The sequence below is a fragment of the Henckelia pumila genome, chromosome 3 (genome assembly GCF_033568475.1).
Source record: "Henckelia pumila isolate YLH828 chromosome 3, ASM3356847v2, whole genome shotgun sequence".
Lineage (NCBI taxonomy): Eukaryota > Viridiplantae > Streptophyta > Magnoliopsida > Lamiales > Gesneriaceae > Henckelia > Henckelia pumila.
The window spans coordinates 113,767,612-113,839,700 of record NC_133122.1 but is presented as its reverse complement, the minus strand read 5'-3'; the positions used below and the strand labels follow the sequence as shown (position 1 = coordinate 113,839,700).

General features: G+C 38.5%; 4 protein-coding genes across 5 annotated transcripts; 2 read left to right on the top strand and 2 right to left on the bottom strand.

The window, feature by feature from the left end:
- Positions 1-16,517: 16,517 nt before the first annotated feature.
- LOC140889327 (uncharacterized) lies at positions 16,518-17,183 on the bottom strand. Its single transcript, XM_073297044.1, has one exon. The coding sequence runs from the start codon at positions 17,181-17,183 to the stop codon at positions 16,518-16,520; it is 666 nt and encodes a 221-aa protein (XP_073153145.1).
- A 27,579-nt stretch (positions 17,184-44,762) lies between these two features.
- Positions 44,763-45,400, top strand: LOC140889326 (uncharacterized). The gene is made up of 2 exons (XM_073297043.1): positions 44,763-44,771; positions 44,897-45,400. The coding sequence occupies exons 1-2, from the start codon at positions 44,763-44,765 to the stop codon at positions 45,398-45,400; spliced, it is 513 nt and encodes a 170-aa protein (XP_073153144.1).
- Positions 45,401-47,224: 1,824 nt separating this feature from the next.
- On the top strand, positions 47,225-51,396 carry LOC140889325 (uncharacterized). Its single transcript, XM_073297042.1, has 7 exons — positions 47,225-47,314; positions 47,497-48,253; positions 50,751-50,815; positions 50,969-51,022; positions 51,101-51,189; positions 51,239-51,296; positions 51,373-51,396. Exons 1-7 carry the CDS (start codon positions 47,225-47,227, stop codon positions 51,394-51,396), a joined length of 1,137 nt encoding a protein of 378 aa, XP_073153143.1.
- Positions 51,397-54,864: 3,468 nt separating this feature from the next.
- On the bottom strand, positions 54,865-60,088 carry LOC140890602 (PP2A regulatory subunit TAP46-like). Of its 2 annotated transcripts, none has more exons than XM_073298509.1 (11): positions 59,932-60,088; positions 58,311-58,522; positions 57,623-57,703; positions 57,399-57,521; positions 57,094-57,180; positions 56,893-56,997; positions 56,595-56,756; positions 56,114-56,149; positions 55,933-56,004; positions 55,336-55,616; positions 54,865-55,232 (listed from the first exon to the last, which is right to left on the bottom strand). In XM_073298509.1, the coding sequence occupies exons 2-11, from the start codon at positions 58,311-58,313 to the stop codon at positions 54,983-54,985; spliced, it is 1,200 nt and encodes a 399-aa protein (XP_073154610.1). In that variant the 5' UTR covers positions 58,314-58,522; positions 59,932-60,088; the 3' UTR covers positions 54,865-54,982. The 2 variants fall into 2 exon arrangements, with proteins under 2 accessions (XP_073154610.1, XP_073154611.1); XM_073298510.1 differs by having other exon boundaries at positions 58,323-58,522.
- Positions 60,089-72,089: the final 12,001 nt, after the last annotated feature.

Below are 72,089 nucleotides of genomic sequence, written 5' to 3'. Positions count from 1 at the left end.
GTATGTTTTACATTAAAATGTTTTTCTTAATACTACTTCTTGGGTATTGGATACCAGATGTAGATCTCATATTTGCAATGAGTTGCAAAATGATGACAAGAAGTAATAGGCTAAGGATGGGTGAGACCCAGTCAAGGCTCGGGAATGGTTCCAGAGATAAATCCAAAGCTATAGGAGATATTTTTGCAGAACAATTTTAAGTTTTTTTGAGAGATGTTTTATTTGTTCCAGATTTGATTAAAAACATTATTTCTGTTTCTATGCTTGATAGAGATAGTTATTCTTGCAATTTTGTGAATGGGATTTGCAATATTTACAAGAATGAATGTTTGATTAGAAATGGACAACTTGAAAACGATCTATATAACTTAAAACTAAAAGACGTTCCAATAAATTATATTGATAAACCGGCAACAACAAACAAAAGGAAAATCGATAGTCAAAACCCGGCGAACCTTTGGCATGCTAGGCTAGGTCATATTTCCTCAAGGAGGATGAACAAGCTAGTGGGAGAGGGCATGTTTGATATGTCTGATATTAACTCTCTACCTACTTGTGAATCCTGTCTAAAAGGGAAAATGACTAAATCTCCTTTTAAGGGGAAGCCTGAGCGTAGTCAAAATCTGTTGGATTTGATCCATACAGATGTTTGTGGACCATTTAGAGTTGGGACTCAATATGGCCACACCTACTTCATTACCTTTACTGACGATTATTCAAGGTATGGGTATTTATATTTAATGAAATATAAGTCTGAAGCATTTGAAAAGTTCAAAGAATTCAAGGCTGAAGTAGAAAACAAGCTAGGTAAAAGTATTAAAGCACTTCGATCGGATCGAGGTGGAGAATACTTAAGTACCGAGTTTTTGGACTATCTAAAAGAGAATGGGATTCTCTCTCAGTGGACTCCTCCTATGACACCACAGCTGAATGGTGTATCGGAGCGTCGTAATCGAACTTTGTTGGACATGGTTCGATCCATGATGAGCTTCACTGAGCTTCCACCTTCGTTTTGGGGCTATGCGCTTGAAACGGCGGTATTGTTGTTGAACAACGTCCACACTAAAGCAGTGGACAAAACACCATACGAGTTATGGAATGGCAAAGCTCCTAAGTATTCGTACTTGAGGATTTGGGGATGTCCTGCTTACGTGAAGCGGACAGTGGGAGATAAGTTGGATAGTCGATCCAGCTTATGTTATTTTGTAGGGTATCCGAAGAATTCAATCGGATATTATTTCTATTATCCTGCTGAAACAAAGGTGATTGTTTCTAGGAATGCCACCTTCTTGGAGAAGGAGTTCTTATTGGATAAGAAAGGCGAGATGATGGAACTCGAAGAAGTTCGAGAAGAACCCGAAATACAAAATAACGATCCTACGCCTCAGGAACCATTACTGGACACGCCTGAACCTAGAAGATCCGAGAGGACTTCTAGACCTCCTGTTCGATATGGTCTTCTTCTTGAAGGGGATCAAGATGAACCCGACATTGGATGTGATCCAAGAAACTTCAAGGAAGCAATTTCTGATGCGGATTCAAATTTATGGCTTGAAGCTATGCAGTCTGAATTGGATTCAATGCATACAAACCAAGTTTGGTCTTTAGTAGATCCTCCTGATGGAATTGTTCCAATAGGGTGTAAATGGATCTACAAGAGAAAGCTTGGGCCTGATGGTAAGGTATTGACCTACAAGGCGCGATTGGTGGCGAAAGGTTACACTCAAAGACAAGGAGTTGACTATGATGAAACCTTTTCACCAGTTGCAATGTTCAAGTCCATAAGAATCCTTATTGCCATAGCTGCATGGTATGACTATGAGATATGGCAAATGGATGTGAAGACTGCTTTTCTTAATGGAGACATTAAGGAAGAAATCTATATGAAGCAGCCAGAGGGGTTCACATCCATGGGAAGCGAGCATAAGGTATGCAAGCTTCAGAGATCAATTTATGGTCTAAAACAAGCATCAAGAAGTTGGAACCAGAAATTTGATGAAACAATAAAAGATTTTGGTTTCATCAAGAACCCGGAGGAACCGTGCGTGTACAAGAAAGTAGTTAAGGATGCTGTGACATTCTTAGTACTTTATGTTGATGACATCCTACTCATTGGGAATGATGTAGGGATGTTGCAGTCAACAAAGATATGGTTATCAGGTAGATTCTCGATGAAGGATTTGGGTGAGGCATCCTACATTCTTGGGATACAGATGTATAGAGATACTGTTGGAAAACAGTGCTCTCAGATCAATCACGATTGATACCCGGTGCAGCGGAAGTTTAAAAATTTTATTATGGAACAATTCCATAGTGTGGGTATCAACCGTTTAACGATTAAATTATTTGTGTGTGTAAAATTAAATAACTATTATTAAATTTTACCTTCAATTTTGGATCGAGATTAATGGACACCACACAGATTTCTCTGCGCTTCTTGTATCTCCCAGGAACTGATGAACTCCTTCAATCAGGTCCACGAATGGGGTTTAAATCCCTCTGATAGATTGCACTAGAAAATCTATCAGAAGTTTTCTGCGAAGAGATTAAACGAATCTGATTCGTTATTCCTGGCTGCAATTCAAAAATCACAGACCGGAATTTCTCTGACAGAGCAAGGAGGGTTCGGCCGATTTAATTATGAGAGGCTAGGGTTCGAAATTTTGCTCTCAAAATAATGACCTGTTGTGTGTAATTTCTGTACTGCAATAACTTATTTATAATGCAGGCCACTAACACCTTAGGGCCCATTAGTCATAAGCTAGGGCCCGACAAGCAAAGCCCGCACGTTCAGAAATTAATATAAAATTCATCGTGACTCCGATTGATGAACCGATTTCACCAATGTGCACAGAAACCATTTCTGCACATTTTAAAGTCAAGATAAATTTTCCTGAATCCGAATTCAGTGGTTTCCAAAAATGTCCATCCCTATGTCATTTTAGGAAATCCTACTCCCTTACTCTTATTTAAGAAGTCCAACTCCTTAGTTCATTAAATTTAACTCTTTAAATTTAACTATCTCAACGGGGATTAAAACTCCATTACACTGTGTGACCCTCAATGGTTCAGGGATACAGCTAGCCGTGGGCTCACAACTCCTTGTGACTCGGAACAACACTTTCCGACTTGCCCAACGAATCATGGTAAAGCGCCTAGCAACATCGCCCCATGATTCCCTAGGTATCACTGATAGTGCCTACAAGAACCAGTAGATTTTGGTTAGCGTACAGTACGGTCCCTTCATCCATATATCCCGATCGAATCAACAACCATTGGTATATCGAGAGTCGCTCAAGATTCGATAACTATGCAATGCATCTTGAAGATCAAATTAGTGACATCGCATGTGCTACTAAGAAACCATTTCTTAAATCACATCAAGTACTCTGGCCAGAGATTTGTCACACTAATATCTCCTCAGATCGCATAGGATATCCACACTCGCAAGTATGTGGTGAATCCTTGACAACAATGCATTGACTCCTATATGTGTCGTAACTGTACCCAATCTCGACACCTGATGACCCCCATAGAGTCGGTAAACGAGTCAAAGCACAGCACTAGCATATAGAGTCTCCATGATGTTTCAAGTCGTAAGGACTAATGGTGTACAACCAAAACCGCGGACTTTATCCACTCGATAAGTGATAACCACTTGGAAAGTCCGGATAGGGTAGTTCGATTATTCATCCTATGAATATCCATTTGCATGCTTCGAACATCTCCATGTTCCCTACCAATGAAACGTGGTACTCCGCATCGCAAATGCTAGTCTCAAACTCGAGCGATCCTTATCCTTATTATCGGACGGCTCAATCGACTAGGAACGGTTTTTAGAATATACAGTGACTATAAGATGTATTTCATGATAGATATCTCCATGTTCTACCACATCTTACATACACTATAGTATATTCAAGGTCTTTATCAAAACAACAATAGTATATCACAATATAACAATATGAAGTAATATAAAGTCATTGCCATAAAAGTGTAAATAATATTAAACAAAAGATTGTTTATACAAAGAGTCATCAAAGCCCATAGCCACACAGTTGGCTCAATGGGCACCTACTCTTACAATCTCCCACTTGCCCTATAGCCAACTAGTCATACTACGTAGACCCATTGCTTCGCGATGTTTGTCAAACAATGGTCCTGGCAAGGGCTTAGTAAGCGGATCAGCGATATTGTCTGCAGAGGCCACTCGTTCGACAATGATGTCTCCTCTTTCCACAATCTCCCGGATTATGTGGTATTTCCTCAGTACGTGTTTGGATCTTTGATGAGACCTTGGTTCCTTTGCTTGAGCAACGGCACCCGTGTTGTCACAGTACACCGGGACTGGACCAACAAATTCAGGAATAACGCCCAACTCTTGGACGAACTTCCTCATCCAAACGGCCTCTTTAGCAGCAGCTGATGCTGCAATGTATTCAGCCTCAGTGGTGGAATCCGCTGTGGTGTCCTGCTTGGAACTCTTCCAAGAGACAGCACCGCCATTGAGCATGAACACAAATCCAGAGGTTGACTTCGAGTCATCCACATCACTTTGGAAGCTAGAGTCGGTATAGCCTTCCAATTTGAGATCTCGTCCTCCATACACCATGAACATATTCTTAGTCCTTCGCAAGTACTTAAGAATGTCCTTCACGGCTTTCCAATGCATTTGACCAGGATTAGACTGATATCTGCTCGTGACACTCAGAGAAAATGCTACATCCGGTCTGGTAGATATCATCCCATACATGATACTACCTATAGCTGACGCATATGGTACATGTGTCATATTCTCTATCTCTTCATCAGTCTTGGGACACATAGACTTGGATAGAGAAACTCCATGACACATGGGTAGATGTCCTCTTTTGGACCCATCCATTGAAAACCGTTTCAATATGGTATCGATGTAGGTTGATTGAGTGAGTCCTATCATTCGCTTAGACCTATCTCTATAGATCTGTATCCCAAGAATGTAGGATGCCTCTCCCAAATCCTTCATCGAAAATCTACCTGATAACCATATCTTTGTTGACTGCAACATCCCTACATCATTCCCAATGAGTAGGATGTCATCAACATAAAGTACTAAGAATGTCACCGCATCCTTAACTACTTTCTTGTACACGCAAGGTTCCTCCGGGTTCTTGATGAAACCAAAATCTTTAATTGTTTCATCAAATTTCTGGTTCCAACTTCTTGATGCTTGTTTTAGACCATAAATTGATCTCTGAAGCTTGCATACCTTATGCTCGCTTCCCATGGATGTGTACCCCTCAGGCTGCTTCATATAGATTTCTTCCTTAATGTCTCCATTAAGAAAAGCAGTCTTCACATCCATTTGCCATATCTCATAGTCATACCATGCAGCTATGGCAATCAGGATTCTTATGGACTTGAACATTGCAACTGGTGAAAAGGTTTCATCATAGTCAACTCCTTGCCTTTGAGTATAACCTTTCGCCACCAATCGCGCCTTGTAGGTCAATACCTTACCATCAGGCCCAAGCTTTCTCTTGTAGATCCATTTACACCCTATTGGAACAATTCCATCGGGAGGATCTACTAAAGACCAAACTTGGTTTGTATGCATCGAATCCAATTCTGACTGCATAGCTTCAAGCCATAAATTCGAATCCGCATCAGAAATTGCTTCCTTGAAGTTTCTTGGATCACATCCAATGTCGGGTTCATCTTGATCCCCTTCAAGAAGAAGACCATATCGAACTGGAGGTCTAGAAGTCCTTTGGATCTTCTAGGTGCAGGCGTGTCCAGCAATGGTTCCTGAGGTGTAGGATCGTTATTTTGTATTTCGGGTTCTTCTCGAACTTCTTCGAGTTCCATCATCTCGCCTTTCTTATCCAATAAGAACTCCTTCTCCAAGAAGGTGGCATTCCTAGAAACAAACACCTTTGTTTCAGCAGGATAATAGAAATAATATCCGATTGAATTCTTAGGATACCCTACAAAATAACATAAGCTGGATGACTATCCAACTTATCTCCCACTGTCCGCTTCACGTAAGCAGGACATCCCCAAATCCTCAAGTACGAATACTTAGGAGCTTTGCCATTCCATAACTCGTATGGTGTTTTGTCCACTGCTTTAGTGTGGACGTTGTTCAACAACAATACCGCCGTTTCAAGCGCATAGCCCCAAAACGAAGGTGGAAGCTCAGTGAAGCTCATCATAGATCGAACCATGTCCAACAAAGTTCGATTACGACGCTCCGATACACCATTAAGCTGTGGTGTCATAGGAGGAGTCCACTTAGAGAGAATCCCATTCTCTTTCAGATAGTCCAAAAACTCGGTACTCAAGTATTCTCCACCTCGATCCGATCGAAGTGCTTTAATACTTTTACCTAGCTTGTTTTCTACTTCAGCCCTGAATTCTTTGAACTTTTCAAATGCTTCAGACTTATATTTCATTAAATATAAATACCCATACCTTGAATAATCATCAGTAAAGGTAATGAAGTAGGTGTGGCCATGTTGAGTCCCTACTCTAAATGTACCACAAACATCTGTATGGATCAAATCCAACAGATTCTGACTACGCTCAGGTTTCCCCTTAAAAGGAGATTTAGTCATTTTTCCTTTTAGGCAGGATTCACAAGTAGGTAGAGAATTAATATCAGACATATCAAACATGCCCTCTCCCACTAGCTTGTTCATCCTCCTTGAGGAAATATGACCTAGCCTAGCATGCCAAAGGTTTGCCGGTTTTTGACTATCGATTTTCCTTTTGTTTGTTGTCGCCGGTTTATCAACATAATTCACTGGAACGTCTTTTAGTTTTAAGTTGTATAGATCGTTTTCAAGTTGTCCATTTCCAATTAAACATTCATTCTTGTAAATATTGCAAATCTCATTCACAAAATTGCAAGAATAACCATCTCTATCAAGCATAGAAATAGAAATAATGTTTTTTAATTAAATCTGGCACAAATAAAACATCTCTTAACAATAATTTAAAACCGTTCTGCAAAGTCAAACAAACATCTCCAATGGCCGTAGCTTCAACTCTGGAACCATTCCCGAGCCTCAGCTGGGTCTCACCCATTCTAAGCCTGCGACTTCTTGTCATCACCTGCAAATCATTGCAAATGTGAGATCCACATCCGGTATCCAATACCCAAGAAGTTGTATTAAGTGACATGTTTATTTCAATATAGAACATACCCTTTGCAGTTCCCAACTGCTCAAGATATTCCTTGCAGTTGCGCTTCCAATGACCCGGCTTCTTGCAGTAATGGCAAACATCCTTGGATTTTCCATTGTTTGAAGCCTTTGTCTTTTGCTTCTTCTCGGGCTCGATTTTCTTGGGTGGGGTAGAACGTTTCTTGCCCTTCATACTTGGCCCCTTCTTCGCAGAAGATGAGGAGCCCACCAAGAAAGCTGGCTTATCCTTCTTAAGTGTGGATTCATATGTAACGAGCATATTGACCATCTCTTCAAGGGTGGCCTCTATCTTGTTCATATTAAAATTTATCACAAATCCATCAAATGAAGAAGGAAGAGACAGAAGCAATAAATCCACATTGAGTTCATGCTCCCAACACCAAATCTAGGGTCGCCAACTTCTGTATGAGCCAAATCACTCGTACCCCATGATCACGGACCGAAGTCCCTTCACGCATGCGGCACGTCATCAACTCCTTAACAGTAGCGAACCTTTCAGCCCTCGACTGAGCCCCAAAAAGTTCCTTGAGTTGCGTGTGAATGTCAGCAGCATTCACCGTGTCCTCAAATCGCCTCTGGAGTTCATCAGACATCGAGGCTTGCATATAGCATTTGGTCTTGATGTCATGGTCACACCATGCATCAAGTTTGGCCAATTCCTCCGGACTTATGTCAGATGGTGCTTCCTTCGGAGGTGCTTTCTCTAACACGTAGAGCATTTTCTCCGAAGTTAAGACAATCTTCAACTTCCGGAACCATTCCGTATAGTTGGCGCCAGTCAACTTGTTTTGTTCGAGGATCGAGAATAATGGATTACGCGAATTCATCGTATGAAATACTGAAAAGAAAAACAGACATATATCAATGATTGTTTAACAATTTACTAAGACATAAAATAGGCGAATTTAATTTTATGAATCTCACTCCCACTATTTTAACGATTTTACTACCCTCTAGTGAAAACGGGAAACTTTTTCCTTAGTGAGAACATGGAGTCCAATTGACAAACTTATGGTCCCGAATAATATCAGCCAACCATAATTCTCAAAAGGTAGAGCCCAATTGCTTCCAAAGCAACCCCATGTGTTTACCTCATGTCCAATAAGGGCCCAATAATATGACGCCGTTTAAAGTGACATGTCAAGATGACCCATCAATATTAAGTTGTGATGGACGGTCGCCATGTGGATCCCCCAATAATATGAGCCGATCCCATGGGAGTTCCACCCAACTTACAACATTTGTCGATCCAATGTACAGCTTTCCGACGGACGGGCCCCCCCAATAATATGAGCCGGACCGTATCCGCGGGTAGCATCACATACATTGACCGTTGATGGAAGGTGGGAACATTTAAACAAATTTAAATTTCCTTTATTTATCTTGATATAAATTTTTAAATCATATTTAAAATGAGGGATTTTTAATTATAAAAATATTTGTCTCATCATATTCATTTTATTGCATGCTTGCCGGATTCACGCAATTTATGTCTAAACATGCATACAATCATAATATCAAATATTATATATAGGATGATCGATTCCATTTCTAATTGACCCCGTGGTTGCCAATCACGGGTCTTAGTCCAATCCTAGGTAATATGCAGTATGCAATGCAATCCTATTACATGTGCTTCCAATTTACATTTCTTCAGTCTTTATTGTTTGCTGGGCCCACCGTCTTCAAATCTTGATCTCCCACTAAATCTAATGTATTTACAATAAATAACAATGACAAGTAGGGGATACATTTTTAGGGGTGGAACGGGCTATAAACCAAGCCCACTTTTATTACATATGACATTCATATCGGGCCATAAACCAGGCCCATTAATAAAACCAACAACAATAAAAACAAAATGTAAATTCCTAACATACACCTACAAAATTGGTCATGGCAATCGATCATCCTTATCCAATAACATTTAATTCAAAATTAATTTATTGGATAACATGCAGTGGCAATTCAAATTTAAACAAGATAAAATCATATTTTATATATAAAATCTCATTTCACATATAAAATCATATTTTATCTCTATATCAAATAAAATCATATTTTATCTATAAAATCCAATTTTACAAATAAAATCATATTTTACTTAATATATCATAAGATCATATCTTATCATCAATTGTACCAAAAATAATTGATTTCAAAATTCAATTTAAGGATAAAATATTAAAATTTTCCAAAAATTCAAATTTATCCAAAAATCAATTTTTAAAATTTACGGACTCGAACAATTCGATCCGAAATCTCGTGAACCAATCAAAAACAATTTTTGACCGGACCAAAAATAAAATTTCAACACATTAAAATTAATTTTTTAAATAAAAATAAAATTTTTCCCGCGGGCCGCCCGGGACACTCCCGGGCCGGCCGCACCCGGGGCGCGGGCCGGGGGCAGCCCGGCTGCCCCCTTAGGGCAGCACTCTCGCTGCCCTGGCGGCGCGTGCGCCGTCCTGGGCGGCGCCGAACGCCGCCCCTGGGCGGCGCTGTGCGCCGCCCTGGGCAGCGCCGAGCGCTGCCCTGCGCAGCTCCCAGCGCTGCGCTGGGCAGCGCACAGCGCTGCCCTGGGCGGCGCCGTGCGCCGCCCTGGGCGGCGACGGGCGCCGTCCAGGGCGGCGCCGTGCGCCCCCTTTGGGCGGCGCCGTGCGCCACCCGGGGCAGCAACAATTGCTGCCCCACCGGGCAGCGATCCAATCGCTGCCCGGGTTTTGCCCCGGAAAAAAAATTTTTTATTTAAAAATATTTATTTTGTTTTCCAAAAACCGAGATTCAAAAATTTTGTACAATCGATTAATTTAATCGTTTGATCTGAGCAACATGGCTCTGATACCACTGTTGGAAAACAGTGCTCTCAGATCAATCACGATTGATACCCGGTGCAGCGGAAGTTTAAAAATTTTATTATGGAACAATTCCATAGTGTGGGTATCAACCGTTTAACGATTAAATTATTTGTGTGTGTAAAATTAAATAACTATTATTAAATTTTACCTTCAATCTCGAATCGAGATTAATGGACACCACACAGATTTCTCTGCGCTTCTTGTATCTCCCAGGAACTGATGAACTCCTTCAATCAGGTCCACGAATGGGGTTTAAATCCCTCTGATAGATTGCACTAGAAAATCTATCAGAAGTTTTCTGCGAAGAGATTAAACGAATCTGATTCGTTATTCCTGGCTGCAATTCAAAAATCACAGACCGGAATTTCTCTGACAGAGCAAGGAGGGTTCGGCCGATTTAATTATGAGAGAGGCTAGGGTTCGAAATTTTGCTCTCAAAATAATGACCTGTTGTGTGTAATTTCTGTACTGCAATAACTTATTTATAATGCAGGCCACTAACACCTTAGGGCCCATTAGTCATAAGCTAGGGCCCGACAAGCAAAGCCCGCACGTTCAGAAATTAATATAAAATTCATCGTGACTCCGATTGATGAACCGATTTCACCAATGTGCACAGAAACCATTTCTGCACATTTTAAAGTCAAGATAAATTTTCCTGAATCCGAATTCAGTGGTTTCCAAAAATGTCCATCCCTATGTCATTTTAGGAAATCCTACTCCCTTACTCTTATTTAAGAAGTCCAACTCCTTAGTTCATTAAATTTAACTCTTTAAATTTAACTATCTCAACGGGGATTAAAACTCCATTACACTGTGTGACCCTCAATGGTTCAGGGATACAGCTAGCCGTGGGCTCACAACTCCTTGTGACTCGGAACAACACTTTCCGACTTGCCCAACGAATCATGGTAAAGCGCCAAGCAAACATCGCCCCATGATTCCCTAGGTATCACTGATAGTGCCTACAAGAACCAGTAGATTTTGGTTAGCGTACAGTACGGTCCCTTCATCCATATATCCCGATCGAATCAACAACCATTGGTATATCGAGAGTCGCTCAAGATTCGATAACTATGCAATGCATCTTGAAGATCAAATTAGTGACATCGCATGTGCTACTAAGAAACCATTTCTTAAATCACATCAAGTACTCTGGCCAGAGATTTGTCACACTAATATCTCCTCAGATCGCATAGGATATCCACACTCGCAAGTATGTGGTGAATCCTTGACAACAATGCATTGACTCCTATATGTGTCGTAACTGTACCCAATCTCGACACCTGATGACCCCCATAGAGTCGGTAAACGAGTCAAAGCACAGCACTAGCATATAGAGTCTCCATGATGTTTCAAGTCGTAAGGACTAATGGTGTACAACCAAAACCGCGGACTTTATCCACTCGATAAGTGATAACCACTTGGAAAGTCCGGATAGGGTAGTTCGATTATTCATCCTATGAATATCCATTTGCATGCTTCGAACATCTCCATGTTCCCTACCAATGAAACGTGGTACTCCGCATCGCAAATGCTAGTCTCAAACTCGAGCGATCCTTATCCTTATTATCGGACGGCTCAATCGACTAGGAACGGTTTTTAGAATATACAGTGACTATAAGATGTATTTCATGATAGATATCTCTATGTTCTACCACATCTTACATACACTATAGTATATTCAAGGTCTTTATCAAAACAACAATAGTATATCACAATATAACAATATGAAGTAATATAAAGTCATTGCCATAAAAGTGTAAATAATATTAAACAAAAGATTGTTTATACAAAGAGTCATCAAAGCCCATAGCCACACAGTTGGCTCAATGGGCACCTACTCTTACAGATAGATCTAAAAGAATGATAGGACTCACTCAATCAACCTACATCGACACCATATTGAAACGGTTTTCAATGGATGGGTCCAAGAGAGGACATCTACCCATGTGTCATGGAGTTTCTTTATCCAAGTCTATGTGTCCCAAGACTGATGCAGAGATAGAGAATATGACACATGTACCATATGCGTCAGCTATAGGTAGTATCATGTATAAGATGATATCTACCAGACCGGATGTAGCATTTGCTCTGAGTGTCACGAGCAGATATCAGGCTAATCCTGGTCAATTGCATTGGAAAGCCGTGAAGGACATTCTTAAGTACTTACGAAGGACTAAGAATATGTTCATGGTATATGGAGGACGAGATCTGAAATTGGAAGGCTATACCGACTCTAGCTTCCAAAGTGACGTGGATGACTCGAAGTCAACCTCTGGATTTGTGTTCATGCTCAATGGCGGTGCTGTCTCTTGGAAGAGTTCCAAGCAGGACACCACAGCGGATTCCACCACATAGGGATGTACATTTTTGGAAATCACTGAATTCGGATTCAGGAAAATTTATCTTGACTTTAAAATGTGCAGAAATGGTTTCTGTGCACATTGGTGAAATCGGTTCATCAATCGGAGTCACGATGAATTTTATAATAATTTCTGAACATGCGGGCTTTGCTTGTCGGGCCTCAACTTATGACTAATGGGCCCTAAGGTGTTAGTGGCCTGCATTATAAATAAGTTATTGCAGTACAGAAATTACACACAACAGGTCATAATTTGAGACAGTTTTTTCGAAAACCCTAGCCTCCTCTCTCTCAAATTCGGCCGCCCCTCCCTTCTCTGCGTGAGAAATTCCGGTCTGTGATTTTGAATTGCAGTCTGGAATAGCGAATCAAATTCGTTTATTCTCTTCGTAGAAAACTTCTGATAGATTTTCTAGTGCAATCTATCAGAGGGATTAAACCTCTATTCGTGGACCTGATTGAAGGAAAGCTTGTTCATCAGTTCCAGGGAGATACAAGAAGCGCAGAGAAATCTGTGTGGTGTCCAATAATCTCGCTTCGAGATTGAAGGTAAAATTTAATAATAGTTATTTAATTTTACACACACTTACAATTTAATCGTTAAACGGTTGATACCTACACTATGGAATTGTTCCATAATAAAATTTTTAAACTTCCGCTGCACCGGGTATCAATCGTGATTGATCTGAACGCCAGTTTTCCAACAACTTCTCTGACGTATATTTCTGTCATTTGATCATGTCTATACGTCATTCGATATGGAATAAAGCATGCTGATTTTGTCAATCTATCAATAATCACCCAAAATCTTCACAACCTCGGGATGAACGTGGCAATTTTGTCACAAAATCCATGAAAATGTGATCCCACTTCCATTCAGGAATAGATAAACTCTGTAATAGACCACCAGGATTCTTTCTCTCAGCCTTACCTATTGGCAATTCATACATTTAGATATGTATTCAGTGACATCTGATTTCATATGTTTCCACCAATAATGGTTCTTCAAATCATTATACATTTTCCTGCCACCTGGATGAATACTGAATCTACTGCAATGCGCTTCTTTCAAGATATTCTGTTTTAAATCTGCAATCGCTGGAACAACAAGTTGGTTATTCACATATAGCATATCCTCATAACTAACCTTATACTCGAATTGATGTCCAAACTTAACAATTTCAACGGATTTCTGAATACTCTGATCTTCTTTCTGTGCATCTTTAATTCGAATCAACAACTCGGGCTCAGCTCGAATAGCACAAACTCGAATACGCTTCATATCTGTCTCAAATGTCAATCCAGAAATACAACAATCTTCAATCAAACTAGATACACCTACAGTAGATAAGGATAAAGCACATACCTTCCTACTTATGGCATATGCAGCATCATTTGACTTTCTTGGATAATATTTGATCTCGCAATCAAAGTCCTTCAGTAAATCTAGCAATCTTCGTTGCCTCATATTCAATTCAAATTGCGAAAACAGATATTTCAGACTCTTATGATCAGAATAAATCTCAAACTTCTCAGCGTACAGATAATATTGTCGTATCATCAATGCAAAGACAATAGCGGCCAATTCAAGATCATGAATTGTATATCTAGTCTCATGTGGCTTCAGTTGTCTCAAATAGGGGTGCAAATGAACCGAACCTGTTCATGAGATTTACGAGCCCGCTCGATAAATATTTGATTCGTATTCGAGCTTATCGAACTCGAGCCGAATTTGAACATGTTAGAACTTTTTTTCGAGCCGAGCTCGAGCCGAAATTACTCTGTTCGATAGTTCGCGAATAGTTCGCGAGCCTTAATATTTAATTAATATAATATAATAATATAATAATATATATACATTTCGAGCTTTCGAACCATAATATCCGAATAGTTCACGAATAGGTTCGAATATATCGAACCGAACTCGAACTCGAACTTAATTTCGAGCCGAACTTGAGCCAAAATATTTGAAATTATCGAACTTCAAATCGAGCTCAAACTCGAATATACTCTTATCGAGCCGAATTCGAACCTTAAAATTTTATCATTATTCGGCTCGATTCGGTTCGTTTGCACCCCTAGTCTTGAAGCATAAGCAACAACATGTTCTTTCTGCATAAGCACACATCCTAGTCCCCTATGAGAAGCATCACAATAAACAGTGAAATAACCAGTACCTGAAGGAATAATCAAGACTGGTGCACTCGTTAGCCTCTTCTTCAACTCAATAAAACTGTCTTCACAAGCTTCAGTCCAGATATACGGTGCATTCTTATGAGTAAGTTGAGTAATAGGTTTGGCAATACTTGAAAAATCTTTAATAAAGCGACGATAATAACCTGCTAAACCCATAAAACTCCGTATCTCTGGTACAAACGTCGGTCTAGGACAACTGATCACTGCTTCTACCTTGCTCGGATCAACAGAAATACCATCTCCAGATATAATATGCCCGAGAAATACTACCTTCCGCAACCAAAATTCACACTTTTATAACTTAGCATACAATCTCTCTGCTCTTAACGTCTTCAGAACTGTTCTCAAATGGTCAGCATGATCACACAAATTTTTAGAATAAATCAGAATATCATCAATAAATATGATAACAAAATCATCAAGATAATTCTAAAACACTCGATTCATAAGACCCATAAATACCGCTGGAGCATTCGTTAAACCAAACGGCATAACAATGAATTCAAAGTGACCATACCTCGTTTGAAAAGTAGTTTTAGAGACATCTTCATCTCGTACTCTCAATTTATGGTATCGGGACCTCAAATCTATCTTATAATATATCGACGAACCCCGCAAATGGTCAAATAAATCATCAATTCAAGGTAAATGGTAACGATTCTTTACCGTTGCTTTATTCAGTTGTCGGTAGTCGATGCAAAGTCTCATTGTTCCGTCCTTCTTTCGTACAAAAAGTACCGGTGCGCCCCAAGGAGAAACACTCGATCTAATGTACCCTTTAGCCAAGAGATCTTCCAACTGTTCTTTCAACTCTTTTAGTTCAATTGGTGTCATTCGGTAAGGTGCTTTCGAAATAGGTTGCGTACCTGGAATCAATTCAATGCTGAAGTCTATATCTCGAAAAGGAGGCAATCCTGGAATCTCATCGGGAAAGACATCATCAAATTCACTAACCATTGGCAAATTAGCCAATTTTGGGCTATTTTTCAGCACATCTACTGCATATACAAGGAATCTCTCTGCTCCTTTCTGCAATAAACATGTCATATATTGAACATGTATCAAAGGAATTCGAGATTTTGAACCTTTTCCATAGAATCTCCATTCATCTGCCATCTCAGGTCTGAACTGTACAACTTTCTGAACACAATCAATTGTAGCCATGTACTTGGTTAACATGTCTATACCGATTATACAATCAAAGTCTGACAAGCCAAGCACAATACAGCCTATCTCTATCTCATTACCTTCACACTGCAGTATACAATTTTTGACTGATTTCATGGACACAATACCTTTCCCCAAATGTGAAGAAATAGATACTATAGCAGCTAATGGTTCGACGGGTAATGAATGCAATATCGCAAATTGTTCAGAAATAAAGGTGTGTGAAGCACCAGTATCTACTAGCACATAAGCAGGATAACCACAAAGAGAGCAAGTACCTTCTATCACATCATCAGGTGATGCCTGTGCCTGCTCCTCAGTCAAAGCAAAGACTCGAGCTTGCTATCTCGGAGGTTGACTCACTGTCTGGCTTCCTCCTTGTCTACCTTGTTGCTGAGATTGTGGTTGGAATGAATGAACCGAAGATTCTTGTCTTTCAGGTTGAGCCACTGATCTCTATGACCCTGCACCTTGTGAACTTCCAGAACCAAATTGTGGGCAAACTCTCGCAAAATGTCCCGTCTGATTACAAATATGACAGCTGCCAAACACTCCTCGACACTAGTCGCTGGCATGACGACCTCCACATTTGTTATAGTACACCTCAGAAGTACTAGACTTCTGTCCAGCCTTGAACTATTTGGATCCACTCAAGCTTGATGAACTACCTCCAGAACGTTTAAATTTCTTCCCTTTACCTTTAAAGAAACTCTTCTTACCGCTGCTATTACCTCCTCCTTCATATCAAGGCGGTGGTTGTGGGATTTGTGGCTGCTCTTGGGCTTGTATGACTGGCTGTGGAACAAACAGTGCTCCTCCTTGTCTTAGTAATCCAGCTTCAGCCCCTTTCGCTCTATTCAGTGCATCTGCAAAGTTATTGGGTCTTCCCGCATTTACTAAAGTAAAAACATCCAGATTGAACCCATTAATGAATTGATCAGCTTGAGCCTCATCATTTTCAGCAATATGCGGAGCAAACTTCAGTAGACTTGTAAATTTAGCCACATACTCTTCGATATTCAATTGTCCCCGCTGCAAACTAGCAAATTCTGCTCCCTTGTCCTTTCTATATGAAACTGGAAAGAACCGTTGATAAAATGCAGTTTTAAACACAGACGAGGTAACAGTGGTAACTCGATTCTCCAATGCCTTCTTTGTAGAAATCCACCAACTCTTGGCCATTTCATGCATTTGATGGATCACAAGTCGAATTCTTCTATCATAAGAATAATCAAGAGAATCGAATAGCTGATCAATATCCTCTAGCCAACTCTCACACTCTACAGAAGTTTCAGTCCCCTTCAAGGTTGGCGGTTTAAAGGATTGAAATCGTTTCAACAGTGTTTCCATAAGAGTGGCAGTCACATCCATCGGATCTCTGGAAGTACTACCCTGCTCTGTTCTCGGCATTTCTGTTGCTGGTGGCACTGTCGGTGCTATAACTGCCTATTCTGGCTGAGGAACTGCAACTGTGAGTCTCGTAATTGTTTGTCGAAGCATATCTGATAATCAAACAGATTAGTACACAATTCAAGTTCAGATATAACCATTCTGTTTCAGTCCTCCTCTGATTAGCATAATCATGCCTTCTCAAAAGATCGAGTTCTGATTCATTCTCAGTCAAGACATGCTTCCAATCACATCAGATTATTAAGTAAGCATCTAATTCTTAAAGCTGTAAATTAGTTCAGTTCATAAACATGCTTTAAGAATAAATAAACAATCAAAAAGACTCGATCTACCCGGCTCAATCATTTATAATCAGTCCAGAACCTACGCTCTGATACCACCTGTTGTAGGGCCCTCGAGTGCTAATCTCGATTTTAATCAATAACTAATATCAATTGGATATTAAGATCAAAGATCAAACAAGAACCAAACCACAAAAAAAAATTATAAATTTTGATCCCCGCTCGATCGGTTATAATGTACCGATTGATCGGTGGCTGCTCGGGTTGAGCAACCCCCATGGCACCGCTCGATCGGTACAAAAGTGCCGATCGAGCGGGCTATGCCCTGCTCAAAATCTGAAGCTGGTTCTTGTGCTGTCAAAACTCATTTTTGATGTCTCTTGCACTTCAACAACTCAAGGTAGGTAAAAGTGATGATAACAACATCAAAATCTCAAGCTAAACATGCTATTGTTATCTCAATCTTTCACAAGTGGTACAACACAACATGAACATGATAAATTCCAAGGTAACCAAGTTTCTAACTAAAAGAAATACAAGGTTTAACAGCAACTAAACATCTCAACCCGATTCTCCACATGCTAAATCTCTCTCCCAAGCTATCCATGATGTCCCTGTCTAGATCCTGTCTCATCTGTTGTCATGCACACATACAAAACAAAACAACAGCCGAAACATCTGGTGAGAACATAATTCTCAGTATAATCAACATATACATGCTTTAAAATAACATCAAACCAACTCTAAACATATCGACTCAAGAATAGAATAATATAACGCATATAACAAGAATTGATTTATAACAAATTTTTGCCATCAAGATTCGTATCCGATCCTGACGTGGATATCCATCTATCGTCATCATATCTGACTCAAAAATAAGGTTGTATCATACCTTGGCATAAGAATCAATTCCTTATCATATCATATACAAATCAAATAAAGATCCACTACCTAAAATGGATCAACACAATAATTCTAAATCAAGAATAATAATCTACAAGTATGTGATTTAGCGGGATAACTCAAGAAGTATCATCCTCGAGTTTCAAAATCCTTGACCCTCAATGTCATCTTATAAATTTGTATTTCTTGTTCTTGAAATGCTTCAAATCTGAAATATATTATCAAGAACACATATCAAAAGCTATTCAAGTTCCCAACTCAATCTTCAATACAAAGCAACTTCAAACCTCACTCAAAGCTTCACCGATCGAAGTCGAAATTCTCGAGTCGATATCCTTCAATACTAATCTGAAAATGAAGGATACATATGCTACCATTAACAATAACGGCTCGATTAATACTCAGCTCAATCACTAACCATCAAAAAGGCTTCAAATCATAAACCGGTGGCGTAACGATACAAAATCGGTAACCGAAACAATATCCAAATCAATTCTAACATCCAACCAACTTCATATACACTTCATATCAACTAAAATATATCACTAAACCAGCAAATCAGAATTATAAAGGGTTCGAACATAGCTGGAAACTCATAACAAATTACATACGGCATCAGTTCTTCGATTCGACGTCAACATACATTCAATATCATCTCAAGATCACATATAAGCAACATATTCTGATCCTCAACATTATAATTTAGAAATATTCTAATTCATGGAGATACTTACATCAAATTGTAGCTCGTGAAGAGAGGATCGCAACGCTATGTCCGAATCAAAAATCGGATAGCCGGATCTTGAGATATCGGAGTTTGAAGATGATGTTTGGCTTTGCAAATCTGAATTCTCGATTTCCTTGCTGAAAATTGGATATGAAGATGATGATACACGTTGTTGTGAAAAATACTCGCAAGCGTACGAGCGTCAAGTTTTAATATAGTGAATAAATCAGATATCGATCCCACAGGGTGTAAAATGAAAATATTCAGTGCTTGTAATTAAAATAGTCTAAACTTTATCTAGAAAATCAATATTTTAGAAATTCGCAATAAATAAAAATAATCAGGATGTTTTTGATAGCACGCACACAACTCGCAGAAATAATCAATCAGAGAATAATGGTCTAGAGGCTTAGATTTCACCTAGTTTCAACAACAATCAATCCTAATTAATTAATCTTCGTGAATTTCAATCAATTAATGGCCAAGAACACTTAAGTGTATTATTCCCTCTCCCGAGTTCCGAATAAAATATATCAACTACAATTCAATTCCAATATCCCTATTAAGAATCTACTTGCAGTGATCAATTCAAAACAATGTTCTTTTTAAAAGCTCTGTTAAAATTATACACTCTCCCGAGCGATATAAATAATTAACAGTGTAGTTTCTAATGGTCCTATTCAAAATCTCCTCTCCCGAGTGCCAGATTTCAAATAAATATTACAAATCAATTATTGATCAGATAATTGAAAAGACAATCAATTCTAGAAAAAACAATTAATCTAGAAGAAACTCAATTCAATAAAATCAAAAATTCATGAAAGCGTCTACACCAGGTTCTATCCGACCTCTAGACTGTAAAAAATTAGTTCATAATAAAATTCTTAATAAAACAATAATTCATAAATCCATACATAAATTCAGAATTAAATAAAAGATAGAAAACAAATTTGTCATCGACGCCGTGTCCGGACTATCGATCTCCGTCTTCGTTCTTCGAGTAAAAGCTCAAAAAATCCTTCAAGAAATCCCACACGATCACAATCTCTGTTCTCTGATATGTGTGTATTTTGTGTGGCGGCTATTTTCTTAAGTCTGACAAAAATCTCTTATATATATCACATACAAAAGCCCACAAAATCAAGCCCCTAAAAATTGCCCGAAATAATAAAAATCTGAGATGGCAGCGATCGGGGCGGGCGCTCGAATGGAGTGGCGCGGGCGCGCATGAGCTTCTGGAATTCAATTATTTTGAAGCGCGATAGCTCTTCTTCCTCTCCTCTTTAGCGCTAAATCAAGCGCTGATGTTTGGCCCATTAAAGAAAGCACATCACTGTTCCTTCTCAGTACGTTCTTTTCTTCTTTTCTCTTCTTTCTTCTTTTCTTTTCCTTTTCCTTTTCTTTTCTTTTATTCTTTTAATTCCTCATTTTTCTTCTATTTTTCAAATAACTTCAATAATTCTCTGCAAGCACAAAAACAACAAAACACAGCATAAATCTGCTCGAAACAAATAATTAACAATTAAAATCATATATAAATTAAGTGTATAAAATACACTTATCAAATACCCCCAAACTTAGACTTTTGCTAGTCCCGAGAAAAACTATTCAAAACAAATTATAAAAAACTCAAATCACCAAAACTAAAAAGACTAGTCAAGAATGAGCTCACTCACTGGTTGGGTGATGCCCCTTTGTCGAGCAGGTGTAATGTCAGAAGGGATCGGTGTGTGTGTGTTTTCAGCTTCCTTTTGGAGGGAGACTGGGATTTTGATCTCCTTTGCGCTGTCGTCGCTCCCTCGGTGGCGGAGGAGATCGTTCAGATTCCTGTTTTGGTGGATGAACCGGATGCGACTATCTGGATCCACAGCACCGATGGTGCCTTTTCTGTGAGATCTGCTTGGGAGCAGGTCAGACCGAGAGGCTCGGTCTCGGATATCTTTACTCCCTGTTGGGGTCGCTGGATGAGGCCCACCATGTCCTTCTTTCTGTGGAGGTTTTGGCATCGGTGGTTGCCTGTGGATGAGGTGCTCCAACAGCGGGGTTTCTCCCTTGTGTCCAAGTGCCAGTGCTGTGAGATGTCGGAGACATTTACTCACATTTTCATCGACGGTCCCATCGCCCGCTCTGTGTGGCATTTCTTTGGGGCTATCTTTAGAGTTCGCATCTCTGCCACTAAGAACTTCAGTCTGTTTCTCAGTGCTTGGAAAAGGGGTCGCGAGTGGTCTCCGGGGGGTAATGTGAGGGAATTCATTCCTTTTGTCGTGCTTTGGTTCCTATGGACTGCACGCAATGATACTAAGCACCGTCACTTACCCTACTCTGCGGAGAAGGTTAAGTTCCAAATTTTGTCTTATTTGAGACTTGCTCATTCCGCAACTGTTATCAAGCCCCGTCTTTGGCTGGGGGCTTTGCAGGCTGCGAGGAAGATGGGCATCTCGGTCGGCCTCCAACGGATTCACAAGACTGCGATCGTCCGTTGGTTGAGGCCTCCACCTGGGTCCTTCAAGCTCAATGTGGATGGGAGCTCGAGAGGTAACCCGGGTGAGTCGTCTGTGGGGGGGGGGGGTTGTCCGGGATTCTTCTGGTAGGGTCTTGGCGTTTTTTAGTGAGTTCATTTGTTTGGGGTCCAATGTCCGTGCAGAACTCTGGGCGATTTGGAGGGGTATTCTTCTCTGTTCTGACCTTAGCCTTTTTCCCCTTTGGATTGAAACTGATTCCCAGATTGCTATTCAGATTCTTATATCTCGGAGGTGCCGTTGGGATTTGGACCATATTGTTTCGAGGACGCGTGTTTTGGTGCGGAATAGGCCGGTTCATTTCTCGCATATCTATCGGGAAGGGAATTTGGTTGCGGATGCGTTGGCGCGGTAGGCTCATGATCATAGGCAGTGTTTGTTGGAGATTGGTGTTTCTTTAACCACTCCCATCGCTGCGTTGGCCCGTTCTGACTCTTCCGGGCTTCCTTACCTTAGATCTAGGTTTTCTTAGAGCCTCACGCTCGCTTATAGCCGTTTCTCTTGGGCTTTCTTTTTTTTTGTTTGCTCTCCTTTTTGGTCTAGGTCATCCTAGATTTAGATATATGTAGCTATTTATTTTTCTTTGCAGGTACAGCTCTCCGGCCCTTTTCCGGAGTTTTTGGAGTTAGTTTGTTCCCCTGTCGCTTGCTTTGCTTTCTTCAGGGTGATGGATCATCAGGCGTTCTCTGTGCTTTCCCTTGCCTGGTTCTTGCTGTTGTTTGGATGTTTTGTGGGCGGTCTCTCGTGCCCCTCGCTTTTTGGATTTCCAGTCTTCTTGGGAGTTATGTTATGGCTTGAGTTTCCTTCGCCATTCTCCTGCTTTTTTGCTCTGGGTCTGCTGGTTTGCGATCGCTCCTCTTTTTCCTCGCGGCCTATGTATAGTGACTTCCCAGCTGATCATGACTTTTGGCATATTTCTTGCATAGCTTTGATCTGTTGTTCAGCTCTGGATGGTGCCAGCCTCTTTTCGCGCTTTAGTATCGGATTTGATTTTGCTGGCCTGGAGTTGTGGATCTCCTCTAGGTTTTACTGCACAGGCTGATACCAGCCACTCTTCGCGCCTCAGTGTCCGTTTTTGATTTTGCTGGGCCGAGCTGTGGCTCTCTTCTAGCTTTTGCTGCTCAGGATGCCTGCTGACGTTGATTTAGTTAGCTATCTTTGATGTTATTTGTTTATACTTATTTCCTAGGGATGCTTTGGTTGTATATTTCGATACCCTAGCTGTTCTGATGTTCTTATTACCTTTGTATAGCCTTTTGGGGAGGTCTTGGCCTAGTCCCCCTCCTCCGTTAGGTTTTATTTGTATCGCTTTTTTATGTTTATATACAGGTAGGGGTCTGCCTAACCCCCCGCTCCCGGCGGTGTTTTTTTTAAAAAAAAAAAAATATTATGGATCAATGACCTTAGCAATGATTTCAAAAAATTCAAATTCAATCATGTCACACCCAACTAACACTTGAAAGTTTTAATCATAATCAAAATAACCGCATAAACTCCCAATCTCCGCAACTCACGTTCAAAATACCATTATCCAAGTTTAATTCACACATTCATAGATCATGAGGACTTTTCAGGGTAGAATAGGATCAAATATAGGATATTAATCAAAAACACTCACAAATAGGTAAATTCAAAGAATAAGAGTGTGTGCGTGTTTCAATCAAATTTTATAATCATTAAAAGCATCAATCAATAGTCCATAGGCTAAATTCTCGCAACTCTTCTCCACTAGTATATTGGGCAACTGAGACTCGGTCAATAGGACTTAATTAGCTTATAATGTAAGGTCTGGCTTATGGCTACAAATGAAGGATAATTTTCAAAATAAGGAGTAAATGATACTTATGATCTAATTTCAACTCCTTTCATTCACAAATTTACACTTTTTTTCTTCACTTCAATGATTTTTCAATTTTTTTCTCATCTTTTTTCTTTTTATACCAACAACTTTTTTCACAACTTTTTCAACCACAAATTTTTTCATAACTTCTTTTTCACAACTCTTTCAACCACCAATTTTTTCATAACTTTTCAACCACGTTTTTTTTTCTCTACTACCTTTTTCTTTTCAATTCATCCACCACACAATTCCATTTTTCACAAATAAAACTAGGAGAATATAACATTTTAGCATTCAAATTACTCCCTTAAAGGTAGGAATTAGTGTTTAGGCTATTCAGGTAGTCAATGTAGGACCTTGAAAATAATGACGAATGGGGGTTTAATCACACGTTTACACGCATGTCATTCGATTTTCAATAAAGTTCAAACAAGGTACTAGGGATAAAATATATAAATAGGTAGCTTGAAAGGCTCAAACGAATTCAGAAAAATTGCCTAAATCATTTCTAATCACAGTTTTGCCCGTATTTCGCCTCGAAGAGTGTTCGAACTAGTTCTATACAAGTATCAATCCACAATTAAATCATAAAAATTCCAATCAGTGAAGAAAAGATTAATCATCAGCAGTAAACGATGATTTTTTTCAACAAATTCAAATTTTTCTATACCTCAAAGTACTCATATACGTGTAGGCTCAAATGGGCTACTAAGGATAAATTAATTCAATAAAAATTAGGCCCAAAAATTCAAACAATGTCTCAATCATATCTATGTCTGTATTTCTCAAAAATCAGATTCAAGTATTAATCACAGAATATATAGGAAATTGTTCATCCACTAAAAGAGTGGGTGCTCTGTTAGCCAACTTGTGGCTAAGGACTTTTATGACTCTACGTATAAACAATCTTTATTTAATATAATTTACATTCATTAATGGAATTTTCTTTATCTTTCTTCATATTGTTATATTGTGATATACTATTGTTGTTTTGATAAAGACCTTGAATATACTATAGTGTAAGTAAGATGAGATAGTGAATAAAGAGAGAACACTATTATGAAACACATCTTATAGTCACTGTATATTCTAAACAGTTCCTAGTCAATTGAGTCGTTCGCTAATAAGGATAAGGATCGCTTGAGATTGAGACTAGCATTTGTGATGCCAAGTACCACGTTTCATTGGTAATGGACATGGAGATGTTCAAAGCATGCAAATGGATATTCATATGATGAATGATCGAACTACCCTATTCGGACTTTCCAAGTGGTTATTATTATTTGAGTGGATAAGTCCGCGGTTTTGGTTGTACACCATTAGTCCTTACTACTTGAAACATCATTGAGACTCTATATGCTAGTACTGTACTTTGACTCGTTTACCGACTCTAAGGGGTCATCAGGTGTCGGGATTGGGTACAGTTATGACACATATAGGATTCGATGCTTTGTTGTCAAGGATTCACCACATGCTTGGGAGTGTGGATATCCTATGCGATTTGAGGAGATATTAGTGTGACAAATCTTTGGCCAGAGTACATGATGTGCTTTAGGTTACTTGGTTTCCTAGTAGCACATGCGATGTCACTGTTTGATCTTCAAGATTCATTGCATAGTTATCAAATCTCGAACGACTCTCGATGTACCAATGGTTGTTGATTCGATCGGGATATATGGATGAAGGGACTGTACTGTACGCTAACCAAAACTTACTGGTTCTTGCAGGCACTATCAGTGATACCTAAGGAATCATGGGGCGATGTTGCTAGACGCTCTTACCATGATTCGATGGGTAAGTCGGAAATTGTTGTTTCAAGTCACAAGGAGTTGTGAGCCCACGGCTAGCTGTATCCCTGAACCATTGAGGGTCACACAAGTAATGGATTACTAAACCCCGTTGAGATAGTTAAATTTAAAGAGTTAAATTTAATGAAAGAGAAGTTGGACTTCTTAACTAAAGGGAGTGGAATTTCCTAAAATGACATAGGGATGGACATTTTTGGAAATCACTGAATTCGGATTCAGAAAAATTATCTTGACTTTAAAAGGTGCAGAAATGGTTTCTATGCACATTGGTGAAATCGGTTTATCAATCGGAGTCATGATGAATTTTATATTAATTTCTATAATAACGGGCTTGGCTTGTTGGGCTTAAGTTATGGATTGTGGGTCTTAAGGAGTTAGTGTCCTAATACAATTATAACTTAATCCAGTCTAGAAATTATATATAATACATGTGAAGTTTTCGAAAACACTACATTAATTCCTACTTGGTATTTTCGAAAATCACATAAAATAAAAGGAGGGTTTTTCGAAAATCCTCTCTCCCTTTTTGAGAAAATTCAGTCTGTGATTTTTTTGAAAAGTCACTTTCTGAATTGACAGATCAAATCTGCTTAATCTCTAAGATAAACATCTAATTGATTTCTAGTGCAATCAATCAGAAGGCTTTAGTTTTCTGTTCGTGGACCTAATTCCGGAGATTGATCAAACGAGTCATCGGTTCCCGGGATTTACAACAAGAGCAGATTAAATCTGTTGGAGTCCACTAAGCAAGCCATTTCTTGAAGAGGTAAAAATATTTAATTGTGATTTTTATTTTTACTTGCAAGATTTTAATCGTTTGGATTTGATACCCACGATATGGAATCGTTCCATATCGAAAAATAAAATTTTTAAACTTCCGCTGCTCCGGGTATCACATCCGTGTGATCAGAGAACGCATGTTCCAACATCCACTTGGTTCCATTTTTTCAAAAATATTTGTCAAATAGGTAGACAATTATGGTTTTCAGTTATAGTACAAAAAAAATATTTTTCAGCCATGCATCCATTTCTTTCTTGACTTCTTTTCAACTCAACTCAACAAAAACAACAAATAAACTCAACAAAAATTTTATCTATGAAGCACAATAAAACACTTAACTAATCAACTACCAACCAAAACACTTAACTAATCAACTACCAACCAAACAACTAATTCAAACAAAATGATTCATCCCCCCAAACTTAATAAAATCATTGTCCCTTATGATTAAAAACAAACAAGAAAAAGAAATTAAGGGACACGTACCTTCGACACCGAGCATCAGTACTCGGTATTATCAAAATTTCCAGTAAAATAACTCGCAGCCGCTAAACCATTGAAGAGGTGCTAGAGATACACGAGTGAACATCCAATTTATCCTGAAAAAAATACATGCACACGAATAAAACACAAACATAAAGCTCAAAGAATGCAAGACAATATATAGCGCTGGAATGTATAGAGGAAGAAAGAAAACAATGAGTGCGCATAGGAGATGTGGCTGTAGGAACTCGATGCAGCATAGAAGTGAGCCTTGGAGAGGCTGTTTGAAGTGCATGCTGTGCATGGTAATGAGCAGGTGGGATTGTTTGCTGCTGTGGCTTGCAAGTGCCCATAATGAAGCAGGTTTTCTTGCGCATTTGCTCAAGAGGAGGCACGGTTGAGGATCTGGCATGCACAAGGTGAAGGAGCTGGCTAGTGGACCGCGGGAAATCTCGATTGCGTAGAGTTTCTTGCGCGTTTTCTCTTCTGCTGCGCTAACGGGGAAGATTGTTTGCGCATGGAATTGTTCAAATGAGAGTTGTTGGCGCAAGGTAGGGAAAGGTGGTGAAGCACATGGAGGTGTTGCTGCATGGAGGCTCGAGCATGGTGCGCTATTGAGGGTTGTGGAGTAGCGCAATAGCGCAAGGAAATGGGTTATAGAGGAGGTGCGATAGCGCTACGTTAAGCGCTGATGGATTGTCTTCTGCGCAAGGTGTTGCGCTAATGGTGCTGCGCTGATGGGGAGTCTAGAAGCGCGTTAGCGCAAGATAGAGAAGGGCTGGAGCACGATAGCGCTTATGGGAGGCGCAGTTGGAGCTTGTTTGCGCTAGATGTGGCGTTGTTCAGTAGTGCGATGGCGCAAGGTGTAGCGTTGTTCGTGCATCAGTGCAACGAAGGGGAGGCGCAGGCGCTCGAATGGAGTGGTGCGGGCGCGCCTAGTGCTCGCAAATTTCTTCAGGGTATGGAGCGGGTGCTCAATTTCATAGGGCGGGCGCGCCGTCTGCTCGAAAATGAGATTTCTGGAGCCTGAAAATTAAGAAAAATTAAGCTCAAAAATTGAAAATAAAAAAAAACTTAAAACAACTAAATAACAAAAATTAAATAAACTGAAAATAAAAGCAAATAAAATAAAATGCTTGGGTTTCCTCCCAAGTAGCGCTTGGTTTAGAGTCGTCAGCCCGACTTTCACCGGTGTTAAGTCTTCCCTTTCTCTTTCACTCGCCAAATAAATTCCATGAACCGCCTTTTAAATTTTGCTTTCTTGTTCTTCGTAGCTTTCTTTGTTGATGAACTTGGCGCTTTACTCTTTGATTCAACCTCAAAATCAGCTCTTGGACAGCTCTCAAACTTCACAACCGGTTCAATTAAGCACAATTCTTCAATGGGTGGAGTGGGTGCTTTTGTGAATAAGTTGAAGACCACTCGTTCGTACTCCACATCCATCGATAATTCACCCTTCTTGACATCTATTTTGGCATTAGCAGTAGCCAAAAACGGGCGTCCAAAAATCAGCGGAGCACCATGATCCGCTTCAATGTCCATGTAGTAACCCGTATCCAGAATTGACGATTAATGAGTATATTAACTGTGTAATCATGTTTAGATTAAGTAAAACATGATTAAAGAAATTCCAAAAAGGTTAACGGAGTCCAGAAATGGATTCAGGGCACTCAAAAATGATCGGGAAGGTTTCGAGGGTTCAGATGGATCGGAGGATCCGAACCAAAGATCGGAGGATCCGAACTCGGATCGGAGGCTCCGATCGAGATCGGAAGCTCCGTCGGTGAGATCGGACGTTCCGATCGGGACCAGGGCACGTGTCATTGCTGATGTCAGCAAAGTGACGTCATGGCTAACGTAATATTGGGCGATCGGACGCTCCGAAGATGGGATCGAAGGTTCCGATCGTGTTCGGACGTTCCGAACCGGGTTCGGAGGCTCCGAACTCCGTCTATAAATAGGGGGCCAAGATTTTATTTTCAAATGCACCTTTCCCTCTCTTCTCTCTGATTCCTAAGCCTACTAACTCAGATCTAGGGAGATCTAGGCATCCTATTGGGAATCCGGAAGTGGCATAGCGATCCAGGCGTCGTAACGGAGCTGTGGCCTAATTTTGAGGGAATTGTCATCAGCGAGCTGACGACGGACGCAGGTATAGCTATGGTCTCCTTAAATTATTTAGGAGTATGCAATAGCTTAGTTAAGGCTTTTAGAGCTTAATTATTGATGCATGGGTATTTGCATTGTAGAGCTGATATAGGCTTGGAACCTAAAGTGGGACTGCTAGGACTGCCTGTAGTAAGGTATGTAAGTACAGACTGAGATAGCCAGCGGGTTTTGCATGCTTATATGTTGCATTTGTGTGTCATATTATTATGCAGCATGTGCTTATCATATTGTGTCTGTCCATCTTGTGAGATGAGCCATGTAGGGCCGCTCAGCCCTGTCTGGACAGGTGATGTCTATTGCCTAGTGACTGACGGGTCATGGGTGATTAGCATCTGGGGACACAGTCCACGTCCTGTAGGAATGAGCAGTGTATGCAGGGTTTGCTCCCCGGGTTGTACCACTCATGTCCTAGGCGCCATTATTGAGCAGTTATACACAGTTATCCCAGATATGGATACCCTATCATTTGCATGCATCATATTTTTATGTTTTACCCAGTGCTTTCGTATTGAGCTTAGAGCTCACGTCCAGTATTTTATGTGTATCTGGACACCCAATTCGACGGGGCAGGTGTAGGTGCAGGATTGAGCACCAGGAGCTTGGAGTAGCCAGTGACCAGTGAAGACAGCAGGATTAGCTGTAGGTTTTGCCTTTAGGCTATTTATTCAATTTGGTTGTATAAATCGAATTGGTTTAACCGGTTATATTCTGACGGTCTGTTTTTATTTAAGTCTTCCGCAGCGATTTATTTAATGCATGTTTAATTATGCTCTTAACTCTGATTAGCTAGTGGATCCGGGTAGGGTCACTACATTTTTGGTATCAGAGCATATGCATGCAAGAGACTTGCGATATAGTAATGAGACTTTGGATTATCCTTATAGGATGAATGAGACCTTGGAAGAAGTGATGATGCGGCAATTAGTTTGCCCAGAGACTATCATCATCGGCAAGATTTCTGAAGATTTGTCTTATAGGATACCAGCAAGTGCGGACAGGAGTGATGGATCGTGTCCGAGTTTTCAAGATTTCTACTCATGTGGATCCTAATTTTGGATCGAGTACCGGATGCCAGAGTCAGTGGTAGAGGATTGGTGGGGACTTACTTGATGCTTGCATCTGTACAGTCATTACCATGATGACACTACTCTGAAGATTCTCCACTAGTAGTTGGAAAGATTGTCAGATAGACCTTTACCAGGGAATGCCTCGAGTGCCTAAGGCATGACAGGTTTCGAGCGTAGTCTTTAACCTCATGCAGTACATGGTTTTGCCGATATGCTGATATCGATGCGTTCGATGGGCACACGGGAAACTTCATGTTCAAAAGCATGATATGAATACAAGAAGAATGCTGATGGTAGATCGTGAGCAGAAGGGGTCGACTGACATGCACTGACGCAGAGCATAGCTGGTTAGCTATCACGAGCCATTTTTCCGGAGTTCTTCGTAGGAGGACATGTAGAGAGACTTGGTCGGGAGTATGCTTGTATCGATGCGTGTGTCGACTAGAAGCTTCATGCTCAAGAAACGAAGACTAGTACGATGATTTAAATATTGTATCATTGTAGTTATAAACAGTATTTCAGTTGTAATGAACCATCATACTTTGGTTGTATCATTTCAAGTTCGATTGTACATTTCATTGTATTTTGAATACTGTATGTATTACATGAGATTGTAATAAAGAGAATTGTACATAACTTGAAATAAGTGATACATGTTTTATTTATCCAGCAATTCGTGGATGATTGCATGATTGTGCGGAAGTTTGGCTTGGGTTTAGTTGATTAGCGTTCAACTATTGCAGCTCATGGGATTTGAGTGGGCCAACTGTGACAGTGTGACTTGCGGTTAGTCTAGGCGTTTTCCTAGGATTGACCTAGTTAGTCGGTGGACTATGTTAGTGCCAGCGATGAGTGGATTCATCTGGAGGCATTAAGGGTATTGTTCGGTTTAGAACATTTGGGCTTTGTTCTAGGTTGTTTCTTGGAACAGTAGGCTGACTGACCTTTGTTAGGTTGAGGCTTGTGATGATGGGTTTTCATCGGGATACCAGGTCCAGTATATGCCGAGAGTTGTGGACTATGACCAGGACTAGACGTGATGAGGCGCGACCCTATGCCAGTATTACTCTGGGAGTCCTTGTACTTCAGAGGTTACCTGGGAGCCATGTGCTTCAGGAGATGGCGGTGGGAAGGCTACTCAGTCTAGGGATTTGGTAGCAGTCACGACGAGGTATGACCTTGGATTAGATATCAGGTTTGATATCGATGGTTCGATATCGTCTAGTGTGCCAGAGATATAGTTTGAGTGTTCTGCTATGGGAACCAGTCATGGAGGGATTTCCTTGATGAGTGTGTACCTTGAGTAGATAAGTATTAACCTTTGGGTTACTGCTAGGCATGTGGATCTAGTAGGTAGACGGATTTCTACCAGCGATGACTAGGGATTGTCATCAGAATTGTGGTTAGAATCTCCTTGTGATAGGAATTATCCAAGATACTGGATGGGATGTTGTTTTAAGACTTTGACTCGAATACGAGGACTACACCATGATGATTGGGAATATCATCTGACTAGTATCATATTAGAAATATGATTGGATTCTCCTGATATGAGACTTATTCAGGAGGGGAGAGTGAAGACTATCTGAAACGTTGACTCGAAGGTGAGTATTTCCAGCGATGTTAGTCTTTCATCAGTAATGGGGTTGTATCAGACGCTAAGTATTGTATATTACTATTTAAGATGTGAGGGAAGCATGGCCTATGACCGTGGTACCTTGGTGGTTGTCCAGGTGGGTTATTGAGGTAAGCTACCTTAGTCTTGAACTGTTGCACAATATTAACAAGGGATATGATCAGGAGAGTGTCCGAAGATTATGGAAATCTTTGGGATACTTTAGTTATTCTTCTTGGACTTGATGAGCCGTGGTGTTCATTCTGAATGAACGAGGTAAGGATAGTGAGTCCAGTGGTTGCGCTAAGTACTGTTTGATATTTTCAGAGATTGAGCGTAGGATTTTCCATGGGATGGAAATGGGCTTAGTTTATCTTGATGTTTGCCTTGGGTGAACAAGACAAAGATTAGTAGTACTAAGGTGGCACGGGATCTGTGCTAGTGACTACTAGTGGTTATTGGGTAACTCTGTCAGAGTTAGGATGATTAAGTTCAGAATACTAAGCAGCGGTTAGTAGTGCTGAAAAGGCGCAGGACTTGTGCCAAGTAAACTACTTATGTACTGTGATCTGACACCGTTTGGAAAGGGTTCTCTGTGGTAGCTGAGTCATGGTTATTGACCGAGCCATGTAGGTTGGATGATCAGTGGTGGTTTGATCTAATAAGTGCGAGCTTAAGTAGATCGACGAATTCGATTGGTTGAGCCAATCAGGGTTGATCAGGATGTAGCAATTAAAAAATACTAGGGATAATATTTTATTGCTTAGTGCTTATGGGATGAGTACTGGATACCATCTCAGAGAATTTGACAATTCGGATGGTTTAGGATCTCTAGGTTTTCCAGAGACGAATCTATCGAAAGATTGAAAATTGACTTGTATGATCAAGTTAGGTGCTAACTTGACAGTGGAGACAAGCAAGGGAGTTGGTAGTTTCCAGTATAGTGCATTCTTGTTAAGAAGGAAGCTGATATTGATCCAATCAATTGCTTAGTGATAGCAATAGGTCAGGAAGGGGTCATGTTGTTGTTCCATGTGACAGTTCCATTGAACAACAATAGTGAAGATTGTTGACCGGACATTTCAGTTAAGTGAGGGCATCTATGTGTACTGTTGTGGTTGGATCCGACGAGTAGTTGGAAATGCTAATGGACATTAGCAAGGAAACATCAGTTTTCTAATCGTGTAGTGTGACATTAGCTGGGATCTAATTCTCAAGATCCAGCAGGTTGTGTCACTAATCTTCCAGCGAGTGATATGCAATATGTGACTGAGATAGTCAAGGATCGACTTAGTAGCCAACGAGGTTTGACTATGGGGTCGAAGATTTAGCAAGATCGTGACGGATAGAGTTTGTTCTATCGAGTCAGTGAGTCACATCTATGCAGACTGTTTGTCAAAGATATTGTGTTATAGCAATAAACGACAATCAGAGACGCATTGTGTGGCAAGTTACTTCGAGCACAAGTATTTCCCAGGATTGACTAGGGAATCGATGAATTAGATCGTTCAGTGCTGAGACTGATGTGTTCGGCAAGGGAGAGATTTGACTATTGAGAATCCATTGGGATTTAGTTCCAGGATCAGTATGTTCAACCTTGGGTGGTTGGTATGAGCTGATGGTATTACCAGAGACTCTAAGTTGAGTTATACTAGGTGCAATGACTGTCGAGTTTCGAGATGGAATAGGAAGTGTTTCCATATGTCTGTGCACTGTGGAATGTCCCAGTCGAGCATATTGGTGGGAGCTTGCCTTAGTCTTGATGTGTGTACAGTGATTGCGAGTATGTATAACTAACCAGAGGATGTCTATCGATTCAAATTCATGAGGTGAATAACCTATGATCGAGATGATGTATACCATCAGAGGCGTGATGACTTTCATTGCAATGTATGAGTGATTTCGCAGGCCAATGGCTAGAAGATGACGTAGCGTCATGAATTGCAAGTGATGATAGTTATCATCAGGGCACAGTGTCGAGGTTATACTAAGAAACGTGGACAGCAGAATGTACTAGACATGATGGTTTAAGTTCCCAGTATTCCTTGGGAAGCTGGTTGTGCTTCAGGAAGAGTGGGGAGGATAACCAGTCTAGGGAACATTGTGAGCAGTTACGTTGAAGTATAGACTTGAGTCCACTGGATTATCTTAAAGCAAGATTCATGTTAGAATGTGTCAGCACAATGTTGGGATTAGTGTTTTCCTGACTAGAGGTGTTGAGCACCGAGAACTTTTGAAACCATTAGATGGTTAATTTGATTAGTGATTCGACGATTGTCGTAAGCCAGTCAAGTTATGACTTGGTCTTTGTTAGTCTAAAAATTACTTTTGGGACGATGATATTGATCAAGCGGGTATTGTATCCTTCGTGGTCAGGAAGATCGTGGTCCGAGTGAAAGATGTATCAGTGTTATGATACGCTAGCGCTAAGGAAGTTCGATTGTCGACCAGTAGCGCAGTAATTTTTAGCTGGGAAAATGTTAATGCGGTTTAGCATTAATGAAGCTTGCAGAGAATTCGACGGGAGTCTGAGCGTGTCGGAGGATATTTCGACCAGACACTCGAGCAAGAGTTTCTTGTACATTCTCAAGGTTTTACCCTAGATTTCGAGGATGAAATCTTTTAAGGGGGGGATAATGTAGTAACCCGTATCCAAAATTGACGATTAATGAGTATATTAACCGTGTAATCATGTTTAGATTAAGTAAAACATGATTAAGGAAATTCCAAAAAGGTTAACGGAGTCCAGAAATGGATTCAGGGCACTTGAAAATGATCGGGAAGGTTCCGAGGGTTTGGATGGATCAGAGGATCCGAACCAAAGATCGGAGGATCCGAACTCGGATCGGAGGCTCCGATCGAGATCGGAAGCTCCGTCGGTGAGATCGGACGTTCCTATCGGGACCAGGGCACGTGTCATCGCTGACATCAGCAAAGTGACGTCATGGCTGACGTAATATTGGGCGATCGGATGCTCCGAAGATGGGATCGTAGGTTCCGATCGTGTTCGGACATTCCGAACTCCGTCTATAAATAGGGGGCCGAGATTTCATTTTCAAATGCACCTTTCCCTCTCTTCTCTCTGATTCCTAAGCCTACTAACTCAGATCTAGGGAGATCTAGGCATCCTATTGGGAATCCGGAAGTGGCATAGCGATCCAGGCATCGTAACGGAGCTGTGGCCTAGTTTTGAGGCAATTGTCATAAGCGGGCTGACGACGGACGTAGGTATAGCTATGGTCTCCTTAAATTATTTAGGAGTATGCAATAGCTTAGTTAAGGCTTTTAGAGCTTAATTATTGAAGCATGGGTATTTGCATTGTAGAGCTGATATAGGCTTGGAACCTAGAGTGGGACTGCTAGGACTACCTGTAGTAAGGTATGTAAGTACAAACTGAGATAGCCAGCGGGTTTTGCATGCTTATATGTTGCATTTGTGTGTCATATTATTATGCAGCATGTGCTTATCATATTGTGTCTGTCCATCTTGTGAGATGAGCCATGTAGGGCCGCTCAGCCCTGTCTGGACAAGTGATGTCTAGTGCCTAGTGACTGACGGGTCATGGGTGATTAGCATCTGGGGACACAGTCCACGTCCTGAAGGAATGAGCAGTGTAGGATTTTATACGTGCATTTCAACTAACTATGTTTGAATTTCGTTAAAAGTATAAATCAATCTAGTATACAATACACATATTGCCAACCCTGTTCCGGCAGGGTTTGCTCCCCGGGTTGTACCACTCATGTCCTAGGCGCCATTACTGAGACAGTTATCCCAGATATGGATACCATATCATTTGAATGCATCATATTTGTATGTTTTACCCAGTGCTTTCGTATTGAGCTTAGAGCTCACGTCCAGTCTTTTCTGTGTATCTGGACACCCCATTCGACGGGGCAGGTGTAGGTGCAGGATTGAGCACCAGGAGCTTGGAGTAGCCAGTGACCAGTGAAGACAGCAGGATTAGCTGTAGGTTTTACCTTTAGGCTATTTATTCAATTTGGTTGTATAAATCGAATTGGTTTAACCGGTTGTATTCTGCCGGTCTGTTTTTATTTAAGTCTTTCGCAGCGATTTATTTAATGCATGTTTAGTTATGCTCTTAACTCTGATTAGCTAGTGGATCCGGGTAGGGTCACTACAGTCCAATATCACAAAATCCACTGGGAAGATAAATTTATCCACCTTGACTAGAACATCTTCAACAATTCCTAGTGGATATGTAATGCTTCGATCCGCCAATTGCAATGAAATCTTAGTCGATTTCATGTCTCCCAACTCCAAGGCCCTGTAAATAGATAATGACATTAAATTAATACTGGCCCCTAAATCACAAAATGCATTATTAAAAAAAGAAGAGCCAATAGAACAAGGAATAGTAAAACTCCCTGGATCCTTAAGCTTTTGTGGCATCTTCTTTTGAAGCACCGCACTGCACTCTTCTGTCAGATTCACAACTTCATTCTCTAGCAGCTTCCTCTTCTTGGACATGACCTCCTTGATGAACTTCGCATAGTTCGGCATTTGATCCAAAGCTTCAGCAAAGGGGATGTTGATGTGAATTTTCTTGAAAATCTCCAAGAATTTGGAGAACTGCTCATCCAACGCCTTTTTCTTAAACCTCTGCGGGTAGGAAAGAGGAGGCTTGTACATCGGTTTTGGCTCAGCTTCAATCTCCTTCTCCTCAACTTCCTTCTCTTCAACTACAAATTTTTCAGAAATCTCGCTCTCAAGTTGGCCAACTTCATTATCCACTTGCTTCTCACTCCTCAACATGATAGCATTGAACTGCTCCTTGGGATTTACCTCTGTGTTGCTCGGGAACTGGCCTATGTTATTATCCTTCAGTGCATTCGCCAACTGCCCTATGCTAGTCTCCATATATTGAAGTACAACACTCATGTTGGCCATGTGCGTCTCCAAGCTATCAAGGCGAGACTCAGTTCTCGTCATCCTCTTACATTATTCCTGCACAAAGGTACTAACAACATCCTCCAAAGAAGGCTTACCCTCACCCTTAATTGTATTGTATCCCGGAGGAGGATTCAACACATTGTTATTGTTAGCATAAGAATAATTTTCATGATTACGCATACTAGGGTGATAAGTATTGGGAACAGGATTACCTCTGTAAGCTCCATAACCTCGGTAGCCATTAGGATTGATATAATTAACCTCCTCTGGTGTATGTGATCCTTCAACTTGAGTTGAATCTGCAACATTAATTTTATTCAAAGAAGCTACCTGTGTAGTCAGTGCAGATAATTGAGCAGTGATTGATGTGATAGGATCCACGGCATACACTCCAGCTGGCTTCTTGACTCCCATACGCTCAGATGGCCATTGGAAACTATTGACCGTTATCTGCTCCAGCATATCATAGGCCTGTACATGGTCCTTAGAAAAAATAGTACCTCCAGCCGCAGAATCCACATTCATCCTCATAGGCGCATTCAGTCCGTTGTAAAACCACTCGATCTGTTCCCAATCTGCAAAATTGTGCTTAGGACAACGTCTAAGTAATTCTTTTTACCTTTCCCATGCCTCGTATAGCTGTTCAGTGTCCATCTGCCGGAAAGTGTTGATCTCTATCTTCAGTTGGATGGTTTTGGCAGGAGGAAAATATTTCGCAAGAAATTTTTCTGCCATTCTCTCCCAAGTAGTGATGCTTCCTAGCGGCAGCGATTGCAACCAACTTCTGGCTTGATCCCTGAGAGAAAAAGGAAACAAGCGTAAGCGTATAATATCCTCAGACACACCATTAATTTTTACCGTATCGGTTATCTCCAAAAAAGTGCGTAGGTGTAGGTGAGGATCAGCAGTGGCGCTCCCATTAAATTGGTTCTGTTGAACCATGTTGATCAACGCCGGCTTCGGCTCAAAATTGTTGACGTTGATAGTTCGAGCGATTCCAGAATAGTGAGCCTGGATCGTCGGTCGGAAATGATCTCTAATTGGCACCAGGGGAGCTTGTTGTGCTTCTTGTTCAGCCATTCTTTCAATTTCTTCTCTTCTATCTCTTCTTAAAGCACGTACAGTTCGTTCGATCTCCGGATCAAAGTAGAGAATTCGCACTTTGAGATCGTCGCATAGACTTCAATTAAAAATAAGAAGAAATTAATTAGTAACTTAAAATAAAATAAAAAAAACTCTAAATTAAAATCTAGACTAATTGGTAACAAGACTAAAAAATAATCAAAATTTACTCCCAGGCAACGGCGCCAAAAACTTGTTGTGAAAAATACTCGCAAGCGTACGAGCGTCAAGTTTTAATATAGTGAATAAATCAGATATCGATCCCACAGGGAGTAAAATCAAAATATTCAGTGCTTGTAATTAAAATAGTCTAAACTTTATCTAGAAAATCAATATTTTAGAAATTCGCAATAAATAAAAATAATCATGATGTTTTTTATATCACGCACACAACTCGCAGAAATAATCAATCAGAGAATAATGGTCTAGAGGCTTAGATTTCACCTGGTTTCAACAACAATCAATCCTAATTAATTAATCTTCGTGAATTTCAATCAATTAATAGCCAAGAACACTTAAGTGTATTATTCCCTCTCCCGAGTGCCGAATAAAATATATCAACTACAATTCAATTCCAATATGCCTATTAAGAATCTACTTGCAGTGATCAATTCAAAACAATATTCTTTTTAAAAGCTCTGTTAAAATTATACACTCTCCCGAGCGATATAAATAATTAACAGTGTAGTTTCTAATGGTCCTATTCAAAATCTCCTCTCCCGAGTGCTAGATTTCAAATAAATATTACAAATCAATTATTGATCAGATAATTGAAAAGAAAATCAATTCTAAAAAAAACAATTAATCTAGAAGAAACTCAATTCAATAAAATAAAAAATTCATGAAAAAGTCTACACCAGGTTCCATCCGACCTCTAGACTGTAAAAAATTAGTTCATAATAAAATTCTGAATAAAACAATAATTCATAAATCCAGACATAAATTCAGAATTAAATAAAAGATAGAAAACAAATCCGTCGTCGAAGCCGTGTCCGGACTATCGATCTCCGTCTTCGTTCTTCGAGTAAAAGTTCAGAAAATCCTTCAAGAAATCCCATACGATCACGATATTTGTTCTCTGATATGTGTGTATTTTGTGTGGCGGTTCTTTTCTTAAGTCTGACAAAAATCTCTTATATATATCACATACAAAAGCCCACAAAATCAAGCCCATAAAAATTGCCCGAAATAATAAAAATCTGAGATGGCAGCGATCGGGGCGGGCGCTCGAATGGAGTGGCGCGGGCGCGCATGAGCTTCTGGAATTCAATTCTCTTGAAGCGCGATAGCTCTTCTTCCTCTCCTCTTTAGCGCTAAATCAAGCGCTGATGTTTGGCCCATTAAAGAAAGCCCATCACTGTTCCTTCTCTGTACGTTCTTTTCTTCTTTTCTCTTCTTTCTTCTTTTCTTTTCCTTTTCCTTTTCTTTTCTTTTATTCTTTTAATTCCTCATTTTTCTTCTATTTTTCAAATAACTTCAATAATTCTCTGCAAGCACAAAAACAACAAAACACAACATAAATCTGCTCGAAATAAACAATTAACAATTAAAATCATATATAAATTAAGTGTATAAAATACACTTATCACACGTTTAAATACAATTATACAACAAGTGTCCAAGTCATTTATGCCATATTTGCACTTTGGCCCCTCAAGTTTCCACTATATGCAATTCAGTCCCCGGAAACTCAAAATAATTCAATTTCAATCCTAATTAATTTAAGAATATTAGAATTTAAATCTAAACTCCATATATTCTCAAATTAAATAATCTCGGATTAAAATTAAATAATTTCGGAGCATTACAGTAGGCAACAACACTCTTCGTCCTAGGAATGAGTTGGACAAAATTCCAAAGTGTTACTCAAGTTCTCATAATTTAGTTGTCCCATTTAACCAAGATTTTGGGATCTCCAATCAACATGGTTGGGTTACCACTATGAGAGATTTATTTTGTAGAATTTAAGCCTATTCCTCTTGACAAGTTGTATACTTGATCTCTATTCAATGTTTTTGTAAGCGGATCCGCTAAGTTATCTTTTGATTTGACGTAATCAATTGTGATAACTTCATTTGAGATCAATTGTTGTACCGTATTGTGTCTTCGACGAATATGTCGAGACTTACCATTATACATGGTATTATATTCCCTTGCAATTTTTGATTGACTGTCACAATGTATCATAATTGCAGGCACTGGATTTGACCAACAAGGAATATCTTCCAGAAAATTCCTAAGCCATTCTGCTTTTTCTGCAGCTTTATCAAGTGCTATGAATTCAGATTCCATTGTGGATCTTGCGATGCAAGTTTGTTTTGATGACCTCTAAGAGACTGCAGCACCACCAATGCTAAAAACATAGCCACTGGTGGATTTAGAGTCTTTGGTATCGGAAATCCAATTTACATCGCTATATCCTTCAAGAACCGCATGATATCTTGCGTAATGCAATCCATACTCTAGAGTGTGTCTTAGATATCTAAGCACCCTTGTCAAAGCCTTCCAATGAATCTCAATTGGATTACTTGTGAATCGACTCAGCTTGTTCACTGCACAAGAAATGTCAGGTCGAGTACAATTTGTTATGTACATGAGGTTTCCGATAATTCTGGAGTATTCCAATTGAGAAACCGGTTCTCCGTGATTCTTATTCAAGTGGACGCTCATATCAAGAGGCGTTTTTACTAGGGAACAATCATATGCATTAAATGTTTTTTAGACGGTCTCAACATAATGAGACTGAGACAGGACTATCGCCTCAGGAGTCATAGAGATTTTAATCCCTAGTATTACATCGGCAATGCCCAAATCCTTCATATCAAAATATTTCGTCAACATTTTATTTGTTTCTTTTATCTCATCTTGATTACTCCCCATTATAAGCATGTCATTAATAAATAGACATACTATGACATAAGAGTCCGTTGTGCCTTTAATGTAGACACATTTGTCACACTTGTTTATTTTAAATCCATTTGATAGCATCGTGTTGTCAAATTTTTCATGCCATTGTTAGGCGCTTGCTTCAGCCCATATAAAGATTTAACGAGTCGACACACCTTCTTTTCTTGACCCCGAACAACAAATCCTTCGGGTTGGTCCATATAGATCTCTTCTTCCAACTCACCATTCAAGAATGCAGCCTTTACATCCATCTGGTGTATCTCAAGGTTATGCAACGATGCAATTGAAATGAGTACATGAATAGAGGTTATTCTTGAGACTGGTGAATAGGTGTCAAAAACATCAAGGCCTTATCTTTGTCTACATCCTTTAGCCACCAATCTAGCCTTGTATTTTTTGATTGTTCCATCAACTTTGTACTTTCGTTTCAAGACCCATTTGCAACCTAATGTCTTGATATCTGGTGGAAGATCCACCAATTTCCAAGTGTGATTTTGCATAATGGAATTCATTTATGTATTAATGGCTTCTTTCCATTATGGAGCTTTAGGGCTAGACAACGCATCTTGTAAAGGTTTTGGTTCATTTTCCAACATGTAATTAAGAAAATCTGGACCAAAATACTTCATGGTTCGAGCCCTTTTTGTGATGCCAAAAATTTCTTAATTGAATTTTCATGCCTAAATCAGTCCTTAATATTTATGATTTTAATTATTTTAATTTTCTGTGTTAATTGGCTAAATATTATATTCTTTTTCCCACGCATTAGAATTTATTATTTTTAACTTTTGCGAAAAATAGCATTTTAATTCCCAGGCTAGTAAAAATCAAATTCAATATTTCAAGTTAGGATTTTTAAGCTTGTTTTTTTTAGTGCGACTTAATTTGTAGTCTTAATTGTTATTATGGTGTAGCATATTTTCATGAAATTCTTAACACTCTCATTTTTCTAGAGTTGTACCTACACTATTACACTTGGACTCAAAAATAAACCCTAGCCTCCAACACCTTACACCCTCAACACACACTCAAACTCTCGTACACACACACACACACACACACACACAAAAAGCCGATTTTCTCCTTGTTCTTCAAGAAACGAGCGACATCTCCATTTCTTCTTCAAGACCGTCACTGCAGCAGCTTCATTCTCTCCGGCTCAGCTGCAGCACGGCGAGCAGTAGCTATTCGCCCTCTGTCCAAGCTCGTTCCAGCCCCTGCTCGACCCAGCTTCACTCGAGCTCTTGCCTTTCTATTTTTTTGGTAGCTTAGGCAAGGATATTGTTTCCTTGCTCCCCCTTATAGATTAGTTATCTTGATTGTTGCATTCTCACAATTTTCGAAATATATATACACATATACTTGCCCTGTTTTCTTTTCCTTCGAAAATTTTCAGAGTTTTCTTGCTATTTTGGATCGATCATGATGTTTAAATGGATAGATTAATGTTTTGCATTGGTTTTGGGTTGTAATCAATGCCTTGCTGCATTTAAGAAATTTTCAGAAATGATGCCTAGCATGTAGTTTGATTTTTTTTTTGTTTTTAAAATTTTCTTGGCATTGGTTCGAATTATTGTGTGTTGTGATGATTTGGATGGTGATTGAGGAGCTACCACGGTTGATATGTAGTTCACGTGGTAGCTTTTAGGAAGGCTTGGAGTTGTGCTTGGCTTTGGTTTTTTGGAGACATTCGGGATTCGAGAGGTAAGGGTCGGTTTTGCTAAGGGGTTAGGAGCTGTCATTGAGCTGATTTTGAAGATAATTCAAGTTGAGTTGTAAGGGCTGGTTGTGAGGTTGGACATTGGTCTTGGTCCTAGGATTCGAGGCTTGGAAGATTGGAAGACTTATGGCTAAGATTTGGTTGATTTTGAGGTTCTAAACTTGAGCAGAATTTTTATGGGTGTTGGGGCTGTCCGGAGAGATGTAATTAAGGCAGGGTTGAAAGTGAAATTTCTTGGTGGGCTCGGGACTGGAAAGTGTTTTCAAGGTTGGGGTTAGGTCGGTTCAAGCGGGAATCAATTCGGTTAAGCTTGGGTCGTGTTTTAGACTTTTAATTTTATACGGTGCAGAATTTATTTTTAAGCTAAAGGGCTGCTGCCCGGAAACCGTTCTTTTGAAAAATGAACGCTTAGGAAATAAATCCCGAGGATGATCTCTCTACCTAGTTCTAAGTGTCGTGGAGTCGTGATTTCAAGCGGAATCCTTTTTGGATTAGAAATGAGCAAGATATTGATTTTACGGATAAACCACTCAAATTTGTTGTAAGTGCAATTATTGGGTTAAATCTTTCATCCTTTGGTCTAGTTCCTAAATCACCATCTCGATCATTCATGTGTGAGTCATTTGCATGATTACCGTTCAAATATTTACATGTCCGTCATACTTACATATGCATGCTAAGTCTCATATTCATGAAGGAAAGAAAATATTTTATGAACGAGGTGAGATGATTGTGACTACATTTATCACGTGTTTGGACGAGTTAAGAGACGTCTTAGCTTCCCTTACCAAAATATTCATGTGTTTGGATGAGTTAGGAGACGTCTTAGCTTCCCTTACCAAATTTATGGGTTTGGACGAGTCGAGAGAAATCTTAGCTTTCCTTACCACCCACAGGGCATGACGAGTTGGGAGATATCCTGACTTCCTTGCGGCATAGTGCACTACAGCCATGATCATGATCGAAATCACAGAGTCACAATTCAAGGATCTAAGTTCATTATTCATATGTTTATGTTCAGAACCATTTTTATACATTTACTTTGATTACATTCGACTTAGCCATGCATATGTTGCGTCATATTCTCATTAATTTCTTGAACCTCTCATTTTGAAGTTAAGGGCATAATAGTACTTTCAGTATCCACTATTTTTAATCTGCGTGTGCTCGTGATTATCGTATTTGGATTTTTTTTATGATGAGTTTATTTTATTTTGAATTGAAATGCTGAGTGTGTCAGTTAGGCTTATAATATTTTAAAATAACTCATGTCAAATTTTTTAAAAAAATTTCCGCAAATTCCTTTTTTATTATTTTTTTTAGAGGGTTAGGGTCGTTTCAGTTGGTATCAGAGCCAGGTTCTTGGTTTGGGCTGTGCCTACTACCGGTTGCCGAAACTCAAGGGATCTCACCTGAAAGTCTGTAAGATTTATGTTTCATTTATTGTCATTTGTTCAGATTAGTAACATTAGTTTTCCTAAATTATTTGAGCATGTTTAAGTTTAGATAAAATCTTTTCCTTAAGGCATGAAATTTAAATTTTGGAATTTGAACTTGCGCACAGATAGCACCTCGTCGTGATCCCCATGCAGCTCCACCACCTCCACCGCCGCCGCCACCTCCTCCGCCCCCTCCACCAGTTGATGTTGGTGCTCAGGTTCTAGCTGGCTTGGCTCGTATCTTAGAGCAGCATGCCGAGGCCCCGAGGGCTAGACCTAGTGCGATCTATGAGCAGTTCAGGAAGATGGATCCTAAGGACTTTCCTGGCACTATGGATCCGATGGTAGCGGAGGGCTGGATTCGCTCGCTCGAAGCGATTTTCTGCTATATGGAGTTGGGAGATGGAGACCGAGTTTACTGTATGACGTTCCTACTCAAGGATGACGCCGCCTTGTGGTTTGAGGGTGTGGAGAAGACTGTTGATGTTACCACCCTGACTTGCGAAGCATTCAAGACACTCTTCTATGAGAAGTACTATACAGCTGAGGTGAGAGCGCAGTTGAAAAAAGAGTTCCTGAGTCTCCGGCAGGGAGATCTGTCTGTATCCGAGTTTGTGCGCAAATTCGAGAGAGGCTGCCATTTTGTGCCATTGATAGGGAATGATAAGGCGGAGAAGTTGCAGCATTTTGTTGCTTGTCTGAGGCCTACTATTCGTAGGGATGTGATGATGGCTGAGCCTGTGAACTAAGCAGCCGCTATCAGGAAGGCATTACGGTCCGAGCTGTCCTTGAAAGACATCAGTGCTGAGGTTCATAGCAAGAGGATCTTCACTCATTAGGGTCACCAGTAGCAGCAGGGCAAGAGGCCATTTACTGGGCCACAGAGACAGCAGGGACCCTTCAGACCTCAGGGGCAGCAGGCCCCGAGACCCCAGGGACAGCATGCCCAGAGACATCAGGCCCAGGGACCCGCTCCTCCCAAGACTGGGGAGAAGCCTTATTGCCCGATTTGTAAGCGTGCCCATTATGGGTAGTGTCTGGCAGGTACCGGTGTCTTTTATTAGTGCAAGAAACTGGGGTACGTGGTTTTAGGTTGCCCATTGCGCATGATGACGACTCAGGGGAGAGTCTACGTGATGTAGGCCAAGGAGGCCGATCCTGATACCACGCTCATCACAAGTAATATTTAGATCTTTTGATTAAGGGTGATTTAATTGACTTGTAGATGCAATTTTTGATTATGATCTTTTCTTATTGGGAATGCAAACTTATTAGGTACCATGCTTCGTGTTAGTTGTGGTGTGTTAGCATGATTAATTCTGAATTTGGGAATTTGATGAATTAGAATGAACCTAAGTAGAACTACTCTTGTTTGTTTCCAATCTTTTCGTGGTTGTAATCACCTTTAATGCAGGTAGAATATTCCGGTGTGGCCACTAGAGCCTCGTTAGACTCAGGGGCTACACATTCTTTTATTTCGGAGGCTTTTACCCGCAAGCGGGGTATTGAGTGTGAAGAGCTGTTTGGTGGATTCACAGTGACCATCCCATTAGATGAAGAACTGTCCACGAGGAGTATAGTGAAGAATCTTGAGCTCTTGTTTCAAGGGCAATCAGTGAGTGCAGATCTGATAGTGTTGCCCATGCCTGAGTTTGACATGATTCTTGGGATGGGCTGGATGACGAAGAATGTTGTGGTGATTGACTTCCAGCAGAGATCAGTGATGGTCAGACCGGAAGGAGAAGAACCGTTTTGGTTTGAGTCTACTAGGGATTCGAGGAGGACTCAGATTATATCTTTCATGCAAGCTAAGCAGTTGGTGCATGATGGAGGTGAGGCATTTTTAGCCAGTATATCTTTGACAGAGTTGCCACCACGTCCAGATATTTCAGATATGGACGTTGTCAGAGATTTTTAGGATGTGTTTCCAGGCGATGTGATAGGTATTCCGCCTGATAGAGAGGTTTATTTCTCTATTGACTTGATACTGGATACTGTGCCAATCTCTAAGGCGCCGTATAGATTGGCCCCTACGGAAATGAAAGAACTGAAAGAGCAGATTCAAGAGTTGCTTGATAAGGGATTCATACACCCTAGTTTCTCTCCGTGGGGAGCACCAGTCCTCTTTGTGAAAAATAAGGACGGAAGCCTAAGGTTGTGCATTGATTACCGAGGGCTGAATGGAGTAACGGTAAAGAACAAGTACCCGCTTCCTAGAATTGAGGATCTCTTTGATCAGTTGCAAGGAGCCTCTGTATTTTTTAAGATTGATCTTCGTTTCGGTTACCACCAATTGAAGGTGAAGGAATCAAATGTGTTCAAGACAGCGTTTAGGACTCGTTATGACCACTACGAGTTCCTTGTGATGCCGTTCAGAATGACGAACGCGCCCGCGGTCTTCATGGATCTTATGAACCGCGTGTTTCAGCCGTACTTGGACCAGTTTTTTATTGTCTTCATAGATGATATCCTCATTTACTCGAATGATAGAGAGGAGCATTCGCAACATTTGAAGACAGTTCCTGAGGTACTCCGAGAGTGAAATTTGTTTGACAAGTTTGACAAATGCGAGTTTTGGTTGGAGAGAGTAGCATTCTTGGGTCATATTATTTCCAAGAATGGAGTGGAAGTAGATACTTCCAAGGTTCAAGCAGTGAAGGAGTGGTCTATACCTAGAAATGCATCGGAGATTCGCAGCTTTCTCGGATTGGCCGGTTACTATAGGAAGTTTATCAAGGGATTTTCATCAATTGATGTGCCCTTGACAACATTGACCAAGAAGAATGCCAAGTTTATTTGGAAGCCGGAGTATCAAAAGAGCTTTGATGTGTTGAAGGAAGCTCTTACGACAGCACCAGTGTTAGCTATGCCATCAGGAGAGGGATATTTTGTGGTTTACACTGATGCTTCCAAGTTGGGACTTGGGGCAGTGCTTATGCAGCAAGATAGGGTTATTGCTTATGCTTCTAGGCAGTTGAAGGAGCATGAGAAGAACTACCCTACTCATGATTTGGAGTTAGCAGCAGTGGTCTTCGCTCTCAAGATTTGGAGGCACTATCTCTATGGAGAGAAGTGTAAGATATTCACCGACCATAAAAGCCTCAAATACTTCTTCACCCAGAAGGAGTTGAACATGAGGCAACGGAGATGGTTAGAGTTGTTGAAAGACTATGACTGCGACATTAGTTACCATCCGGGTAAGGCTAATGTCGTCGCAGATGCATTGAGCAGAAAGACAGCAGTGATTGCCTCTTTGACGGTGTCTAGACCTTTGCAGGATGAGATTCATATATATGGACTAGAGTTCTATGAAGAGGGTAGAGCCCCTAGATTGTCAGCCTTGTCAATGCAGACTACGTTGTTTGATCGTATCAGAGTTGCTCAAGCAGATGATGATAAGTTGAGTAAGTGGAGACAGAGAGCTGACGAGAGAGGCAGTGATTTGTATTCAGTAGTAGACGGGATTGTAAGGTTCAGAGACCGACTTTGGGTGCCCGTAGGTGATTCTCTGCGAGTTACTATCATGGCAGAGGCGCATACATCACCGTACTCTATCCACCCAGGCAGTAAAAAGATGTATCGAGACCTCCAGCAGTTGTATTGGTGGTCGGGCATGAAGCGCGATATCGGCCGATTTGTGTCAGAGTGTCTGACATGCCAGCAGGTCAAAGCAGAACAGCAGAGACCTGCAGGATTGCTTAAGTCACTCCATATTCCCGAGTGAAAATGGGAGAATATTAACATGGATTTCGTTGTTGGCTTGCCGAGGATAGTGAGAGGTTCGAATGCTATTTGGGTTATCGTCGACCGTAAGTCGTCGCACTTTTTGCCAGTAAGAACGAATTTCTCTATAACTCAGTATGCGGAGTTGTATATCCGGGAGATAGTCAGACTACATGGTATCCCTGTTTCCATAGTGTCTGATAGAGATCCACGGTTTACTTCGTATTTTTGGAAGAGTCTCCACTCAGCTTTGGGGACGAAGCTTTTGTTTAGCACTGCCTTTCACCCCAGACGGATGGACAGTTCGAGAGGGTGATTCAGATTCTAAAGGATCTTCTGAGAGCATGTGTTATTGACTTCCATGATAGTTGGAAGTCGAGGTTACCGTTGGTGGAATTTTCTTATAACAACAGCTATCAGGCCACCATTGGTATGGCGCCTTACGAGGCACTCTATGGGAGACCGTGTAGATCACCGGTCTTATGGACCGAGATTGGTGAGAGATCAGAGTTGGGACCCGAGATTGTTCAGCAGACTGTCGAGGTTGTAGCCAAGATTCGTGACAGGATGAGGACTGCACAGAGCAGACAGAAGAGTTACGCTGACCATAGGAGGAGAGACTTGGAGTTCTCGGTGGGAGGTCATGTGTTTGTCCGAGTAGCTCCTATGAAGGGTGTAATGAGATTTGGGAAGAAAGGGAAATTAGCACCGAGGTTCATAGGACCCTTCGAGATATTGGACAGAGTAGGGGCATTGGCTTATAGGGTGGCCTTGCCTCCTAACCTTGATGAAGTTCATAACGTCTTCCATGTATCGATGCTGAGGAAGTACATCTCGAATCCGTCCCATGTTGTTAGCATGGAAACTCTTCGGTTATCTCCTCACATGACGTATGAGGAGAGGCCCATCCAGATTTTGGATCGACAGGAGAGGAGACTCCGTAACAAGTCGATTCCTATGATCAAAGTGAGATGGCAGAACCATTCAGAGGAAGAGGCCACTTGGGAAGCAGAGGCGGATATTAGGACTCGTTACCCAGGGCTTTTTGGTAAGTTTTAATTTCGAGGACGAAATTCCATATTAGGGAGGGAGGAATTGTGACGCCAAAATTTCTTAATTTAATTTTCATGCCTAAATCAGTCCTTAATATTTATGATTTTAATTATTTTAATTTTCTGTGTTAATTGGCTAAATATTATATTCTTTTTCCCACGCATTAGAATTTACTATTTTTAACTTTTGCGAAAAATAGCATTTTAATTCCCGGGCTAGTAAAAATCAAATTTAATATTTCAAGTTAGGATTTTTAAGCTTGTTTTTTGTAGTGCGGCTTAATTTGTAGTCTTAATTGTTATTATGGTGTAGCACTTTTTCATGAAATTCTTAACACTCTCATTTTTCTAGAGTTGTACCTACACTATTACACTTGGACTAAAAAATAAACCCTAGCCTCCAACACCTTACACCCTCAACACACACTCACACTCTCGCACACACACACACACACACACACAAGAAGCCGATTTTCTCCCTGTTCTTCAAGAAACGAGCGACATCTCCATTTCTTCTTCAAGACCTTCACCGTAGCAGCTTCATTCTCTCCGGCTCAGCTGCAGCACGGCGAGACGTAGCTGTTCGCCCTCTGTCCAAGCTCGTTCCAGCCTCTGCTCGACCCAGCTTCACTCGAGCTCTTGCCTTTCTGTTTTTTTTTTGTAGCTTAGGCAAGGATATGGCTTCCTTGCTCCCCCTTATAGATTAGTTATCTTGATTGTTGCATTCTCACCATTTTCAAAATATATATACACATATACTTGCCCTGTTTTCTTTTCCTTCGAAAATTTTCAGAGTTTTCTTGCTATTTTGGATCGATCATGTTGTTTAAATGGATAGATTAATGTTTTGCATTGGTTTTGTGTTGTCATCAATGCCTTGCTGCATTTAAGAAATTTTCAGAAATGATGCCTATCAAGTAGTTCGATTTTTTTTTGTTTTAAAAATTTTCTTGGCATGCGGTTCGAATTCTTGTGTGTTGCATGATGATTTGGATGGTGATTGAGGAGCTGCCACGGTTGATATGTAGTTCACGTGGTAGCTTTTAGGAAGGCTTGGATTTGTGCTTGGCTTTGGTTTTTAGGAGACATTCGGGATTCGAGAGGTAAGGGTCGGTTTTTCTAAGGGGTTAGGTGCTGTCATTGAGCTAATTTTGAAGGTAATTCAAGTTGAGTTGTAAGGGTTGGTTTTGAGGTTGGACATTGGTCTTGGTCCTAGGATTCGAGGCTTGGAAGATTGGAAGACTTATGGCTAAGATTTGGTTGAGTTTGAGGTTCTAAACTTGAGCAGAATTTTTATGGGTGTTGGGGCTGTACGGAGAGATGTGATTAAGGCAGGGTTGAAAGTGAAATTTCATGGTGGGCTCGGGACTGGAAAGTGTTTTCAAGGTTGGGGTTAGGTCGGTTCAAGCGGGAATCAATTCGGTTAAGATTGTGTCGTGTTTTAGACTTTTAATTTTATAAGGTGCAGAATTTATTTTTAAGCTAAAGGGCTGCTGCCTGAAAACCGTTTTTTTGAAAAATGAACGCTTAGGAAATAAATCCCGATGATGATCTCCCTACCTAGTTATAAGTGTCGTGGAGTCGTGGTTTCAAGCGGAATCCTTTTTGGATTAGAAACGAGCAAGATATTGATTTTACGGGTAAACCGCTCAAATTTGTTGTAAGTGAAATTATTGGGTTAAATTTTTCATCCTTTGGCCTAGTTCCTAAATCACCATCCCGATCATTCATGTGTAAGTCATTTGCATGATTACCATTCAAATATTTACATGTCCGTCATACTTACATATGCATGCTAAGTCTCATATTCATAAAGGAAAGAAAATATTTTATGAACGAGGTGAGATGATTGTGACTACATTTATCACGTGTTTGGACGAGTTAAGAGACGTCTTAGCTTTCCTTACCAAAATATTCATGTGTTTGGACGAGTGAGGAGACGTCTTAGCTTTCCTTAACAAATTTATGGGTTTGGACGAGTCGAGAGAAATCTTAGCTTCCCTTACCACCCACAGGGCAAGACGAGTTCGGAGATATCCTGACTTCCTTGCGGCATAGTGCACTGCAGCCATGATCATGATCGAAATCACAGAGTCACAATTCAAGGATCTAAGTTCATTATTCATATGTTTATGTTCAGAACCATTTTTATACATTTACTTTGATTACATTTAACTCAGCCATGCATATGTTGCGTCATATTCTCATTAATTTCTTGAACCTCTCATTTTGAAGTTAAGGGCATAATAGTACTTTCAGTATCCGCTATTTTTAATCTGCGTGTGCTTGTGATTATCGTATTTGGATTTTTTTTTATGATGAGTTTATTTTATTTTGAATTGAAATGCTGAGTGTGTCAGTTAGGCTTATAATATTTTAAAATAAGTCATGTCAAATTTTTTAAAAAATTTCCGCAAATTCCTTTTTTATTATTTTTTTAGAGGGTTAGGGTCGTTTCACTTTTACTTCGTCGAGGTTCATTCTTATGTGCAGAACCTTCATTCACCATTTTTCTAGTTCTTTTACTAGAAATAGGATCATTCTTTTCAGAATCGTCTGTCAGTTGACTAGGAAATTCTTCTTGAGAAATTTGTTTACTTGCCAATTCAATTAGACCTCTATTAGTATTCGGTTCATCTCCTTGAGAAGAATCTTCATTTGTCAATTCTTTTGTTCTTTGACTATTTGTGGCATATTCCCTCTTTTTGCAGGAAAATATGCTTTCAAAGAATACTGCATTTCTGGATTCAATAGTCATCTCATTGGTCATTTCAGAAATTTCAGATTTGTGCACTATAAATCTATAGGCACTACTATTAAGTGCATATCTAATGAATATGCAGTCGACCGTCTTTGGTCTTATTCTCACTTGCTTTGGCTTTGGTATTCAACCTTGCCATGCACCCCCATACTTTGATGTATTTGTAGGAAGGTTTGTGGCCTTTCCACAATTCATATGGTGGTTTATCATTTTTTTGTAGGGTATCTTGTTCAGTATGTGATTGGCCGACAATATTGCTTCCCCCCACAAGTTTTCAGGTAAGCTCAAACTTATCAACATGGCGTTCATCATTTCTTTCAGATTTTGATTTTTTTCTTTCGGCAATCCCATTAGATTGAGGCGAATATGGAGCAGTAGTTTGATGTATAATACCCAAGGATGAGCAAAAATCATCAAATGGATCTCCATATTCTCCTCCTCTATCACTCCGAATACCTTTTATTTGCTTACCAAGTTGATTTTCAACTTTAGTTCTGTAATTTTTGAACGCATCGAGTACTTCATCTTTAATTCTTAAAAGATATACATAACAGTATCTTGTGCAATCATCAATAAATGTCACAAAATACTTTTTGCCTCCTCTTGTTTGTACAAATTTTAAATCACATAAGGCTGTGTGAATTAATTGTAAAGGAGTTGTACATCTTTCGAATGAATGAAATGGCGGCTTGGTCATTTTTGCTTCAACACATATTTTGCATTTATGTGTTGGATCAATTTTGTACTTTGACAATAATTCCAAATTCATTAACGTCACAGAGTATTAAAATTTACGTGACCTAAACGAACATGCCATAAATCAGAACACTCAAGCAAATAAATAGAATATTTATCTTTATTGACATCAAAGTTGCGGTGAACCGCAATTACATTCAACTTGAAGAGGTTCTCATCGAGATACCCCTTCCCAACAAAATGATCATTCTTGGTCAGTACAAACTTGTTTGATTCAAATATCAGCCTAAAACCATGTTTTACAAGTGCTGACCCCGATACCAGATTCTTTCTTATTTCAAGAACGTGTAGCACTTCAGCGAGAGTCACCTTCATTCCAGATGTCATCTTCAAGACGACTTTTCCAACCCCCACAATGTCCGATGTGGCAGAGTTTTCCATAAATAGTTTTCTCCCAGAAGTTGGAGTGTATGTGGAAAACATCTCCTTATCGGAGCATATGTAGCGGGTAGCACCCGTATCAACCCACCACTCATTGGGGTTCCATATTTGTTTCAAACACAATTGCGGTTAAATCCAAATCAGATAAGTCAAATGGTACTGACCTTGCTTGAGCCACATTGGCTTGTTGTTTTCCTTTCTTTGGATGCCTGCAATCCTTTGCTTTATGATTTGGTTTTCTGCAATTATAGCAATTTTCTTGAAAATTTTTCTTCGGGTTTGATTGATATTTTTTCTTTCCCAGCCACGAACTTCCTCTTCTTCCCTTTATTATTACTTGTCTCCATGATATTCACTTTTGCTGCTAACTTGTTGTTTTTTTTCGGTGTTTCGATTGTCTTCTTCGATCCTTAATCTCACAATTAAATCTTCCAGACCGATCTCCTTTCGCTTGTGCTTCAGATAGTTTTTGAAGCCCTTCCACAACGGAGGTAGTTTCTCAATTAGCGCAGCAACTTGGAAGGAATCACTTAGACTCATCCCCTCCGAATGAATTTCGTGCAGTAGTACTTGCATTTCCTGCACTTGACTCGCTACGGATTTGAAGTCTACCATCTTGAAATCTAGAAATCGTCCCACAATAAACTTTTTCAGACCGGCATCTTCCGCCTTGTATTTCTTTTCAAGTGTTTCCCAAAGTTCCTTTGTTGTTTTGACATGACAATACACATTGTACAACGCATTGTCCAGTCTATTGAGGATTTAGTTTTTGCAAAGGAAGTCACTTTGGTTCCATGCATCAAACACTACTCTCCTACGAGGATCTATCTCGTCTTTAGAAATGCTTGAAGGGTCTTCCTTAAGGAAGCTAGCCAAACTTAAGGTTGTGAGATATAATAGCATCTTTTGTTGACATCGCTTGAAATCTGTGCCACTGAATTTTTTCGATTTTTCCCCATGCGTCGCAGAAACATTTGTTGTTGAAGTTTTAGCCATTTTCAATTATCAAAAATTCGATGAAAAACTTCTTAACCTTGTAGATATATTTGTGTGGTGTTGGGAACATTTTGAACATAACAAAACCAGAAAAAAAAAAATTAAAACTTGTTCATTCTTGTGTTGAACACGATATCCTTAAAAAGATTTTGCCCCGTTCTTGATGCCGACGGAATTTGACAAACTTCTCCCAAGATACAACAACAGCGAACTTGTGATAATAGCACAATAAATCACAAGTTTTTAATAACCAAAATGACATGAACTCTCTTTTTGTAGAAGAAAAGAAAAGAGCAAGATGAATGCAAAAATTATGGCTTTTCCTTGAATTCTCCGAACCACCTTTTCTTGATCATCTTCAACCTCATGGCAGCATCCGAATTATGGCTTCCCGTCGAACCGGATCCAGACCGCAACTTCCCGTTTGGGTTCATTCAATCTCAGCCCCCTGGAAGACCCGAAGACCTCCATTTCTGAGCCGAGAGCAGGACTAGAAGTTGACGGAAAACAGGGTTAAATTCACCCTGAAAACAATGTGAGCTCAAATGCTCCAACCTCCTTTTCCCCGAATCGCTGTTAAAAACGTCTTCAAAAATGCCAAGCCTTCTGAATTTCACATCGAAAATCGCGAAATAAACAAAAGGGTCCTCGATCAAGAAAGAGTAGGTGTGGGAGAAGGTGGAATGAAAAGCCGGCGTCTTTTCGAGGCAAGAGCAGCTAGGTTCTCGTCCCTGGAATTGAACTCCGCCAAGTGCCCTTCGCAATGCAGGCGTAGTGGAGCACATTGGGATACAGCACCATCATACAAATCCAACCCAACAAAAAATAAGCAAATTCTTATTTCGTAATCCCCTTTTCTTTTCTGTTCCTGCAAAAGGAAAACCCAATTGCCTGGTTGCTTCAAGTACGTATACAATTGTGGGTATATCGAAATCGACATCTTTGAGGTAGGGGAAACGGCGTCGAAAACGACAAAAAAAAAAAAGACAAAATTCTAGGGCTTGGGAGAAGTCGCTTCAGCCGCCGGAAAAGGAAAGGAGGCGTCGAACAACTTCTCCATTGGCTTATCGGGAATATTTCTCTTATTTTAATTTGTAGTAATTATCTTTAAATTTATCCGATTAATTAATTTATTTCTAATAATATTTATTGTCTGAAAACATATATCATTTATTCATTTTCATGTTAGGTTGTCACCAAAAAAAAAAAAAAAAAAAAAAAAAAAAAAAAAAAGAAAGAGGAGGGTTTTAGTATTTATTAATCACTGCTTAAAATTATTACAAGTTTCGAATCATTATTATTTTATGTACATTTTATAAATTATGACACATTCATGTTCAAAATATTCAACGATAATATAAAATTATAATCTGCAATTTTGCATTAGAATCACTCCATAACAACTGGATTCATTGTGAGTGAAGACTTAGAATTTGTGTTTGAATATTTAAACCGATAAAATAAGTATTGACTTTAGATTTCTATAGATTCAACTCAAAACTCGATTAAATTACTGAAATTTTTCTCAACAAAAACTGGTATCCAAGAATAATTTGGTCTGACTTTGTGTCACTATTTGTTGAATGACTTTGAGATTTCTATAATTTAAAAATGAATCAGGTTTTAGAATCCAATAGATTTTAGAAAATGCAAACGGGGATTTTGTTAGCCTATATTTAAAAACGTCGCATTTTGAGAATTTATAGCGGCAGCACAACAAAACTGGAACTGAATCATTAGGCAGACACAGAAAATCGAAGTTATTATCCCCTAATTTTATTTGTGTAAATTCTACTTTATTAGAATTGAAATTTCAACAATATCTTCAACCTTAGCCACAGGGTGTGAGCTTCTTATTGCCTGCACCACGAGGGTTGTCATCTTTCCAGTCGTCCCACGCCCTTGCCTTCTCTTGTGCCGCATCATCATCTTCCTCATCATCCTCGCCTGGCTTTGACTGACGATTGTCCTTATACCATGACGAGTTCGCTTCTTCCATGAGCTTTGCATTCTTCTCTTGCCATTTGTTCATAATATTCATCTCCTTCAACCCAGCTTCTTCGATACTCATGGTTGGCATTCTGTAAATGCGAACCATTCTTATTTCTTTTCTTTTTCCTCAAGCACGTGTTCGAAGTGAAGAGTCAAATGATTTTTGTGTTATTAAGACTAGAAGCAGCATACCTGTGATGAGGTTGGAAAACTTGGGCTGCGATTCTTTCTCTCTCGCTTGTTGGTTTTTTGGAAACAAGACTAGCTGGTCCGAATATCATTGGTTGGTGCTTGTGCTCGTGAAACTGTGACACCTTTGCTCGACCTTCTAAAACATCTTGAGCAAAAGTTGCACATGTAATAGGAGTTGCAGGTTTAGTATATCGAGCTCTTGCCGAAGCATCACGATGCCAAGCTTCAGCTTTGTGGGTGCGCTCATTAAGAGTAGATTGTAAATAGTCGTCGTCCCCTTCCTACAAAAGGCGTTGTATGAATTCGTACAAATTGACATATTGCGAAAGTTGAGCGTGGTATATGAAATAAACACGAAGTAGAAGATTCAGGTCCATGCAGAAAACAATTAAATGTAGGAATCGAAGCAACCATGAACTTGACAACAGAAGGCAGGGGAAAACACATATAGTCCTATACAATACTCAAATTTAAGAGAATGTGAAGGGAAGCAAAGGAAATGGTGCCAGCCCGTGGCATATAATAATTTCAAAAAGAACGTATTCCCAAAATGCTGCATAAACAAGATAGAAAAAAATATGTATTACCGACTAATACCTTGGATTGTTTCTCCCTTACAGCTACGAGCATTTCTTCCTCTTTCTTAAGCATCTCAGACAAATCAAACGACTGTTAATATTATAGACACAGGAGTAAGTAACAAGGAAACAAAAGAAAGAAGCTAAAAATACAAAGGATGAAAGGACAATCTTCAAAGATCAGAAACATCCATACCAACCTTACATAGTGCCAAGGAGATGGTGGTCATCCATGCCTGCAGGCATGCAACCGAACAATCATCATTATAATTCATGCAATGGTGTGGAAGGAAGAGGAGGGACAAACCAAAATAATGGTTATGAATTGAGCAGTACCATTGAAGTGATGCTTTTAAGAATTAGAGCATCGATTTCAACAATTTTGACAACAATCACGGAAAAATGTGTTCTAACAAACAAGTTAACACTTCAAAATGGTGCAGAAAAGCAAGCATCAGATGGTAAAACAAACGGGCAATTGCGGGGATGACTTTTCCTCATAATACTGACACAGAGGAAAAAGAAATGACCGGCAAAAAATAAGCCTTTAGGCCAACATGAAAGTGCTGGCGTTAAAAAGAGAAGAATTCTCAGTCCATAGACGTCTGTTCAAGTTATTAAGACCATAAAATGGTGGACATTGTTACATTAATAAAAATGAATTCTCAATACACAACTTACTTCCCTTTCCTCTTCTCCAGCATCATCCTCCAAATCTTCTTCACTCGTCTCTATGGGAGTAGACAGTGCAGATGCTCTAGTTGAGCGCCCACGACGTTCCTTCCGTTCCTTTATTTCAAGCAATTTTGACTCAGCCGCCTTTATGCGTTTGAACCGAGCAATCTGAAGTAATTCCCAAGCATTAGATACGAAGGAGCACAATCACTTGTTCAATAAATCTAGTCGCAGTAACAAAGAGGGAAATGGAATTATGAGTCTATGACGTTCAAGGAAACACGTCTGAGAAAGGATTGCCAACCTTCTTAGCTCTTTGATCAGCAGTGGAATTACTCCTTGATTGCATAGATGATTCCAGTTCATCCTCCGTCACTAGCTCCATAGCTTCACAAAATGAAATAAATTCCTAGACATGGCCAAATGAAATTCGACATTTACAAAAACATCAATAACTTCCTTAAGCACATGTCCTCAAAGTGTGACCAATATCTAAAACCAGTACCTTTAACTTGGCTAGTGAAGCTTTAAGAATCTGAATTCGGTCCTCCTGTGAATTTTTTTCTGTTAACTCACCAAGATAATATGGAACCTGTATCAAAGACCGTGAGTTAAATACTTCTAAATGTTAGCTTTCAGAGGTGACCAATTAATCAGATTATCACAGAAATGAAAATCAGCTCAGTTTTTTTTCACATTTGCAAGAAAGTGTGTTTAAAGATTAAAACAGAAAACAAATCCAGTACATTTACCACTCATTTAAGACTAATTTGCATTTCACGACGGTTCAAAAAAGTATTCAACACCTACAAGAAGATATTTGAGGTTGGTGGTGCTGATATCATCCTTCGTCTCGTTAGACGAAAATAACCCCAACTTTCCAATCATATCCTCGCATTTCATCAAGAGCTCACATCCATTTCTCACAGTTTCCTGATAATTATTATCAAAGAAAACGAAACATAATTGTGAAATTGTAATCAAAGGAAAAGATAGCAGAATATAACACACATCTTATACAGTCTTTCTAAAACCTGTTCGATTGAAGAATCGGACACGATTTGGTGAATCTTTAGAGCCTGCTCGAATAGAATTGGCAACGTATTGTCCTCCATCTGTAATTCCACAATAGTTTATTAGGTCTTGCTACTCATGTCTTTGATCCACTGTAAAGACTATGTGACCAAAAGCCTTAATCCGCTTTGGTTTTAATACAAGATTGAAATGGACATTTAAAGTGGTTGTTTTTCTACATGAATAAACAGTCAAAAGTAATGCATGAATGTTTGGAATAATTGTTTATAAACGTCTGAGGGTGGAGACGCGGCGTGGTGGACTCACAAATACAAGTCTTCACCTAATTCCATATCCCACACACTCTTAGCTTTTCCAAAAATATGAAATGTTCACTTTGAAAATTGAAAATTTTGGCAGAAGTACCCAAATATTCATCAAATTACACTCGCCAAAATCATAAACCAATCCCACCAAATTCAAGGGCATCATCAGCACACAAAGAACAACTTTCCGCAGTTCTAACTAATTGAATCGAGAATCTCCCACTATTTACACATGAAGCTCCAAAAAAAATATAATTAGATGCTCAGCAGATGTCATATCAGAAATTCCATTCAGAACCGCATGTGACCTTCCAAATAAAATAATTCCCACAAACTTCAAAATACAGATACACAGAGCATGCACAAGGTTAAGAAAACTGACCATTTAAATTACCATTTGCTTGGAGAGTTAGATGCTGCTGTTTCCAGATCTCAACGGCACAGCAACGAAGCTACTTTGGAAATTAAGATATGGTGGAAAGAAGGATTAAATAGGGTACAATGAAGAATGAATCTGGCAATTGGACAAGATGCTTCAACTTCTGCTTCCTTTCTCAAGCTCTGCCGGCGGATTCAGCAAATGTTGGAGAGAAGCTGACACAGCCACATAAATGATCGATCAGAATCAAATCAATAAACTGTGGGCAAAACAATCGGAAAGAAGGATACAATTCAGAAACAGTCATGGAGTTATGTAGCAAGTCATCGTTTTATTTTATCTTCGAGAATCGAGATGGATACTGAGCGAAGAGCGGTGGAGGCAAATGCAAAAAAACAAATTCTGGTTTCATTGATGCTTATATCTGTGCTGGAAATAAACATGAATCGTTGGATACTTGGACACACGCCTGGACCTTCCGTTGATTGTCTAGGTCACCTGGGTGGGAATGTTTGTCCTTTCAAAAAATTTCGCATGCAAGAGTGGTTAAAATTTTGGCTCAATCAAACAAACTGAATTAATTCGGAAATCCGGTTAAGTTAATTCAAAAGTTACTGTTTTTTTAAATTGAATTATGTTTTTATTTAAAAATTTTAAGACCTAAATTATACCATTTGTTTGTGCTTGCCTTTATATTTTGGTATTGCCGAAATGTAACGGGGAAAAATTCATATTTATATGTTCCCTTGTCCAAGAAATGTTATATATATTGAAAAGCCTTGATTTAAAGAAATCTTAAAAAACTATAAAAAAAAAAAAAAATCGGTTAGGTAACCAAAATAACCGATTTTTATAGGTTAGATATTTAGGGCTACTAAAATTTTTGGTATTGAAAAAATAGATACCGATATCAAGTTTCAGTATGCCAAAACTTCGATACAATAAAAAATTTATACTGTTTTTACAACAAACTTGGCATTGTACCGAAATTATATGTAAAAAAAAACTGTTGAAACTGTTTCTAACCAACGATGAGAAAATAATGAAGTTAGCGGGACCCAATATAATCTTTTGCAAATGCGAGGAAGTGAAAGATTGAAGCATATCTGGCTCATTTCTATGCAGAGAACAATTTGGTTTAGTGCATTTCTTAGGTGACAATGAAAGAAAGATTGTGAGATTTACCAAATTTAACATCTGTTGGTTCATTGGAAGTGAAAGATTGAAGCCATAACTTTTTGTGAGATTGCGTGAAATCTTTCCAGTTAAATTTTAGGAGGTGGTCGTTGTTTCAATTGAGTAAAACAAATACTAACCATTCTACCAAAAAAATTCATACGTGCAAATTAAAATGTATGTTTTTGTTTCTAAATATAAATCAATTCCTCAACTAAACTTTGCAATTCACGGTTACTTATAAACAAGATTTATAAGATTAATTAAAGCAAATGTTTTAAAATAAAATTGTATGAACTCGAAACAAGATATAAGAGATGGTCGAAATCGTGTATCATATGTCAAGAAATTTTCATAACATAAGGGAAGAATAAAAGCCAAAATGAAGAAGAAACAGCGGCACGATTCCCTTCAAACCAAATAATCTTCTAATTTAGCTTCGACTTACCACAATCTGCAGCAACCACGCCGCCGGAAAAGACGATCGGAAAAGTCGGAACTCTTCTGAAAGAGGCGATGAGCGGCTCAAGCGGCAGATAAGGGCTTAGATTGGGAACTGTTGAAGTGGGAGAGAAATGGGCCAAGCCCTAAAATCTTTAAGTTGAAGCGAGAGATAAATGGGCTAAAGTGCCCAAAATATAAATGCAGCTAAAAATAAAATACTTGTTTAAAATTTTACAAAATCTATACAGACAAGCGAAAATTTTGGTACAATATAATACAATATCGAAAATTTTGGTACAATATAATTTCTTTGTATAATAAATGTGGTGTACTATAATTTTTTTGTATTTTTTTCACCTCTATATTTATTCAGCTTTAATAGTGAAAATCAGATCGTTGGAAAAAAAAAAAATATTTACTACTCACAAAGTATATATTTTATCGAAAAAAATACTTATTATCTGAATTTCACGTGCACATACTTACATGCTAATAAACAATTATACACAGACATATATACGTAAATCAAATTTTTTTAATTTAAAATATAGTTTTACATTTACATATAGTAACCTTTATATAAAATATAATGAGATCAGATTAATAAATAATTAATGTTTGATGTTCTAATTTATTGTTTTTAACCACTAATTTATTCTATTTTTTATTTCAAAATTATGGTATTTACTCAATTTTTTTTAATCAAGTATTTACTCAATTTTCATCCTTCATTTTCTTTAATATTTTCTCTTTAATCTCATTTTTACAAATTATTTATTATTTATTATTTAACATATTTAATGATATTTCTAATTTCAAATGTATGTTTTAGTTTCTAAATACAAATTAATTCCTCAACTAAAACTTTCAACTCACCATCACTTATAAATAAGATCACCAATAAAACGGTCAGTTTAGATTCAAAAATTTTGGGAGAGTTCTCAGTTTTTCCTTCACAAATTGAAATTTGATTTATAAAAGTTCTCTCAAACGCTCCCTAAATAAGTTAGGCTTGTTTTCAGTGCGCCGGGTGGCGAGAAAAGAAGATTTATTATTGTTGCAGCGAGACCCTACCGTGAAAGCTTCGGAGCGTTGTTTAAAAAACTGACGAACTTTTGACTCTATGATAAATGTTTAAAAGTGATTTTATTTAAATTGTCAAATATTTAGAAACAAAATTCCAAAAAATCTAGTAAAGCTCTAAAAAAAATAAAGTGTTTGTTTAAAATACTTTTACAACCAAACGCAACAATTTTAAGAAAAGTTTTGTTGTTTAAATGTGCTTTTATCTTTTCCTTTTCTCAAACCAAACAACTCTAATTCATAGTAAATATTTTGAATAAAATTGTGTAAACTCGTAACAGCATATAAAGAGATGGTTTTCATAACTTACATAAAGTTGATAAGTGATTGATAGAAGCTCTTCAAACAGTAAAGAGAAGAATAAAAACCAAAATGAAGAAGAAACAGCGGCACGATTCCCTGCAAACCAAATAATCTTCTAATTTAGCTTCGACTTACCATAATCTGCAGCAAGCACGCCGCCGAAAAGAGATGATCAGAAAAGTCGAAACTCTTCTGAAAGAGAGAAATGGGCAAGCCCTGGAATCTTTAGACAAAGTGCACAAAATATAAATATAAATGCAAAACAAATATAACAGAAATTAGAATGTTTAACTAAACTTTATTAAAAACAGCTTTTAGTGAGTGTTTCACTAAACTTATAAAAAAAAGCTTATAAGTTCTATGAGCTTATAAGCTGTTTTATGAATTTATAAGTTGTCAGGTTTTATATTAAAAATAAGTTGTTAAAGTGCTTGGGTAAACTTATTTTAAACAACTTTAAATATGTTGATGTGTTTGGTATTATAAGATTTTTTTACTGTCAAAATTATCAAAATGTATAATATTATGAAAGTAATGTAAAATAGTAATATATATACAAAAATATTTTTAAATTTATTATAAATATTAAAATATATTAAAAAATTAAACTATTTTTAATTTTAATTTAGAAAAAAATTTGTTAAATTATGTACAAAAAATGGGCAAAGGGCAGGGTGAAAATTTAAAAAAATATATAAGGATAATATGGAGAAGTAAAATATCAAAATAAGATCTTTTTCTAAAAATTAGGGGTCACCTTAATTTTTTAAAAACAGCTTATAAGTTGTCAACCAACTTATTTTAACAGCTTATAAGATGTTTTCAAGCTATGCCAAACACCCACTTAACCTCTTAAAACTTATAAGCTGTTTTAAGAGCTTATAAGCTGTTAGGTCTTATTTTAAAAATAAGTTGTTAAAGTGTTTGGATAAACTTATTTTAAACAACTTAAAGATGTCGATGTGTTTGTGTTAGGATCAAAAAATGTCTTTCTCAACTGTATGGAGTTCAGATGGGTTAGTAAATGAACTCTTGTTTTTCTAGTGTGTCTATGTTAATCAACCAACTTAAATCAGTGCGGAAGAGATTGACTAACAGATCGAACACTCTTCAAATGGATTGGTTAAATTTGTGAAGTGAGTGAACGTGTTAGGCAGAAGGGAAATAACATGGTGAATTGTTTCTGGATGTTCGGAGCTCAATCTCCTATGTCACCCCTTCTTCCACCTTGGAAGGATTCACTCTCTTCTAGAAAACTTTGATCTACACAAGCAATTTGCACAGACCCGATCCAAGATTGGACTTACAACTCTGCCTATCTCAGAACTCCTAGACACTCAAGAACACAGCCCTCGACTGTTTCTTGTTACAAAGGTAGTGTTTTACAGAACACTCAACTGATTTGATATAATCTTACAACTCGATAAACTCAACACAAATGATCCTCACTTAATCTGATATGATCTTTTTTCTTGTGTAGCTCTATTTTTTCTTACACTTCTTAACCTCTGTTTCTTCTTTTCTTCTCTTCTTGTATTTATAGCCTTTAGAAAGTATCCGTTAAGGTGTCGACAAGTCTCCTTAATTTGCTCTTAGATCTTGACTTTCTGGTTCTTTGTTGGCAACGTTCAAATCTTCTTTTAATGCCTTTTGTCTTTTAGCACAAAAGCTCTCTGACATTCTAGGCTCTTTCATAAGTTTTTGATCTGTTCTGTTTCTAAGAATCATTCGGTCTGAATGTGGCTTTGATCTGTACTATGTGCAGATCAATTATGATCACATAATTGATCTGATCTCAAGACATCGTGAACTTGATCTGGCTTCTTTGTTGCCTCCATTGATCTGCTCGATAACTTATCTGTTCTGTTTCTCTTCTGATCTGCTCAGTTGATGTCTAAGTTTGTCAAACACCGAAACTTAGATCTTGAATTTCTAACAGTTTGATATTATAAGATTTTTTTATTAACAAAATTACCAAAAGGATATAATAATATTAATGTAATATGAATATTTATATATATAATAAACAAACGAAGTAGTTTTGCACTTTTATAAAATAAAAATTAAACTTATATATATTTAAATCTATTTTATATTTACATTTAGAAAAATTGAAAAAATAAAATAAAATATGTGAAGGATAAGAATGGAGTTAATAAAAATAATGAGGGATATTTTGGTGAAGAAAATTATTTAAAAAATATCTTTATGAAAAAAGTACCTCTTTCCTTACTTTTTTAAAAACAGTTTATAAACTGTCAAACAACTTATTTTGACAGCTTATAAGCTGTTTTTAAAAATTTTTACCAAACAAAATTTCAGAGGGCTCTAAAACAGCTTATAAGTTGTTTGAAAGAGCTTTTAAACTCTTCCAAACGCCCTCTTAGTCGTAATGACCCATTTAAAACGTCTTTAAAATAAAATCTATATATATATATCTATATCTATATTATATATAAAAACAAAAAAGTCCCTAAATAAAAATAAAACAACTTTTTTCGCCCAAAAGACATTTCTGAAAATAGTAAAGATATCATAAAATTAAAAAATACAAATAATATATTATTTAATTCAAAATTCTAGATAGAAATTTAATGCATCTCTTGCAAGCTCTGACCAAAAGAACAAGAATTGTTGGCAAAACATCAACGGAATACACAACAATTAGCACAACTACCAATTTCACCAGAACAATGTACGTGAGCATGTATTCCACTGCAACTAACCCAAACTATTGGAGCACTTCTACTAGTAGGAAAAATAAATGAATAAATGAATAAATAAAAGCAAGAAACAATAGCATTACAAGAATTTATCATCATTGGATTAAAGTGGGGAATGAACAAAACAATATTTTATCGTTGAAAATGAGATGTCTTACCAAAACAACGCAAATGCATGAATGTAGGAGGATTGAAACTTCCAATTGCTAGCAGTACCACATAAACATTTCTCCTGAGACAAATAGTTCGATTTAAGAAGACATAACCAGAGGGAGCTAGGATTCAAATGACCATATTTTTAACTAAACTATCAAAATGGAATATAGGAAAAGAAAAAGGAAAGATTCGTATGCCAGTCAATTTAACTAAATTTAGCTGACTTAAATTCTTGATCAGAAACAGAAAAATTATAACAGGAAAAAATATGAGCAAATTTTCATCATAGGAAACAAATTAAAATTCGTAAAAAAAAGGCCTAGTAACTAACTTACTGTGTCTCAGAACTAGATAAACCGTCTTGATTGATGGATTTCAAGGTTAATTTATCCTGCGGTAGAGCTACAAGTATAGAAGGAACTAATAAATCACCAAGCAACAACAATAAAAGAAATTAGACAACAAAAGACTGAAACTTTACATACTTAACATTCACTATATGCAGGATATTGAATTACCTGAATCAAGAGCTGACATCAAATGGGGGCGAGAAGACTGTAATGATTGTAACTCATCATCTGCAACGTCATACGATCCCGATGCTGTGATGCGTTCCACGCTTTCGATTTCAGTTGTTTTCATTTTCACATAGAAATATGACTCCAAATCCCACAAACTCTTCCAAACATATGAAATGCCCACTTTAAAAAATGAAAATTTTGGCAGATATTCGAGATTATCACAAGGAAACATTCAATGTCTAGCAGAAAACTCCTAAGCCCATAACTATGATAATAAAAATGTTATCATAAAAAAGTGTCCGGATCAAGGGCATAGCCAGAAATTTTTTCGACCCTGGACTAACCGACCCTTGGCGGGATGTTGGTCGTCACTGAGCTTCCATTAGAAAAACCAACTTATTAATTCATTGAATTTTTAGAAAACTAACTGATTTTATACATCCAACAGTAACAATGAACTCCCAAAAAGCAAAAAGGAAAAAAATGCAAGATGAAAAGAAAATTTCTATACAAACTATAAATTGATGACAACCCAAATAAATAAACACAAACATAATCTCAATAATAGACCAAGTGCTTTAAAAAAATAATAGTCCAAGAATTCAACAAAAATCATCTCCACAAATAAAACTTGACTTATCCAAACAAATAAACTTAAACCTTAACAAATGTTCAACAATAAACTTAGTTGTTGACGAGATATTTAAAAATTAACTATTTCATAGCTCGGAATTCACTACAACAATTCCATAATTATTGAAATATCATTAAATCATCAAATAATTGTAATACTGATTCAACCAAAATTTATAGATTTGCTAAATAAACCACAAACCAATAAAATCGGGTACCTCAAACTCAATTCTTAATCAATATTGGTGCGATAATTGAGTCGAAATCAAACTAAAAAGCGAAGGGAATAATTTCTCCTCACCAGGAAGCCTACTAATTTAAACAATAGGTTGAAAATTGAGCTAGAAATGCCCGAGACTCGAAGCTAATTTGGGAAAATTTCCGGCACCGCGGCGGTGCTCAGACTCGCGGAGGAAGTTGCTAAAACCACTAAAATTTGAGGCTTTTGACACCCAAACTTGAAGCAAACTTATAATTGTTTGAATCCCAGGAACACGACCCAAAAACTGTGAAACCCTAGATTTTTAGAATTATATTTTTAATTCATGGTATAATTATATATTACGAGATAATTTTGGAGATAGAGTATATATTCAGATTTTATTATTGTGAGATATTTAGTTGACAAAATTAAGATAAGTAATCAAGATATAGATAGAATAAAATCTTGAGAGATATAATTTTCATTCAAACTTTGATTATCAGTATCTTAGTCTATCATTAACTCTTTTGAGTGCTTATAAATACATACTCAAGTTTCATAATTTTTACGTTCAGAAATCTGTCAAATCCTTCTCTATGTTTTCGGCACTAGAGCCTACTTTTTCCTCAATATTATTTGCGTCAGATATCCTAGCAACTTTGATCCATATTTCCGTCCAAAATTTAGTCCCTTTTTCTTTATGATTTTCGAAGCCATCAAAATTCAAAAGAAAAAGTTGTACTTTGGAACCACAATCTCACGTGATGGCTTAGGAATTGAAAAGGAGAAAGAATTGGTTCAAATAAGGTTGTCAGAGTACTTTCATGAATTGAGAATAAATTAACAGAAAAGGCTTGCTTTGATTGGTTAACGGATTAGTGTGTTTCGAGAAGTATTTTCGAATTTCCATTGAAGTTTCGGTCCAGGCTTTGCAAAGTTATTGATTTCTGTACACATTTACGGTAAGTGGGCTTTTGTATGTATATTTTTGATATGATTTTAAAAATATTTATTGATGAGTCATGGTATTTTGGTTTTTGAAATTCGTTCGAGCATGTGTCTTTTGTTCGTGTCATGTTGGTTCATGTTATGTCATGCATGTTGTCAAGCACTGTTATGATTCGAATGGATATGATAATGATATGACCCTTATATGGTGGGATTGTAACCGTTGTATGACCTCACTCCATAGAGGATTAACATATTGGACATGGTCTCGCTCCTTAGAGGATTAACATATAGGAGACAGTAAATCATGGAAAGGAGATAAATTTCAGTGCTTATGTTCATGTGTTGAAAGTTATTTGTCATGATGATGTTATGGCCCGATGGCCCAAGTATTGAGTTATGTTCATGTTCATGTTCACGATTATGATTTTATGTTATGCATATATTTGGTATATGTCTCGAACGGCCCCCACTTGCTGAGTGTTTCCCAAAACACTCATCCCCCTTACTTTTTCCCTCCCAGATGATGAAGATGATGAGTTAGAGAATCGTGAACAAGATATGTTTTGGGGTTGGTGAAAGATAGAGCTGGAGGATTAAATTTTGAGTTGTTGCATTTAAAGTTTTTGTTATTTAGTTTTTAGACGCTTCCGCATTTGTTTCGTTATTTTGGATTTATCGAGTTGTAAAGACAATGTTTTGGAGTTTATTTATGATAATAGACTGGTTTGGTTTATACTGTACTACGAGGCTAGTTGTTTTAAATTTTTTTTGTAAATTTGAAACAACGCCGGTGACACGTCTCGGTCTCGGGGCGTGACATTAAAGTGGTATCAAAGCCGCCAGGTTTATAAATCCGGATGGGATTCCGTACCGAAAAATTTGACGTTGTCAAATTTTGACCAAAGCCCTGCGTAGCCTGACCCGAAACGATCTTCTAAGTTAAACTCATACTTTGTATGACTAATGACGCTTTTAGCCCGAATTCCATCGTTTAAGCCTTCGAAATTGCGTTTTTGCCGTTTTAGGAAAGTTTTTGGACGCTTATAACTTCACCCAGGAAATTCGAAATCCAATTCCGCGAATTGTCCCACGACACCCTCGACTTGTAGTTTCTGCCCAGAAAGAAATCTCAAAATTTTCCATTTTTGGAAAATTTGCCCGAAAATTTCTCTTGATATCAATACTGCCCGAGTAACATATTATAAATTTTTCATCAGTTTAAATTCTGATCGTAATTCGTTCTTCTTCATTTTTGGAAGATGACTATCACTAGAGCTACTACCTAGATTAGTTCTTTTATTCAGCATTGTTTTGATTTTTATTCAGCATGGTTTGGATATCTTGGTATTTTTGAAACTTAGCTTGTTTTGTTTCGTTCACCTTCATGACATTTTGGGAATCAATAAAATAACTTTTATTCATTTGGAATATTTATTGATTCATTTATTATGCTATTTCCTTCTTCTTAAAGTATCTTGTTTCGACAAATTCTTAGAACTCCTTTACTGTAGGAAATGGCCGGAGAACCCCCAAGAACACGCAACAACAATCGTGGGGATAATGCAAATCCACCTCCAGGAATCAGTCTTAGCAGAGAAGACCTTGCGGCTATCGCAGCAATAGTGGCGACGACCCTCCAAGGGATGGGAAATACTAACGGCAACGGAAACGGCAATGGCAATCCGCCACCTCCTCCACCTGCTCAGAATGGAGTCAAATTCCATTATGAATCGCTCCGTAAGAACCGAACTGAAATGTTCAAGGGAGATGCTGACCCAGAGGTGGGACGAAATTGGATGAAGAAGATGGAGGACCAACTTCGTCTACTTGAAGTTCCTGAAGCACTTAAAGTGGAGGTGACAATTCCTTTTCTGGAGGACAAATCAAGGAAATGGTGGGAAGCCGTTTCACCTGCTATGTTAGCTGCGGGACCAGTCACATGGAAACAGTTCAGTACTGCGTTTTTGAAGCAGTACTTTCCAGCGGAGGTTCGTATACAGAAGCTGAGCGAATTTGAAAATCTCACGCAAGCTCCAGACATGACAGTGGTGGAATACACCTCCAAGTTCAATGAGCTCGGGTCTTACGCCCCAATGATTATGGGAGATGATGAGCTAAAGTTGCACCGGTTCAAGAAGGGGTTGAGCAGCCGAATCCAGTCTGCATTAGCGGTTTATCAACCTGCCAACTTTGCAGACTTGATGGGAGCGGCCATCCGAGCTGAATCGGATATCAAGCGCCGTGAGAATGACTTCCACAACAAACGACCTCTGACGAGCCAATCTTCTCCGAACGGTCAAGTGTCCAAGCATCCAAACCAGTCTGGTGAATTGTTCCAGGAGACTTATTCTGCTCCAAACCGTCCATAGATCAAGCTATGCCCCACCTGCCACCTTCGACATGAAGGGGAATGCCGTCGGAACACTGGTGCCTGTTTCAATTGTGGAAAAATGGGACACCGAATTGCTCAATGTCCCGAACTCATGAAGGCAAAGACAGGACCAAATGCTACTACTACTACTCAAGGCCAATCAAAGGAAAATAAACCCAATGCTCGTGTCTATGCCATTACTCAAGACAACGCGAGAGGTACGAACAAAGTCGTGGAAGGTACCATTCTAATCAAAAATGTTTCTTTATCTGTTTCGTTCAATTTTGGCGCTACCCATTCGTTTACATCTAAGAGGTTCGTAAGATGTTAGAGCTTGCACCTAAGTAACCGACCGAACAATTTCTCTTAGCGACCCTTAATACTAAGTTAAATCAAGTTTCGAGGACGAAACTTCCAATAAGGTGGGAGGGATGTGAAACCCTAGATTTTTAGAATTATATTTTTAATTCATGGTATAATTATATATTACGAGATAATTTTGGAGATAGAGTATATATTCAGATTTTATTATTGTGAGATATTTAGTTGACAAAATTAAGATAAGTAATCAAGATATAGATAGAATAAAATCTTGAGAGATATAATTTTCATTCAAACTTTGATTATCAGTATCTTAGTCTATCATTAACTCTTTTGAGTCCTTATAAATACATACTCAAGTTTCATAATTTTTACGTTCAGAAATCTGTCAAATCCTTCTCTATGTTTTCGGCACTAGAGCCTACTTTTTCCTCAATATTATTTGCGTCAGATATCCTAGCAACTTTGATCCATATTTCCGTCCAAAATTTAGTCCCTTTTTCTTTATGATTTTCGAAGCCATCAAAATTCAAAAGAAAAAGTTGTACTTTGGAACCACAATCTCACGTGGTGGCTTAGGAATTGGAAAGGAGAAAGAATTGGTTCAAATAAGGTTGTCAGAGTACTTTCATGAATTTAGAATAAATTAACAGAAAAGGCTTGCTTTGATTGGTTAACGGATTAGTGTGTTTCGAGAAGTATTTCCGAATTTCCATTGAAGTTTCGGTCCAGGCTTTGCAAGGTTATTGATTTCTGTACACATTTACGGTAAGTGGGCTTTTGTATGTATATTTTTTGATGTCATTTTAAAAATATTTATTGATGACTCATGGTATTTTGGTTTTCGAAATTCGTTCGAGCATGTGTCTTTTGTTCGTGTCATGTTGGTTCATGTTATGTCATGCATGTTGTCAAGCACTGTTATGATTCGAATGGATATGATAATGATATGACCCTTATACGGTGGGATTGTAACCGTTGTATGGCCTCACTCCATAGAGGATTAACATATTGGACATGACCTCGCTCCTTAGAGGATTAACATATAGGAGACAGTAAATCATGGAAAGGAGATGAATTTCAGTGCTTATGTTCATGTGTTGAAAGTTATTTGTCATGATGATGTTATGGCCCAATGGCCCAAGTATTGAGTTATGTTCATGTTTATGTTCACGATTATGATTTTATGTTATGCATATATTTGGTATATGTCTCGAACGGCCCCCACTTGCTGAGTGTTTCCCAAAACACTCATCCCCCTTACTTTTTCCCTCCCAGATGATGAAGATGATGAGTTAGAGAATCGTGAACAAGATATGTTTTGGGGTTGGTGAAAGATAGAGCTGGAGGATTAAATTTTGAGTTGTTGCATTTAAAGTTTTTGTTATTTAGTTTTTAGACGCTTCCGCATTTGTTTCGTTATTTTGGATTTATCGAGTTGTAAAGACAATGTTTTGGAGTTTATTTATGATAATAGACTGGTTTGGTTTATACTGTACTACGAGGCTAGTTGTTTTACAATTTTTCTGTAAATTTGAAACAACGCCGGTGACACGTCTCGGTCTCGGGGCGTGACAAAAACAACCGAAAAGTTTCCGAAAAAATAAAGAAAAGCTCGAGTAGAAATGGAGCTACGTTCCTTGGTTCGTGATTTACACAGGAAAATTAGTATCGAAAGGAAGCATATAACTTGAGGATCAAAAGCTAAGGGAGAAATAGAGATATCCATTAATGATCCGGCGGGGCAATCAAACAATACATAACTTATAACCGGTTTATTTCAACCTACCTAGGCATTACCCAGGCATTACCCCTGATAAAGGTTTTCATTTATCAATATATGGGGATCCACTAAAAAATAATGAATCCCACATTTATTAATAAATGTCCACCGTTAGATCTATTTCAAGGCAGTGACTGTATAGGTAGGATCTAACTTACCCTTATAACTATGCCCTATAAAAATTTATTTAGTTTTTTTTCGAAATAATGAGGTTAATTCAAGAAATAATACTAAAGGTACCATCAATAAATCATACGTTAATATTTATATTAAGACTCCGTTTATTTGCTATGATAAATATAGAATTATATTATTAATCATATACAATCACATGTTTACTTACTTTTTGAGGGTTCGTATTAACTAATAAAGTTCATCCATATTTACCTAATTTAAACTTTAAACATTGATGATTTATCACAAATAAATGGTGTGATAAATAATAATTTTGAATAATTATGTTTTCAATTGAAAAAAATTACACTAATATCCTTTACATGGATATAAATTTCAAGTATTTTAAGATATACTAATATATTTCATTTGATTTTAATTTTAATATACAAAAGATCAATTTAAAAATTATAAAACATGAATAAAAATTCTAATAAGTTAGTATATGATTAATACATTTCATTAGATTTTATCCTTATTCATTCATGGGGAAAAAAAACTTAACTCAATTTATTAATTTTTGTTTTAAAAAATAAATAATAATTATACTCAATAATTTTGGTCAATTAAAATAATTTACATGTGGATTAATAATAATTCACATTTTTCAATAAAAATCACAATATCAAGTTGTGAAATTGAAAACGCAGATTACAATCAGAGGAGAATTCGAGAACTTTGTGTAATACAACTTTTCAGACATGTAGAAACTTGTGAACGTTACACATATTCCACGAAACTATCTACCGCGATTTTTCAGCATTTAGGTTCGATTTTACCTGCTGTGTCACCGAGTTTCCAGCTTCTTCTATGTCGCCAATTACAAAAACTACGGTCAAAAATCTCCGGCCACAAATTCGAGGTGGGAGCAGATTATGGTCGAGAGTTTCAAATGCGTGGAGTTTTCTTTCCTGGAGTTGATCAAATGGAAGGATTTTGAG

Excerpts from the sequence above, each read along its gene's own strand:
- LOC140890602 (XM_073298509.1), bottom strand. Across the intron at positions 57,522-57,622 it reads CCGATTCTTCAATCGAACAG|GAAACTGTGAGAAATGGATG; the intron begins GTTTTAGAAAGA and ends AATAATTATCAG. Across the intron at positions 56,005-56,113 it reads TCTCCTTGGCACTATGTAAG|TCGTTTGATTTGTCTGAGAT; the intron begins GTTGGTATGGAT and ends TAATATTAACAG.
- LOC140889325 (XM_073297042.1), top strand. The coding sequence starts at position 47,225 with ATGGATTTCGTTGTTGGCTTGCCGAGGATAGTGAGAGGTTCGAATGCT. Across the intron at positions 47,315-47,496 it reads AGTCGTCGCACTTTTTGCCA|ACGGATGGACAGTTCGAGAG; the intron begins GTAAGAACGAAT and ends CTTTCACCCCAG. Across the intron at positions 51,023-51,100 it reads ATTCAATAGTCATCTCATTG|TCGACCGTCTTTGGTCTTAT; the intron begins GTCATTTCAGAA and ends ATGAATATGCAG.
- LOC140889327 (XM_073297044.1), bottom strand. The coding sequence starts at position 17,183 with ATGCCGAGAACAGAGCAGGGTAGTACTTCCAGAGATCCGATGGATGTG.